The sequence below is a fragment of the Mytilus trossulus genome, chromosome 5, assembly GCF_036588685.1.
Source record: "Mytilus trossulus isolate FHL-02 chromosome 5, PNRI_Mtr1.1.1.hap1, whole genome shotgun sequence".
Taxonomy (NCBI): domain Eukaryota; kingdom Metazoa; phylum Mollusca; class Bivalvia; order Mytilida; family Mytilidae; genus Mytilus; species Mytilus trossulus.
In genome coordinates, this window is record NC_086377.1 from 48,463,135 (window position 1) to 48,535,223 (window position 72,089).

Sequence of the window (72,089 nt, forward strand, 5' to 3'; positions counted from 1 at the left end):
AGTTGAGCCTTTTTCAACTGATTTTTATTGTTCGTTCTTATGTTGTACTGTTATACCACTGTCTTAGGTTTAGGGGGGGGGGGGGGGGGGGGGGATCCCGCTAACATGTGTAACCCCGCCACATTATTTATGGATGTGCCTGTCCCAAGTCAGGAATCTGTAATTCAGTGGTTTGTTTATGTAAAACATATTTGTTTTTCATTAATTTTTTTACATAAATAGGTCCGTTATTTTTTTCTCGTTTGAATTGTTTTACATTGTCTTATCGGGGCCTTTTATACATTTGTAGCCGACAATGCGATATGGGCGTTGTTCATTGTTGAAGGCCGTACGGTGACCCATAGTTGTGAATGTTTGTGTCGTTTTTGTGGATAGTTGTTTCATTGGCAATCATACCACATCTTCTTTTTTATATATGTAATTATAATTATAAACACACAGAATGATATCCGGAAAATCGTGATGAATCCTGAAACGTTTACCTTTTTATTGATACTCAACTTTCACATGATAAAATTATGTGGAATATTGTGTAAATTGATCTTCGTATCATTTTATATACTATCACTATTTCTTAGTAGGGTGTTCGGTGGAAAAAAGACCTACCGCATAATGACTTGACTATACACGTATTATTTATAATAAACAAATCATCTAAAAATTGTATGTTTTCGAATATCATAAATATAGTTGTGAAAATGATTAATCAGTCCCTTACTTTCATGAAAATGAAAAATCTTGCTTCAATAGTGCAGACAATAAATAAGCTGGGGGCTGTGTTTATGCTGTATCTCCGGATCTCTACTGGAGAACGTTCCACAAAAATGGAAATGGAGGTCTCCAGTAGATATTCTCGGAAGAAGCAAAAATACACGTCAGAATCAAATATGGCGACCACATTAGTCAAACAAATTAAATTTATGTTGGAGTAGTTTTAGACGATCCGACATCAGAAAGTGAAAGAGATGATGATGACAATCATACCACCGCTCTTATTTTATCAAGTTTACCATTTGTGTGAGTATAACATTGGACAAAAATAACTATAACTCTTTGTTTGGTACTTGTAAAATTAAAATACTACTGACATCCTCCAAAGATGTTTTGTTCAAGGTGCCAGGACAGTACGAAATAATGTAAGCAAGATGTATTAGGCCTAACAGGAGGCATTTCATTGACTTTTAGTAAGAAAGAAGTATGCAGCACTATCTACTCCCCCAACCTAATCTTAAATCAGTGTGGGTGGTAAAGGCAGGGTGTATGAACACGACAGAACGTGAAATAAAAACAGCAATTCATGTTCAACGAGAAAATAATTTAACGCAAAATACCTTAATTGCATGACTGAACATAACACCACCAAGGATGAATGGCTAATAAAAAAAAACGAACATGTTGCACAAGAGTTAACCCTCAACCATCCCCAATGTCACGATTTGTGACATATTATCGATCATTATTTGAGAATAATATTGCAATTGGTAGGTTATGAAATGTCCATAGTAGTTTTTTTCAAAAGGGAAAAAAAAATAAAAACATCACGTTACAAATTTCATGCGTCCGAAGCGCTTTCTAGATTTTACATTCATGAAGAACGCTCAAAGCCGAATATTTGAAAGCCAATATAATGGACTACAAAATGCAGCAATTTGCAAACAGTAATTTTTAAGGTAACAAGTATACCTATATCAGCAGTTTCAATAATGAGTTTAATGAATTTAAAGCATTTTCCAAACAAACAAACTGGGGTATTGGTTTGCGAAAGTGTGCTGTCTCCAAAAATTAATGCATGAAAATCAATACTATCATTTTGACAGTTTATTATTGTTTTTTTTTTTTTAATCTGCAATGTTTTTAAATGTATCTTTCAGGGTAAGGGAAAACCATGTCAGAGTAGAAAACTATGTACAAAGTGTCATAGCTAATTATTCAGCAGAAGACTTTCGAAGAATATATCGATTGACTGACCAGTGTTTTAAAGAACTTTGTCGTGTGTTGTCAGCTTGCCCGGAAATGCAATTACGCTCACCACAATTTGGAGGACCAGAAAGAGTATCGTTTGAAAAAAACAGTGTTAATTGATTTAAGGTATCTCGATCATACAGGGAACATCAGACTTATTTCTGACATTTTCAATGTATCTGATTCTACAGTTGTTACCTGCAGAGACAGGGTGATATCTGCATTAGCTTCAATTAAAGATGAATATAGTGTTGGCCATTAGATGCAGCTTCTCGGGCAAATGTTTCCCAAATTTGAGGACAAAAAAGGATTCCCAGGAGTTATCGGGGCTATAGATGGTACTCGCATACGAATCAATGCACCAAAGGAGCATGGTCAAAGTTATGTGAACAGAAAGAATTATCATAGCATAATTTTGCAAGCACTAATATGAAATTGTCACACATTTATAGTGGTTGGCAAATCGTGTACTTAAAAATTCTGAATTGTGGGAAAATGGTGAAGTTGCCTGCCAAAGTAATCAAAGCTTAGGGGATGGTGCATATCCAATTAAAAAATGGTTAACACCATACAGGGATACTGGAAATCTAAATGCGGAACAGAGAACATTTAATAATGTCCACTCATCAACTAGAACTGTTATAGAAAGAGCTTTTGGCATCCTGAAGGGACGATTTAAGAAGTTACAATTTGTTGAAGTGAAAAAGATACAATCCGCTTGTGATGTAATAACTGCATGCTGTGTTCTAGAATAGTTAAACTGTCTGATTAATTCTTCCCAGCTACTTTTTATTTGCTGGATGAAATGAATTTTAATAGCATAAAATTAAGTACTTGGATGAGAAATCAGAAATTACATCTAACAGTCACAATGTTGACTAAAATTCCATGCAAAATTGAATGCGAAAAGACAAGTTGAAGTTCAGCTATGAAATTCCTGTATCTTCTTCACGGTAAGTTTTTTATTCTTTGTTTAATCGAAGAATTAAAACCATTTAATAAAAATGTTATGAAACGGGCTTTCCTGTATTGGTCCTGTTGTAGTTTGTGGATAGCAGTATAATTTTGGATCCGAGACTCGAAGACTGTTCTTGAATGAAGTTGCCTTTATAGTTGGTTAATAAAAGTATCAATATATGGACTTTTTCATATTGGCCCTGTAACATGCCCTTGATATAAATAATGGCCTCCGACAGTTGTAATGGCCCTCGGCGTTGCCTCAGGGCCATTACAACCATCTTTTGCCATTGTTAACACCTCGGGCATGTTACAGGGCCAATATGAAAAAGTCCATACATTAATACTATAGTAATAATCAACCTCTAAATGATGTTGATGGGCTATCCAAGAGGGACAGAATAGCAAGAAGTTTAATGTGAGAAATACCAACCAGAATTAAACTTCACTGAAAACAATTAACTTTTTTTTTGTGTGGCCTTAACCATTACACATAACATGTACATATTATTTCTATGTATTTTTGAGAAAACAGTCTGAAATAAACATGTAATGAATTAAAGCTTTGGAGTAAGGACTCGACCTAAATATGCCTCACTGACTTTAACTTGACCTATATTTTGTCCTTAATTGAATCGGTTAATGTGCCTGTTAAATACTTGTAATAACAATGTAAGCAGTCAGGAGCCTGTTGTTTGTTGAAGTTTTACATACTTGTATTTCGGTCATGTTTTTTGTACATAAATTAGGCTGTAGGTTTTGTCGTTTGAATTGTTTTACATTTGTCCTTTCTTGGCCTTTTATAGCTGACTATATGGTATGGACTTTGCTAATTGTTAAAGGCCGTATGGTGACCTATAGTTGTCAATTTCTGTGTCATTTGGTCTCTTGTGGAGTTTTCTCATTGGCAATCATTTCACATCTTCCTTCATCTATATCAAGGTCAAATAAAACCTGCCAGACTAACATGACATCATAAAATATTTGAATACCCGAAATGAAGTTGACCTATTGCATATAGTATTAGAAAAAAACTTAACTTTGACCACTCAACTAAGAAAATGAAGTCAAGGTCAGATGACACCTGCCAGCTAGACATGTACATCCTACAATCATTCCTGACACCAAATATAGTTGACTTTTTGCATACAGTATAAGAAAAACAGACAAAAACTTAACTATAACCACTGAACCATGAAAATGAGGTCAAGGTCAAATGACAACTACCAGTTGGACATGTACACATTACAGTCCTTCTATACACCCAATATATAAGACCTATTGCTTATAGTATCTGAGATATGGACTTGACCCCCACAACTAAACCTTGTTCCCTGATCAATAAAATGAGGTCGAGGTCAAGTGAAAACTGACTGACAGCCATGGGGACCTTACAAGGTACACACATACCAAATATAGTTATCATATTACTCATAATAAGAGAGAAATTAACATTATATAGTTATTGCTAAACTCAAACCTCAAGATCATCCATGTAAGGACAAAATCCTGCATCCTTACTTTAAACTATTATTAATCTCTACCAGAAAGAAGTTATCATCTATGTGAATTCAATAAATTGTAAATATTGTATTCAATCATTCCTGTAAACAGGTACACGAGGGTTGGCACTAGTATTTTTTTCGTGCATGTCTTTTTCACATTATCTTGTGTTTTAATGCAGGTATATACTGCTTCTTAGTCTTGTTTTTATTACTCGCTCATTTATTTACCAGTGTTTACGTGCTGTTATTTGGAATTGTTGTTGATATAAAAATCATGTCACCCGCACCCTTTTGTTTTGACTACCTTAATGAATTTGTAGAGGGAACATATGTTTGGACCCCCCGCCCACGCCCCTCCCCCTTTTTGTATTTGGTAAGGCGTCACCGAAAAAAAGTATAATAGCTTTTCAAAACGTCATAATTATTTAAACTAGATTTGCCCCTGCACGACATGGAATAAAAAAGTGTAAAAATAACTCTACCTATTACCATCCTTATCAATATCAATCAAGTTATAAGGCAGCAACCATTTGATTTTCTAGGGGGCTATGGATTGTTTTTCCAGACAAACTTTATTTTTTTGGCGACAAGTCGAAAACATTTTTTTTTTTCTTTCAATTTTAGCATTACATATAGTGGCAGCTGAGGGTGAAACAAACATTTTTTTTCTCAGGGTCAAAAACAAATTATTTTTTTCTACAAAAACTGGAAACAAACTTTTTTTCCAAAAAAATCCATACGTGTCTCTTCCGGATCTCTTCCATCTAAACTACCTTTTGACAACGGAGAGATATCACAGCTCCAGAAGAGACGCACCTTGCAAAAAATACAAATGGAGATGTCCAGTTACAATCCAACGGCCCCCCCAAAAAAACAGACCCCTGTTTTCTTAATAAATAACCGATTGTAAGTTTCTCTAAACTTACCGTGGTTACCTGCAAGAAAAACACTAAGTATCTTTCTTGTATTTTGGAATCGGCTAGATCAGCGTGCTGTGTACTTCTGGCTCTAGGTTACGACTGCCGGCAGATCCGAAACTAGGCTCTCTCGTCGTCCGGATCTGCCTCCCCATCAGTGGAGCACCACCAATGACCCTGAGGTACTACACTCCCCCCAACTTTATACAAAAAGAGTAACCCCCGGGTAAAAACAAAAGATCATGCTAGGGAAATATCAGTAGGGGATATACTAAAAACAGGATCAGAAACACAGTAGACCCGCCCCACCCATGCCCTATGGAGACTGAACTACAGTTGGCCACCCCTCATTCCCCTCACCCTCGGGATCCCCATGACACACACCCCAGGATTACGCATATATACATCATTCCCTTTTGGCCAACGGGCCCTCAAATGCATTACTAAGAGCCAACGGGCTATAACTATGATTAATTTAGGAGCCAACGGGCTATAACTATTTAATCAAACAAATTGTAACTGGCCAATGGGCCTTTCTGTTGCTATTTACATGTATTGGGAGTTGCCCACCTTAACTCCATACAGACGGCTACCATTGAGCTGGGCCACCCGTACAATTTCCCTCGGTGAGGCTGCCCTCACTGTCCCACCACCTTTGCCACCTCATGAGGGTGGCCATGCCGTGCATTCGGTGGGGGGAAGTAAGGGGCATCACTCTCCAAGAGAATCCTGTATGGGGGCACCGACCTCAAGGCCTCCTTCTGCTCAGTTAAAGGACCTGACACCCATCCCAAACCCGAAGTAAGCATTGCGGTATGAGTCCTGCCACTCCCGCACCTGAGCAATCCTTCCTGGAAACAGTGGAGATGAATCAGCTGTAATGGATTAACTGCCACGCTCTTCAGGACCTCTAAGACCTCGCGATGGGCTCGGGCGTGAACCCTATCCAGTCTGCCACCCCGAATGTGCAGGACCACAGGCTGGTCAAAGCGGCAGGACTGGAGTGCCCATCGCAAGGTCGATATCTGCCGGGCGTGTAGTTTTTCCTCCATAGTGAAATCCACTCCCACCTCTCCAAGAGCGGACACACTCGGGTGAGACACCAGTTGGTGGAACCGGTGCTGAGTGGCGTCCTCAAACTTCCCAACACTCTTTGGGTGGATTCCCACTGCTCCAACCCACCCTGGCTCCAGCCTCAAAGGCACACTGGGCCAAGTCTTCGGGTCACAGAAAACTGCAACCCCTCCAGCCAGCTTGACTGGATCCACAGGGACAGGGTCCAACCGCACCCTTAGGAAATCACCAAGAGATGTCCGAGAAGGCAGCCCCATCTTGGTCAGGGACCTATCCAGATGCATATGGCTGTCAAATGCCTCCGGAAGATCCCTGCACAATTGGGACTCCACTCCCCTACTCCCTGAGGGATTCCCCGGGTGCTTTGATCCCTGTGCCCCCGCAGATGAGGATGAGCCTCGTGACCCTCGACTCGGAAGTGACCTGCTGGGACCAGGACGTGGGAGAGACATGAGGGAGGGTACAGGCCGGGAGGGGAGGGAGGGATTGATTGATTGTTGGTTGCTTAACGTCCAGTGGCAAATATTTCATGCATATTCAGGACGAGAACAAGTTCACAATAAATACAATAGGTAGGTCGATACAAAAGAGGCCACCTGGGATGATGGTCGGAGAATTTTGGAATGCCACCGGAAAAAAGGGTATATTGGATAGGGACAGAAATTTTGCCTTGCAACAGGCCACCTACGGACCCCTGGGAGAGTTGTTATAAGGGTTCTTAACGTGCAAAGAGCGTGGCACTCTCTTTACACGAGGCATCGGATTTAACGTCCCCCTTCTGACCGGACGTGACTGCGAACTTGATACATCCCGCACAGCCAAACGGACGCCCCACTTCGGCAAGCGTTTTAATGCCGGTCGGGAGAAGACCAAGTGACCATATTTCTATACCCCAGTCACCCTTGGGGATGGGAGGGGAGGGAATGGACCTGGGAGAGGGCCCCGTTGAACTGAACGCCCCAACCTGCCCCATGGGCCTGGGAGTCCCCTGTGTGCAAACCGGAGCCCCCAGCCTGCTAAAAACTCCTGCCTTGGCTGGTGGACTCCCCTGCTCACTAGAGGAGCTCGCCTGGGACGGCTCACTGGAACTGAGGTTAATCGTCTCCAGAAAGGCCTGACGCTGATGTCCTTGTAGTAGAGCCATCAACTCCACCTGCGCCCTCCAATGCATGAGGACTGCAGGTGAGTTGATTGGCGACAGCGTGAAGGTTCGCGGAACCTCCCACCGCGCCAATTGGCACACTGCTGCCATGGATCCCCACTCAGCGGTCAAGTCCTCTGGAGTCAGCCCCACAGTCTCCATTTGGCTTATCACCCAATAGATGGGGTACCCAACAGCAGCTCGTGTGCCCCTTGGATGGCCTCCTCTAAGTCTGAAACATATTTTTCTCTATCCTGAATTTCCTCCCCCTGTGGCCCCCTGAACATCAACTCAGCAGGCTGATTGACTTCTCTGCCCAACATGAGATGATTAGGAGTAAACCCGGTGCTTTTACTGACTGAAGCACGGAACGCACCAGCTAATTGCGGAAGAAATAGATCCCAGGACTTTTGATTTTTTCCCACAAAGCACCGCACTGAAGCCATCAGCGTTCGATTGCAACGCTCTACTTGACCATTGGAGGATGGGCGGTATGGGGTGGTCCTACTTTTGTGTATTTAAAGCAGGTCACACATGGCTTTAAACAGATGGGATTCAAAGTTCCTCCCCTGATCAGTGAATACCTGAAAGGGACTCCCGAAACGGGAGAAGAACTCATTCACTGCTGTACGGGCTGTTAGTTCTGCGCCCTGGGCGGGGAGAGGGACACATTCCACCCATTTGGTAAACTGATCGATCATCATGAGGATATGTTCATTTCCTCGTTCTGTTTTTGGGAGGGGCCCCACAAAATCTAGATGAACCCTTTCCATTGGCGCCGCGGCGTGATGTTTTACCATAGGGTGACGGTTTGGGCGAGTAGCCTTTTTGTTTTGGCAACACAAAGCACAACTTGCTACATACTGTTCAATCTCTTTCTTCATCCCTCTCCAATAATACCTTGGCTTGATCCTTTGGTAGGTTCGGTCCCCCCCCCCCCCTTGGTGGCCCGCTGCAGGAATATCGTGAGACAACTCCATGAGTTCCTTCCTTGATACTTGGGGAATGACCACCCTGTCTGCCTCTCCTTTCACCCGCTTCTTGTACAGTATATTATCCCCACTAAGGACAAATAATTCCCGATTTAACCAGTAGTACTTGGGGGCGGGACCGCTAAGGAAGATTTCCTCCTCAGAGGGTTCCCCTTTTGTTTTCCTCCATTGAACCACCCATTTTAAGTCTGGGTCCTTACTTTGGTGTTCTGTTAAGTCTTCCTGACTGTATCCCAAGTTAATCCCTAGGTCCCCTCCTACTTCCTGCACCCAGATGTCACCCTCCCCCTCTGACCATATGGCTAATTCGTCCCCCCTCTTTGACACAGACACCCGGGATATTTGCACCACTGGTTCTCGTGTGTCTTTGGGTTGTGTACTACCATAGGGTCTCTTTGCCAAGGGTATGGTATCATCAACATTTTCTGTGAACTGTCCCCAATTTTGTTGAGCTCGGGCACAGTAGGTACATCCCCCACAGGGCAAATTTGCTAGAACCTTGTCTACTTGAATCTCGGGACAAGGTCCATATTGAGGCAATCGAGACAAAGCGTCTGCATTAGGATGTTTAGCCCCTGGCCGGTGTTTGATTTCCATATCAAACAGACTGATTTCTTCCAGCCACCGGGCTAATTGTCCCTGGGGTTCCTTGAAATTCGTTAACCAAGTGAGGCTACTATGATCTGTTCGAACCGTAAACCTCCGCCCAAGCAAGTAATTAGATATAGGAAGATGTGGTGTGAGTGCCAATGAGACAACTCTCCATCCAAATAACAATTAAAAAATTAAACCATTATAGGTTAAAGTACGGCCTTCAACACGGAGCCTTGGCTCACACCGAACAACAAGCTATAAAGGGCCCCAAAATTACTAGTGTAAAACCATTCAAACGGGAAAACCAACGGTCTAATCTATATAAACAAAACGAGAAACGAGAAACACGTATATATTACATAGACAAACGACAACTACTGTACATCAGATTCCTGACTTAGGACAGGTGCAAACATTTGCAGCGGGATTAAACGTTTTAATGGGCCCAAACCTTCTCCCTTTTTCTGAAACAATAGCATAACATCACAACATATAAAAACATACGATAAAATATCAATTAGCAGACTTAACTCAATCAAAAAACGTATGATTACACAAAGAACGAATAAATTTGATCTGCGATATCTGAATGTCTGAATAGCCTGGTGAACCTGACAATGGCTAACAGCTCCTTTCGGGTAGTACAATATTTCTGCTGTTCTGGGGTTAGGGTAAAGCTAGCATCGGACGTGGCCCGTTCCTGTCCCCTGCCCCTGGACCTGCAATAATTCTGCCCCAATAGCCTTGTCGGAAGCATCCGTGTCTAAGATAAAAGGATCAGTGGCATTGGATAATGACAGAACAGGGGCTGACACCATGGCTTCCCTGAGTCTATCGAAAGACTGTTGTTGCTCGTTTCCCCAGATATAGGGGCGTTTTCCGGTTAAGGCTTGAAGGGGTAAGGCTATATTAGTATAGTCTTTTATAAAGGCCCTGTGATAGTTTGCGAATCCCAAAAACCGTTCTACTTCCATTGAGTTCCGGGGTTTTGGCCAGTTTTTTACATCTTTTACATATCCCGGCCCAATTTCCATCCCTTCGGGACCTACCACCCTCCCTAAAAATTCTACCTTTTTCCTAAATAAATCGCACTTCCTGGGTTTTAGTTTGAGCCCGTACGTCCTAAACCTTTCAAATACCACCCTCAGGTTTGCCAAGTGGTCCCCAAAATCCCTTCCCAAGACTTATATGTCATCCAAAAAAGCCAACACTACCCGCCATGTTAACCCCCGGAGTACAAGGCTTATGACCCGGGCGTATGTGGCTGGGGCATTGCATAGCCCGAAAGCCATGCGTGCAAACTCAAACAGCCCATATTTGGTGATAAAAGCCGTTTTTGGCCGGTCCTCCTCTTTTATTTTGACTTGCCAATACGCCGAATTGGCATCCAACTTGGAGTACCACACATTTCCTGCTAGGGTGTCTAGGCACTCTTCTACTAAGGGGAGTGCAAAGATTTGGCGGGAACAGGCCCCATCGACCCTCCTATAGTCCACGCACCACCTAACGCTACCATCCCTTTTCCGTATGAGGACTGGGGCAGAAGCCCACTCCGATACGGATGGCTGAATTACCCCAGATTGTAACATTTTTTTCCAAATGGGCCTCCTCTTCTTGGGCAAAACCTAAGGATGTGCGCCGCATTCGCTGTTTAATTGGGGGGGGGGGGGGGGTGATTCCCGGTGTCAATGCCATGTTCCAAGGCCGGGAAATGGCCCAGGTCAAAGTCACTGCTAGCAAAGACATCCTGAAATTCCTGTAACAGGGAACACAAGGTCTCCTCCTCCCCTTAGACAAATCCTCACAGGACCTAGTGAACATCTCTTGTAGGTGTTGGGGCAACAATTTTTCCTTAACTCCAGCAAACCCCATCTTGCACACTTTAGGGCCCGGGGGTTCCCCCATGTCGACTTCCTGAGTTTGGGCTAGTAGATCCTCTTTTGAGATCACCAGGGGACTATCGGTGAGGTTTATCAGACACAACACCGGATCTTGACCCACATCATGTAAGGTTCTGGGTATGAGCAAACAGCCCTCAGCCTTTGCCTCAATGATGTATTCTCGACCCATGGGTTTTGCCAACACTCCCATCACTCGTTGAACTGAATTGGCTGGGACTGTATGATTCTTTCCCGCCCGTACCTCAGTTATTTGGGGCAATGAACTGGCCTGACCCCATGACATTTGGATGACCTCTCCGTGAATGGACAATTGATTCCTATGCAAGTCAAGCGATATGCCCTGCTTTCTTAAGAAGTCTATTCCCAACAGCATCTGATCTCCAATTGGTGGTACATATATGTCCCATGTGAATTCTTGGTTCCCCAACTTAATATTAAAAGGCCCAGCAACAAACCCATTCATTTGTAGGCCCTTTCCTGCAGTGTTCATCACCACCTCCTTAAGAATAGGAGGTGGCTCCTTTAAACTTTTGTACGTTTCCTCGGATATTAGGGTAACCTGAGCTGCTGTGTCTACAACAGCAGCGACCCTGTGACCCTGGCCTACCACAGGCACCCGATACATAGTCCCCCCCCCCCCCCCCGTTAACTGACTTATGGTTATCATTTATCTTTCCCCCTCTGTCACTAAGTCCCCCTCCCCATCAGTTTCAGCTATCACACACGTGTTTGTTCCCCTTCCTCCCCCGACTCTTCCGTCTTGTGACCCCGATTCAGACATGTCCGGGACAATGAGACTGATGGGTTCCCTCTTAGGCCCTTCTATTGGGTTTGCTGTTTGAGCTAGGTCTTTCTCCTTGGTGGACGTGGGGTCTGGTGGGACGGGAGGTAATGATTTAATGACCCCTAGTTCCTCGGGATGGGACGGTTCCTCTAGGCATTCCTGCACAAGTGGGGAAATTACTTCCTCTGGAATGACTAATGGATCCCCCGGTATCATTTCTATTTGACTGATAGTACCCTCCTTAGTTAAGTAAGGTGGTTTATGGCTTATCACGAGGTCCTCTATACTCCGTGGTTTAGGGGCCAGACTTGTTGTCCTGGAAGGTTACCTTTTTCCCCCAGGTCGAGGAGAATAAGACCTTTGAAACTTTGGGCATTCCCTTTTAAAGTGGCCTGCCTCCCCGCAATGGAAACAACCACCATTACCGGCACGAGGAGAGGGGCTTCTGGATGGGGGCCTAGCATTATTGCGGACAGCAAAAGATAGCTTTTGTATTTCAGACATGATATTGCCCAAAGTCCCGCTTACCTCCCCCTTGAAGGCATGAAATTGGTCCCTCAAATCCTGGACATCTTTAGGAGAATGTTCTCTGGGGATAGTTTTGGAAGGAGCATTATTGGAGACTGGTCCTGATGTGGAACATACAGTATAGTGATCCCCACCCCTGCCTCTGATCTCAGGACTTACACTTTTTACTTCTTTTCGGGCACTACGGCCATATATGGCTTGGTGGTTATGTTGGTGCCAACGAATTTTATCCACTGCCTCCTCAATACTCTTTGGTTTGGCATTGGAGGCCAACATTCCCCCCTCCTTATCTGAGGCCCCCTGACACAATCTCATGATGGCTTGCTGGTACATGTGATCTTCAGGAAAGTGACGGAAGGCTTTTGTGGCGAGTGATTGGACCCTGTCGGCCCAGTCCTCTAAGGTTTCATCCACACCCTGCCTGGCAATGTTAAATTGGACTTGTGGCAACTCATTGAACCCAAATCGTTTGGCGAACTTGCCCACCAAGTCCTCATAAGACAAGTCATGCCTTCTTTCCACGAGCAAGGCATAAAACTCACTGGGTTTCCCATCAAGGGACCAGCACAATTGATCCTTGCACTCCCCTGAAGACCACCCACTGACCTGGCATAATCGGGAAAATTTGGCATAGAAAGCCTGCCAATTAGTTTTCCCATCATACTTTAAGCTCTTTTGTAGGATGGGAGGTCTAACCCCCATAGACCCCCTCTGTCTTTGGTTATCTGACCCTCCCATGTTCCCCTGGTGGTCATATGCATCCCGACGAGAGCTTCTCTGGTCCCCATATCCCCGTCTGGGTTCCCCTGACCCTGTGGGGTACCCCATGCTACTGGCGTGCCTTACTGCCGGAGCCTCGCTCTCCGGCTGGGCATCTCTGAGCCTTGGACCCTCATTATCAATATACTGGTTTTGAAAACCCCCTCTTCCCCTTCCTGTATCCCCGGCATTGTTATATCTAGACCGAGGTGTTTCCCCTTCATACCTGTAATCTCTTGGACCCCCATAAGCACCCATGGGCCTGTCCCATCGGTCCTGGTGGGTCCCCATGTCTTCCCTGAACCCCCGGTTAAGTTCCCCACCATCTTGGAAGTTGAGATGCTGGGATGGAGATGTGGACACTGACTCCCTGGCTCTGGGTGTTTCTCCTGATTGACTGGGATACTCAGTTTGCCCCCTACCCCTTGCCTGTATGGGGCTATCAATCCTTTGCACCTTCTCCTGATGCCCTATCTCCTCTTTGCAAAATTTATTAGACCCCCTGTTGGGTGGCAGAGAGGTACTAAAATCCATAGATTCCAGAGATGCCTCAGTTATTCTCATATAAGGAACCTCCCGTAGGTCCTCCAACTCCAGAATTCCTTTATCCTCCCTCAATTCCCAAATTTTTGCGGCAATTTTAGCCCCTACCCCTGGAATTGATAACAATTCCTCAAAAGTGGCAGAGTTTATGTGGACTCTAGCCATGGTTTAACTTTAATGGGAACACAATAAATAAACAATAAACAATTTAGGTTTAGTTTAGGGATTCGGCAGGGATATCCACTGGAAAGGGGTATTTATAATATTGGACTGTTTTGTATGGTTTTAATATAACAACTTGTTTTTTTTAACTGGGGATCAAGCTTATAAGTTGACCCCAGAGGAGTGTATATAAAATGGCAAGTGTATGTGCAATGTTTTTTTTGCTTTAATTTGACACTTACAATTTCTTCTTTCTGTTTACAACCGGAAGATTTGCAAATTATGGTTGCAAATGGAAGTTGAGCTGCGTAGGTCAATTGAGTGCAATACGCGGCGGAACTGGATTGGGGTTTACAAAATTCCCTACAAGGGTTTTGCAGAACGAGTAAGGGGTTTACACTTGTTCCTACAAGGGCTCCGCAAACGGCCAAGTATGAAAAAATCCCTCAAAAATAACAAACGGTGACTTAAACTTAGCCACACAAGGTTCCCTTCCCGGTGCTTTAACTTTTCCCTCCCAATAAAACTAACCTAGCAAAGCTATGGTTAGCGAAAACTGAAAATAGGTGACCTGTCAGGGATCCCTAAAAACAAAATGGAGGTGCTGTTTTGGCCCCTTGAAATTTGTAATTTCGATGTAGAATTCGACTCCCCGAGTGAATTTGTTCGAAAACGAATGCTCGCAGCGCCAATGTAAGTTTCTCTAAACTTACCGTGGTTACTTGCAAGTAAAACACTAAGTATCTTTCTTGTATTTTGGAATCGGCTAGATCAGCGTGCTGTGTACTTCTGGCTCTAGGTTACGACTGCCGGCAGATCCGAAACGAGGCTCTCTCGTCGTCCGGATCTGCCTCCCCATCAGTGGAGCACCACCAATGACCCTGAGGTACAACGACAAATTCTCTTCGATGTATGCATTACACTTTAATTAGCCAATTACATACAGAAGGACACGCTGATTGATGAACTTCTTGTACCATATATTGGCAGTAATCATTCTGATAAACAAATATTATCCATTTCCGCTAATAAATACGCAAAAGCTTTTAAGAGCTGACAAAACTGGTGCCTGGTTCAACCCTCTCCGAAAACGATTGAGCTAGACCGCATGCTGCACTTTGTGGACCTGGTAATGTTGTTAAAAAAAGAGGAGATTCATAGAGACACATTAAGAAGAGCAAATATTGCCCCTTTTATAGATTTTTTGTCAACCCCCTGCTTACTTTTAAATTGTTTGTTTTGGATCAAAGGTAATTAAATTTAGATAAAAGGTAATCAAGTTATCTAACGGAGAAAAAATCAAAATTCCGAAGTTTTAACCGGTATGGCGTCTTTCAGCTCTATGATACATATTGTTAATCGCAGTTTTTTTTATTCACTATTTAAGATCATTCCTTTATGAAATTGTGTGTTTCATCACAAAAGACTTGCCTTCTAGGTCTTGCATTACAAGCGTTGATGGTATGAACGGGATGAATTGGAATTTTAAAAATATTTTTCAATCAAATGTTGCAAAGAGGGCGATACATTTCCAGTAGGTGATGATTTGGAATGCGAATATATAGTATGCGGAGAGTACATGGACATTATGCGACTAACATCAGCGCGTATTTAATATTACACATACCTGTTGACTATATACTATCTACATTGGAACCTAACTTTTGTCAAAAGTATGAATAGTTCATGTTAAATACGTACGTACCTTTATGCAGATGTCCAAAGTGGCATTGAATTGAACCACCCCCTGCCACAGTTACACCACCATGGAATTGAGGGGATACGTTGTAAACCGTTCCATGTTGGTGACCACATCTTCCTGGTTTTTTCCTGACTTTAAAAATCTGGCCGGTAAGCTTTTTTTCGTCGGTCATGGTTGCAATTTGCAACGATGTTTTATCCGTCGTTGTTCTTGGAGCAGTCTGAAAGTATATCCACATCAGATATTAGATTATTTTATGTTAAATGACTTGAAAGTACGATTCTGGTCAGGTTGGCCCTAAACCAGATTGTAACTAATATTGTTATGCGTTTACTTTTCTACATTGGCTAGAGATATCATAAACATGTTTAACTCCTTTATGACCTTCAACAATGAGAAACCAATCAACCAACGACAACCATCGAAGTACATGCTACTGTTTAATGAATATGGTGGGGCTAAACATGTTTGCGGGCGCTCAACCTCCCAAATCCTCTCACGCACAATACAGTGATAAACAGGACAACAAAAGTGTTATAGAAACAATCGAAAAATATTTTATTCATCAGATCGAAGCAAAGGAAACTTAACCAAAAAAACAATGAGCGAATATGGTAGGGTCTTTATCCACTTCGTACAGATTTAAGGAGTAGTCGCGGTTACTAAACCGTCAAAGATATCAACTATTTATTCAAAGATCATGTGTTAAGATAAAATATCAGTTAGTTAAAAAAACGAATGATTAATTGGTGGTTTATAAACTACAGATATATTAAATTTATTACGATACTTACTTTAACCAATGAGCCTGAAATGGCAACTAGTTGGTCTTGAACCAACAAACCAACCAATTTTGCCAACATCTCCCAAATTAATGGGGGTTGGCGCAATACGCGCCTAAATATGTTTCTCGTCCACTTCAAATGGGCTATTTCCATAATCTGGAATTAAAAATAAAAGATATATAATCGCAAGATCAACTTTACATAGTCATTATTACTTAATAATGCAAACAATAAATAGATCGATAATTTATAGAATTTTTCTTGTTATATTTGATTTATGTAAGTTTAAAAAAATTCAAGTTATATTCAATGTCACAACGATATATCACGGTTGAAAGGGATGGGCAGTTCTGTGTATATGGAATTCTTTTTTTTTTTGCAATATTTACATAATTAACTTAAGAGGATAGTAGTACCTAGATTTCAACCTTGTACACCAGATGTGCGTTACGTGCGTACACACAAGGCTCGCCAATGAAGCTCGAATAAATAAATATTACGGTCAAATGAAGTACGTAGTAAGTTTTGAAAATAAAGTCTTTGTACATTTGACATTAATGATATGATAAAGACATATATAACCTAAGTGTAATATTACTTACTGTGGCATAATCTATGTTGATGAACAGATTTTGGTGGTTGATCGTGTGTCCTTTGAAGTCAATTTAAGATATGTAGAAAATGGTGGAATGACCCTGGAAAAAGTGGTTACTTAGTCATGCTAAAACAAGGTAATCAGGTATAAACAGATCGGGGTGTTTGTTTTTGCAGAAAAGCTTGCAAGTCGTAATGCCTCATATTTTACACCTGTATTTACCAAAGGAAAGTCGCAACTTAGTGCTTGTAAAGTGGAACAAACTGTAAAAAACATGTGCGTATCCATGTTGAGAGAGTTATCGAGCAGTTGAAGAACTTTCAAATTCTCAACAGAATTTAAGTCTGTGAATCCCACGCAATCAAAACTTCGAAACGATCGCAGCTGGTCGAATAACTATGGAAGCTAATCCCTCAATTAAGTTATTACTTGGAAACTAATTCCTCAATAATTTTTTGTTTATACTTTATTCAAATTCCTCGTGTATTTGTTAATGGAAAAAGTAAAATAACAAAAAGACTAAAATTCGAAAACAATTCAAAACGGAAAGTCCCTTCTAACCAAAAAAAATGTGAAGAGTCAAAAATTAGTTTTATGGTCCAATAAAATCAAAATAAATCATTGACATTCATTATAAATAAATTTCTATCAAAAATAAGGCTCAAAGAACTTTTTATACTATTTATATCAACAATAACAAGCGTACACACATGTTGGCGTATGAATACTCAACGTCAGAGTGGGCGTGTCGCCATCAAAATTCACAACATCGAAAATAAAACTAATAATTTTAACCAATCAGAAGACAGTAAAAACACCAAATTTATTTATTTTAGAATACATTTAAATGTTTTAGTTTAACTCTATATATAGAGCTAAAACATATCTATATACTGTATGAACAAATGGGTACTAAACAACTTATTTCACGAGAGAGCCGTGGTGTAGTGGTTAGTGCATCGGACTACTAACACAAAGGTTCCTGGTTCGATTCCCGTTCGGGATGAAAATTTCAGGAACTAAATTTTCGACTCTCCCTTGACACCATTGGCGAGTATGGTCTTAAGGAAACGATGATAGTCCGTCGGAAGGGGACGATAAATGGCTGACCCGTGTTAAGAGAGAGCCATATATCATGCACGTTAAAGACACCCTTGTAGATTTCGAAAAAGAGTAGGCTAATGCCGCTACAAGGCAGCACTCGCACCTGCAAAGTGGAAAGGGATTAATATAAGTTGCAAAACTTGTTTCCCAATCCACTATAAATAAATGTGTTTAAACTAAACTAACTTATTTCCCAAATTGCATGATTCTTAGATGGGTCTGCTACTTCAAGTTTGACATAGAAAACAAAATCATCACAATTCATGTTTGTTTGGGAGATTCTTTATTTTCCTAACTATTGACAGGACATACTATGGTATACATTTCTGTCTGTCTTTGTAAACTCAGTTTGAATTGCAGAGTTGTTTTGAAACTAGTATGAGAATTAATACTAACTGAAACTAACATTTCTCCTATAAAACCACAAATAAATCCAGGTCGGTCTTCCAGCGCAATGATTACAGGTAACTTGTGATCACTTGTGACATTAGAACGTCAAAAATCCGGTTAAGTAACAATGTTGGTCTATTTTACTCTGAACCTATTCTTATGATTATGTATAATAAATATATTCTTATTGATGCTCGTCTTGTAGAAGCTTATATATAACTTGCTATTTGGCATACATTATATATATATATATATATAAGAACGTGTGTTGAAGCTTTTCGATAGTACATGTCACAAGAGAATCGGACAGTTTTAGTTATATTTTTTATCCAATTTCTTTTTTCTTTTTTTAAAGTGTATCTTTATTTAATGACCCACATAAGCATGTTCGCTGATCTTCAAGCCAAATTGTTTGTTTATCGATTTGTTTGATCTCTACTGGTTAATTTGGTTTTTCTTTGAGATTTTCTACCATGACGAACTCTTAAAATACATGGAGAAAAACGTCTCCTGTTCCTTTTCTTTCTACTCGTCGATGAAAATTGATATTGAACAAATGACGTTTCAGAGAGAACAACTATAGTTCTTGTCTTTCTTATAGTGATCTATAGTCACTTAAAATTTCTATGACGTACTACGTCTACTATGACCAATCGATCATTCCCCATTCTTTGGCTTAATACAGGCTCCGTTTCTGAACCAATTATTTAAATTTCGCCCCGACCACTCTTGTACGTATAGTGGAAGATATTAGCAGGCAAATTCGAGGGAATTGTGCAAATGATGATACAAGCATGAAAATTACCACAAAGCATCATTATTATATACTTTTAAAGAAACAACTGCTGGCCATTAAAAAAAAAATATTCCAAGATGGCCACCGCCGTTTTCTAAAATGGATGTTTTTTCAGTTTGAAAATACTGATTTTTTCGGGAAAACTTTTCTTTTACCTTCTTTTAGTGAAAAACAGCTGTCAGGTTTGGTAGCTACCTTCTTTACATGTGAATAATTCACTAGACATGAGTATTTGACACATACAGGGTTTGCGCATGCGCGAAAATGTAACAAAATTCATTAACAAATATTTTAACTATTTACTGTAAAATAAATGATTTGGGATTTTAAATGATATTATGATTTGGTTTGATAACATTTTTCAAGGTTATGACACACATGATGTTACAATTTTGCGCATGCGCAAACTATTTTTAGACATAATGAGTGATTTGTATGTACTACCAGTGCAAACTGGTATAAATCGTAGTTCATCTCATTACTCTAAAAGCCAAGTAAGTGTAAAATCTATGATGCCACTGTTTAAAAACAAGCCAATTTAGTTGCAATGATCAGGTATTTGATGGATAAGATGGAAAATGTGGTTAAAACGAGAAACAAACATCAAAAGTAACGGCAGATCAGCCACTTTTGGTAATGGAAATTCAGTGGGAATTGCCTGATTTGTACAGAGAAGATAGGTTTATCGTCATGTTAGGTGGATTTCACATTGAAATGACTTGTTATAAAATTCTGGGTGATATAATACGTGACGGTAAAACCATTATGGCAACACCTAGAACGGCATATTCTTGTATGTATGTTAAAATGCACCTAGGACTAGACACGCGCATCATATAACTCTATGTGTTTTAGCTTGAAAGGTATATATCGGCTTAAGAAAGCTAAACACAGAAATTATAATCATGTCATGACTCTGTGACGTTCCATGATTTGATAGACTGGCGTAAGAAAATATAGTCATATCTACAACAGTTCAATTCCTGGTGTTCAATTATCAAATAAGAACTTCTTGTGAATTTGGTAGACTAGTATGCTTATTTCATGAGTCAGATTTTGTACAAACAGTCCATATAAAGCATGATACTGTATTGTTTTAGGTCTTGATCGTGTAACATATTCTCAATCGCGACCGACCTTCTCCGAGATATGGCTTCCCTTTTCCTAAGTCACCCACAGGAAAAATGATAATTTTAACGTACGTAAGACCAGAAAATATTTTTCTTATAACACAATTGATCAGACAAAAACAGAATAATGCAATTGTAAAGGGCGATGTGTTGTCATAGGTTTAACCGAATACCTCATTAAGACGTATTGATGGTATCTAGACCAGAAGTCAGTAGACTATCAGATAAATTTGCAAGATCTAGTGGTTTGAGGCATTCTAGAATAGATGAACGACTTAATGAACACACCAGGTTTTTTTTTAAAAAGATCAAAGGCAAATAATTTGAAGATCGTTTGAAGCAAATACAAAACAAAGGAGAACCGGTTTCTTATAACCAGATTAAAAAGAACAACTCCTTTCATGTCGGTAAAATAAAACTGTAAACGTTTTTGTAAAAAAAACAAAGCTAGAGCTCTTAAATATCTTTTCTACACTTTTATTTTTTGTCGCAGTGGACAAATTTATTTGGAATATTTCTTAATCCATAAAGACAAACTGCTCCTCCGTTTTTGTCTTCGGATGTCATTTTAAACAGTGATATTAAATCGGTGCAAATGGATAAACTTGAAATATTTTGTAATTTGTATATCCATATTCTGACGCATTTATCGTTAATAGAGCAGCAATGGTTAATTCCAGGACACCTTGTAGGGAATCAATATTGGATGATTTTGCAATTGTGTTTTACAGCCTTAAATAAAATCTTGCATCGATAAGTATTCAAGAGTAGATATTGTGTTAGATTTACTAAATGAATCATTGAAAGGCTAGATGTGAGAAGACAAAAGTTGGGTTCTTGAGTAGTTTTCTCTATGAAGATGACAACGAAACGAAAATTTTCAAGTGACTTGCCGACAGAAATGCTTCTGTAGAGACTAATAAGGATACTTTCCAGCTATCCCTTGTAAGCATGGAGAAGCAGATATACGAATGTTTGTCCATGTTCGGCCTGATTATGAAAATTGTTGTAGGACGGTAATTTAAAGTATTTCAACATGTAAGGGACTTACTTATTTCTTTGCTGAAGTATAAAGACACATACAAGGACATAAAAGAAGCATTTGTTTGCATCATGTATAACAGAACAACATCACTATTTGCTGTTACCGAGGCACGATGTAAATTTTTACCCAGAAAGCAACGGCATTGTGATGTAGTTCCGCCCACAAGAGTTTTTTTTCGGAGCACACCCAAAGAGCATATCCAAAGTTGCATCCTCCTGTCGGGAACTTTTTAAATGAGGAGGCGAAAAATCTAATAATCACTAGGTGACTGTAAATGCTACCGTTTTGTCCTTCCTTGTACGAGTTTTGTTATTGGCTACTGTCCGATAATTTAAAGATAACGAACCTGCCTTTCTAACAAAACTAGGCATTTAATCTTAACAAAGAATATGATTTCACTTGTTAAGTTGATGAAAATTATAAAAAAATACATTTTCAAAATTTGCCGCCATTTTTAAACCGGAAATCACTCTTTTTTGTCATTTATGTGTTGTTTTTCAGTACTTTAGGCACTGTATTTACGCTTTATAAAACCTTACATTGGATTATACCTATAACACAACTTTCAAAGATTTACCACTGGATATGACGCCATTTGCAAAATGATCAGTGGCCATCTTGAAAAAATGAAAATTTTGATGGCCAGCGCCTGATTTCTTTTAATTATCGTTTAGTCCACCTGTATACCAAATTTCATGCTTGTATTTCATGCTTGTGTTATTACTTATTAAGTTGATGAAAATTATTAAAATATTTTCTACGTACTTGCATCTAATTTGGAACTATTTTTCTTCAGTTATGTGTTGTTTGTCGTACTAAGGAGCTGTTTTAAACGTTTCATCATATCTTACATTGAATTATACATAACACATCTTTCAAGGATTAAAATCCCTTGTAAAATTGCTTGAAAGTAAAAAAAATCGAAATTTTTGACTCGTTAGCCGACATTTTGAAACCGGAAGTCACCTTAAATTTCATTAATGTATTGTCTAGTCGTTATTTATGAACTGTCATTTTTCTTTTTATCAAATCTAACAATGGATTTTACATATAACACACCTTTCAAAGGATTAACAAATATTGGCTAATTTGTTATGACGCCATTTTCAAAATGTGTGGTGGCCATCTTGACAAAAATGATTATTTTTTTCCGACAGCAGCGGATTTTTTATAAGTATCATTTAGTTAACCTTTATACCAAAGTTCATGCTTGTATCACGATTTGCACAATTATGTCCATAATATCTCCCACTAGTATGCAGTAGCTCACAGAATGTTCGCGGTAATCGTTCATCTGGAAAAAAATATTTTTCCTTTTCTTTTAGATAAGAAATGTATTCTTTCTCATTTGAGCTTAGTTTCAAAAGATACTGTGCCAGAGCCTTTGGAGACTCAAAATCATGTGTTTACTATCGTTTTTGCCGGAATTACACTTTTTAAATTTGGAGCTGATCTGGCGATATACCATTTTATTGTGGTCTTGAAAATTATTAAAAACTTTTTCTGTAATATAATCTTTGCATATACTGTTCTCAAAACCAAGGTAAAATTTATAACCATTTGACAAACTCGAATGACATTCGATTGAACTTTTCCTTTCGCCAAATGTCTTGTTTTTTTCCACAATTTCCATAAATATCAACGGTAATGTATTTCTTTAATTCTTCCACATATGTTCGACGCTGATATTGAGTATTACAGTTGCTAACAACCCAAGATTCTTGCTTTGTTTTTCTTTGGAATATCTCGGTATAATTTCTTTGCATCTTATTAGAGTTTTCTCTCAATTGTATTGCCCAGCGAAGTGAAAACTCGCTTTCTTCTCTGTAAGTAGCACTCCAATCGAACTTATTGTGCTATTGTTTTGGTAAAGATCCGTCATTCGCAGGACTTTCCGTTGTCCAGATTATCCATATTTGATTTTTCGATTTTTCTGGAACATGTTTACTTAAACATCGATAATGAAAGAATACTTCTTGATAATTATCCAATGGTTTTGTTGTACTATCTGATAAAATACAGTTTGAAAATCCGCACCCACTGAAATTGAAAGTAGGTTGCAGCCATATCGGCCGTCCATGCCATGCGATTGTGATTGGTTTATGCCATGCGATTTTGATTGGTGGTTCAATAATTTTCTTCTGAAATGAAGAAGTTGTAGAGTTTCCTTCGTCAGCAAAAAACTGTCCAATAATTGGAATGGTACTCTGATAGTAAATAATGAGGAATATTGATGCAACAAATAACAAAGGAACGACCATCCTCTTCCAGTCCATATATTTCTCACAATGGGATGCGAAGGTCAAAACAATCTTATCTCTTCATGGGATGGAATCAACGTTAACATTATTCATTAAATCTTATAAAGTGATCTGGAGAGTCTTCTGAATCATTAAAAAAAATCCACGTTGCATTTTCCATATTAAAGTTCCGTTTCTACATGGTCTACTTGATTTTTTTTTTTTTTATCCAATTTCATGGTCCATTGAACATGGAAAATGATAGTGCGAGTTGGGCATCCGTGTACTTTGGACACAATCTTGTTTTCTATGGTCGGGCTGTTGTCTCTTTGACACATTCCCCTTTTCCATTCTTAATTTTATGTACTATATTTAGATCAATGTACTAGTATACAATAAGTTCGTGAAGTAATGACATCTGACCAGCATGTCATAATAAATTACATGCACATCTTACACAAGTTTTTTTTGGTTTTAATGTTGTGCCCCACATAAGTTCCCTATAATGATGATAATATGCTTTATAATTTTAATGCCAAATTTTTTGAACCCCAATTATCACAGTCTTCTGAACTCAGAAAATGATATTGTGAGTGTTCTATGGACCCATTGTTGTTTATGTTTATATTATATTATTATGTAACCTCAATATATTCGAATAATGCAAACTGTTAATTGCAACTGAATATCAACCTTGATGTGCAACACATTTAAACAATGAAGGATTTCACTTCCTGACTCCTTGTTTTCAGGAAAAATAAACCAGTCAAGATAAAAATTCTTGTCAAATTGAATAATAAATGGCTAGTGAACAATGCACATGAGTTACTTATTTGAGTTTAGACAGCACTCGGCAATTTAAAAGTAAAAAAAGGTGAAAATAAGAAATAAATAACTAATCAGTGATACTGCAGACATTGGATTAAAAAAAGTTTGAAAGTTGACAAAGAATGCTGAAAAAAAGTAACAACAGATATATTTGGAATATCTATTTTTGCTAAAATGAGGTACAAGTAGGCAGTAACTTGAAGTAATTGTAATTTTTCTTGTTATATACCTGCTACTTTTTTTGGTACAGAATTTCACTTTTTTATCGGCATTAATGTGAACTGTTCTCTTTTAGGGAAGAGGTTGGGGAGAAAAACATATCATGATCAATGCAATCAGATCACTTGATCTGAAATTTCAGAAAATAATTAGGTATGTCATCGGAGAAATGATACCAGCCATATAAAAGAAAAACTAGACTAGAAAGTTGCTCTCAGGAAAAACACATTGAGCCAACAAAAAAACGAAGGAAAATGATTGGTGGTTGCTTAACGTCCAGTGGCAAATATTTCATGCATATTCAGGACGAGAACAAGTTCACAATACATACAATAAGTAGGTTGATACGATAGAGGCCATCTGGGATGATGGTCGGGGTAATTTGGACTGTCACTAGAAAATGAGGGTATCTTGGATAGGGACAGAAATTTTGCCTTACAATAGGCCACCTACGGACCCCTCAAACGAGTTGTGTAAGGGTTCTTAACGTGCAAAGAGCGTGACACTCTCTTTACACGAGGATTTAACGTCACCCTTCTGACCGGACGTGACTGCGAACTTGATTGATTGATTGTTGGTTGCTTAACGTCCAGTGGCAAATGTTTCATGCATATTCAGGACGAGAAAAAGTTCACAATAAATACAATAGGTAGGTTGATAAAATAGAGGCCATCTGGGATGATGGTCGGAGAAATTTAGACTGCCACCGGTAAAGGAGGTTATATTAGATAGGGACAGAAAATTTTCCTTGCAACAGGCCACCTACAGACCCCTCAAAGAGTTGTTGCAGGGGTTCTTAACGTGCAAAGAGCGTGACTGCGAACTTCATACACCCCGCACCGCCAAACGAACGCCCCAGTTCGGTAAGCGTTTTACTGCCGGTCGGGAGAAGACCAAGTGACCATATTTCTATACCCCAAGTCACCCTAAGGAAAACGGCAGATGTTGTTCGAATGTTTGCAGCTTCTTGCACCCAATTGAACCAATACAGGAAAGAAATTTCAAACCAATAATGGTTGAAAAGTTTAAGAAACTTAAATATCCAGACAACTCTATATCTGATAAATTGTTTTGGTGATGATTTGCAGAAGAAAATCTTCATATCTCTCCCATGCACTGGAAATAGATTAATAATATTCAATCCTACACACACTTCTTCCCATAATGTCAGAGTTGCTCAATATAAGTACGTTGACTATTGTATCTTTTGTTTTGCAGTTAGTAGTGTACTTACCACAGCAACATAGACCCTCTCTGTGGCAGTGAGTTAGTTTATCCAAAACTTGACAGATTCCTTCTTTATTGTTTATAAAACTACAATCAGATAATATATCTGTTCATCAATTCAACCACTTGGAATTATATATATCACCAGAATCAAGCATACAATTGTTTTATTGTAATGTATTTTTCATTTTCATTGAACCACATATCTTTTATTTTCTTCTAACACTGTTCCCAATATACACTACACTGTTCTCTATTTCGGCTGTTTGAAGGGTTCGTAGGTGGTCTGTTGCAAGGCGAAATTTCTGTCTCTATCTAATGAACCCTCTTTTCCAGTGGCACTCCAAATTAATATACAAACAAAAATTATACATTCCAAAAAAAAGAGTTAAAGTAGCAATCATTTCAAGACTGAATATTGGGACTGTCTCAAATATTGTTTTATAATTTGAAGAGATAATTTTAAAACTAATTTTGCCATGGTATTTTGACTCCATTACTATAGATCATGATTTTAAAAAATCTAGCTGTTATAACCCTATTACATAGTAATTGTATTCCAATAAAAAAGTGTGTGTGTATTTTACTTGCTTAAAAAGATGTTTTAGAAATTTTACTTTTTAGAGTTAACTCCAATAAAAAGTTTGTGTGTATTTTACTTTTTAGATTTAACTGAGGCATGATAATTTGACCCCTCCCCTTTTATTACCATATAAAATTAAACTGAAGTCTACCATTCTATATAAATGTTTCAAATTTCAAATATTTGAGTTCAGCTACATGGTCTAGTCGTCATTCTTTTTTTAATGAAATTTTGTTGGTTAACACTTCAGAGCACAGCACTTATACCAAGCAGATATTTATCTTTTTAACAAATCTTGGAAAATTGACCTCCCCTTCTTGTAAGAATGATATTTCAATCTTTGATTAGCTTTATTTAATGTAAAATGTTTGATTAATCATCTAATATGAGAACAAAACGGGGGTCAATTTACCATAGCATTAATTTGACCCCAGGGTCAATTTACCATATGACACCAGTACAAAATTAAGAACGAAACAGCTCGCAAGTTTATCAGTCAGAATTCGAACTTTATACTGATTATAACGTAAGGTTGGAGTGCCGATCGAAAAAGACGAATATCAGTAGCTATATCCAGTGGATTTGAATATGACGAGAATGTCCATCCTCTTCTATTAATTATCCTTCTTAAATAAAGGCAACAGTAGTATACCGCTGTTCAAATCTAAAAATACATAGACAAAAAAAAAATCGGGGTAACAAACTCAAACCGAGGAAGACGCATTAAATATAAGAGGAGAAAACGACACGACACTGAAATGTAACACACACAGAAACGGACCGAGCATCAGACAAAATCCAACGAGAATACCAAATACATGAATTTAGGATATACAAGTATCGTGGCAGGTCTTATAGCAATGTGAATTTACACTCAAAAGTCAGAGAAAACAAACGACGCAACGTTAAAAAAGTAACACGTAGAAACGAACAATAATATTGCAATAGCCATCTTCCTGACTTGGTACAGGACATTTTAAAGGAAAAATGGTGGGTTGAGCCTGGTTAAGTGGCATTCCAAACCTCCCACTTTAATGGCAATGTTAAATATAACATTAAAACGACAACATAATACTACACGACTACAATACAAATAAATAGAACATATTAGACAAAGAAACACATGATTAATAGATAACAAAAAAACGTCAGGTTTAAAATTCAATACGTCTAAAATGCGCCTCGTCCACACAAGACTCACCAGTGACGCCCAGATATAAAAGATCGAAAGTGAAGAAAAAATACAAAGTTGTACAGCACTGAAGATCAAAAGTTAAATAGGTTGTGTCGAATACGGCTATGTTAACATGGTAAATGGTAAATATTTCAAGACTTTTTTTTGTGTATCTTGAAATATTGATCAACAATTATTTGTGACTTTTCTCATACCAAAATTTGTGACTTGCTGCCTCAGAGCTGCTCTACGACTTTCTGTTTTTTTTAAACCAGATCAGCTGTGGTAATAAACTAGTTCTTGTTACAACACTTTTTAACACTGTAAAGTTTATGGTTTTATATCAACAAGTGTTTAGACTTACTATGTCATCAATAAAATAACATTTCAAACAAATAGATGTGTTCTTCTTTATTAATTTCAATTTTGACTGTTTTGAAAACGAGTCATTATTGGATCTCTTCATAATAATCAAAGCGCGAAAGCGCTGTAAAGGCAGTTAATTACAGGTTGTGTGTATTTCTAGTCCAGTTATATCATTATCTTCCATAGAACAGAGGTGGTTTGTAGAATTTAAGATTTAGAGTTCTTTTGTACCTAGTTCACCTATATCTAGTCTACTGTTTACAGTATATTTTCTGTGCCTCCCATGAATAGCATTTTTAGCCATGGCCTTGTCAGTTTGCTTTAAATTTATGAGTTTGACTGTCTCTTTGGTGTCTTTCATCCCTCTTCTTTAGACACATAAGAACTTTTCCTTTTCAATATAAATAGACTATTTTTAATTATTGATTGTATACACATATTCTATGACTCCCATAAAAAATAGTTCACAAAGATTGACTAGTCTCTGAACTGTGTGTATAACAAGGACATCAAGTAACATAATGGTAAATGTACATAGTAACATGTCAACTTTTTTGATGACCATACATGTACCTGTCAACTGTCAGTATTTGCAGAGTATTTCCCCCATCGAGCTCGAGGCTCCCATTTGGAAATTTTGTAAGAGCAATTTTGTCGACTATTTTAAAGAAAACAATTAATTCAACAATGGCTATGAGCTTGTTAATGCACGAAGAAGCCAAATACCACATTAGAATATATTTGAAGGGAATCCATGACAAATCGTTCCACTTTTTCACTAACTCGCCCCACTTTAAAAACAAGAGTGCACACACTGAAATGTCTCGCCTTCTTTACTAATCATTGATATTATGTTGATAGTCCTAATAATAAAGCGTTATTACAACTGTCACATAATCTTAACATAGACCAAGAAAACTAAACATTGACCTTTGAACCATGAAAATGAGGTCAAGGTCAGATAAACCATGCCAGGTAGGCATGTACAGCTTACAATTCTTCCATACAACAAATAAAATTGACTTATTGCTTGTAGTTTAAGACAAGAGTGCACACACTGAAATGTCTCGCCTTCTTTACTAATCATTGATATTATGTTGATAGTCCTAGTATAAAGCTTTATTACAACTGTCACATAAACGTTACATTAACCAAGATAACTAACAAAGACCAATGAACCATGAAAATGGGGTCAAGGTCAAATGAACCATGCCAGGCTGACATGTACAGCTAACAATGCTTTCATACAACAAACGTAGTTGACCTTATACTTATAAGTTATAGTTTAATAAAAATAGACCAAAACACAAAAGCTTAACACTGAGCAATGAACTGCGAAAATGAGGTCAAGGTCAAATAAAACCTGCGTGACTAATATATAGATCATAAAATATTCCCATACACTTAATATAGTTCACCTATGGCGTATAGTATTTGATAAAAAGACCAAAACTGAAAAAAAATTACTTTGACCACTGAACCATGAAAATGAGGTCAAGGTCAGATAACATCTGTCCGCTAGACATGTTCACCTTACAATAATTCCATACAACAAATATAGTATACCTATTGCTTAAAGTAGGAGAAAAACGGACCAAAACACAAAAACTGAACTATAACCACTGAACCATGAAAATGAGGTCAAGGTCAGATGACACCTGCAAGTTGGACATGTACACCATCCAGTCCTTCCATACACCGAATATACCAGCCCTATTGCTTATAGTATCTGAGATATGGACTTGACCACCAAAACTTAACCTTGTTCACTGAGCCATGAAATTAGGTCGAGGTCAAGTGAAAACTGTCTGACGGACATGAGGACCTTGCAAGGTACGCACATACCAAATAGAGTTATCCTATTACTTATAATAAGAGAGAATTCAACATTACAAAAAATCTTAACTTTTTTTTCAAGCGGTCACTGAACCATGAAAATGAGGTCAAGGACATTGGACATGTGACTGACGGAAACTTCGTAACATGAGGCATCTATATACAAAGTATGAAGCATCCAGTTCGTCCACCTTCTAAAATATAAAGCTTTTAAGAAGTGAACTAACACCGCCGCCGCCGCCGGAACACTATCCCTATGTCGAGCTTTCTGCAACAAAAGTTGCAGGGTCGACAAAAAACAGACCAAAACACAAAAACCTTAACACTGAGCAATGAACCGTAAAAAATGAGATCAAGGTCAAATACAACCTGTGCGACTGACATGTAGATCATGAAATATTTCCATACACCAAATATAGTTGACCTATTGCATATAGTATTAGAAAAACTAAACCATGAAAATGAGCTCAAGGTCATTTGACACCTGCCAGTTGGACATGTACACCTTACAGTGCTTCCATACACCGAATATACTAGACCTATTGCTTATAGTATCTCAGATATGGACTTGACCACCAAAACTTAACCTTGTTCGCTGATCCATGAAATGAGGTAGAGGTCAAGTGAAAACTGTCTGACGGGCAAGAGGACCTTGCAAGGTACGCACATACCAAATATAGTTATCCTATTACTTATAATAAGAGAGAATTCAACATTACAAAAAAAAATTAACTTTTTTTTTTCAAGTAGTCACTGAACCATGAAAATGAGGTCAAGGACATTGGACATGTGACTGACGGAATCTTCGTATTATGAGGCAACCATATACAAAGTATGAAGCATCCAGGTCTCCCACCTTCTAAAATATAAAGCTTTTAAGAACTGAGCTACAAATGTAACATCGCTGCCGCTGGATCACTATCCCTATGTCGAGCTTTCTGCGACAAAAGTCGCAGGCTCGACAAAAAAACTGCCCCAACCGGGATTACCAAATCGCCCCAATTGTGAACTGCGTTAAATCCTGTTAATATTACTCCTGCCAACTGGTCCTACCTAATGGAAATGGGTGAAATCTAGATAAATATATTATTAACCAGGATGAATTTAGTAATGCCAACTCGCCCCACTTATGGAAAAAGATGTTGTTACATTGAATATAAGTTAAATTCCTTATATTGCATTTTGATACATTTAACTGGTTTCTTTTCAATTGTTATGCAAATAACTAAGCTTCAAAACTTACAGTTATTCTTCAACAATCAGGTTTTTTTTAGAATTATAATTTCAGTATATATCAATAATAGTAATTAAATTAATTTTCGGTTTGTTTGTATTCTGTGTAGATTAGTTTTCATTAAAGTGGTGCGAGTATTTATTTTTAATTATATATATATTAATCTAAATATTACCGTTTTTTTATAAGTAGGGCGAGTTGGCAGGAGTAATATTAAACATGATTTAACCAATTTCACATGTGGGGCGATTTGATAAATCAGTTTGTGGTGGTTTTTTGAAAAAGTGGGGCGATAAGCCAGTGGGGCAACTTGTCCTGCTTCCATTTGAAGGCCCCCTTGAAAGTTTTGTATGACTATATGGACCATCTTTCACGTAAAACCCCCATGTGCATTTTGAAAAGTTGGCAGATATGTTTCTAACTCCAGGCAAAATCTACCGGTATGAATGAAAAAGAAGTTTTCAATTAAGGTTCTGTGGCCATAACAGCTGTCTCATTAGCATTTTAACCACTTCCCATATTTGCTATTAAAACAATAGAAGAAAATTATTCAACGCAAAAACAAAACTTACTTGTAAATATGAAATTCTGTTTACGGTATGAGTTTTTCTCATTGTTTGAGATTGTACAGTAGTACCTGTAACTGCTTATACCTATTTCTTATTCACTTTTGCTTGATAAACTCACTAAATATCATATACATTGTACCACATCTCCATATTTTTATAAGCATTCCAATAACATGAACAATTGTAATTCAATTCTATATACCAAAGCAAAATGAACTGCACCACTTTCATTCACTAGTATGCATCTTTTGGCAAAATACCAGTTCTTAAATGACACAATATATATTTATTGATAAAAAAAAAAAATTAGTATACAACTCTTTAACAGGTATACAAAAAAGCACAGCTGTGTCATAACTTGTGAAATCTGTGCTGAAAACATAGACATTGATGGTATTTGAGTAATTCCATATGTGAAGCTCAACATTAGCTCGTCAGTTGGTGGTGGACAGTTATAGTTCCTTTTTGCAGGCTAGGATGGATGACATTTCAGGAAAACCAATTTCACAAATCAAAACTTTCCTCTAGATTTCTCCTACAATATTCATCCAGTTTAGTTCTTTTGTTTTAATTGGACACCGTCCTGATTTTTAATTTTGCAAACCATTCAGTCACTTGCTTGCAAATGATGCATGAAAATAGGATGAGTATGGCAGTAGACAAGTCTCTTTAAAGTGGGTTTGTGCCCTGAAAAAAAGTTAAGTTTTTTTTAAACTTGTGCAACACACATACCTAAATAACTATAACATAGAAGAGAGCATCATTCGTGTCAATGTTTTGTTCCTGTTTACATTGTCATTGATATTTTTTCAGAAAGCCTGAGACATAACTCATGAATTCCTGTCATAACATCCTAAATTAACATAATTACTGCTAGAATAATTATCAGTACTAGAACACACCCGTGTTGTCGCGGATCTGTGACTGAATTATAGAATATTACTATGCGTAAGCCTTATTTTAGTAATGGTATTGTCATCTGATAAAGTCATGTCGATTATAAGATGCAGTTTTCTCTGCTTTCAACATCTTTCTGTTTGAACCCGTCGACCTGGAACTTATTAATTATTGATATTATTAATTTTATATGGAAAACAAAAGGACCTGGAAAGGAGTATTTTTCAATCAACAGCATTGTCCTTTATGAGTTATAAATAAAGTTGAATTCTTTGATTCGCTGTTTTACGTCATTCCGGCAAACACATGAACTGTACATGCTGTACCTGTACGCCTTATTAAGTCCAGATTTTTATTATTCGTATTGTCATCTTAGAAAGTCATAATGATTAAAATACTACAATCGGGAACAATGTGACAATGATTGAATTTAGTAGAGTAAACCCTGTAATTACGACCCGTGTATATAGCAAAATCCTAAATACAGCGTTTTGTGGTGCGCCTGTAAGATGCGGAACGTACAGATAAGGTAATAGTAACAAGTGAATATACTATTGGTATCGGTATCGGATTCGACCCGGAACTTCTTAATTATTGGCAATAATAATTATGTGGAAACAAAAAGGTCTGGAGTGGTGTAATTTTTAATCAACAGCATTGTACTATATTAGTTATATATAAAGATGAATTCTTTGATTCATCGTTTTTACGTGATGACGGCTGACAAATTGGACCTCGTAATTTTAGTATTATAGATGATATACGTACACTATCATTGTACAGCCCAAGTCTTCAGTATATATAATTGTTGCATTCATTCACTCCTGTGTTCAGTCGTTCAAAAATATTTAAACATCAACAAATGAACTTTAATAAGGACAAGAAAACACTAGAAAAGATACGTACATACAACCCGTGTTTAAGTGTATTTGAAAGAGAAATATATCTGGTTAAACGATGTATAAAGGAGGAAAAATTGTAGATATTGCATTACGATGCTTTCTACCTAATAGCACGTGGATATGTTTACATATTTAGACTTGACCCAGTATGACCCGTACCTTGTAGGTCACCGCCGTTGTTTAAACACTAGACTACAGTCGTGTAAGACAATAAAAAGCTTAAGCCTGTACTATTTGTTTGAAGTAAATGTGTTTGATCTGTACATTTAAATTGTTTTACCTGATAGCAAGGACGTATATCTATCTGTTTCCTTCTCAATTCACTTTGTCAAATTCTTCGAGCTTCTTCAAAACATTCGTCTTACTGCGCCCGGAAGTGAGAAAAATATGAGAAATCCTCGCAAAATAATGCTATTTTCAATTTTGTGGAATCCATTTTGTTATATTTATTATACAAAGATAAAAAAAGTTACGATTAATTATGAATTTGCATATCATTATACGGAACGTTTATGGACTATTTTATATAGCTGTAAATCGGTCATTTTGGCGGGAAATCATGTACACATACACACGTAGATTGGCTGGTACCCGATCGTAATGGTACACATCACATCAAATAGCTAATACCCGGAACGTAGTACCGGGAACCAGGATAATACGTAGACAACATACATAACTAATACCGAAATTAAAAACGCTTTACGGTTTCTCGTTCATAAACCGAATTCCGCTTTGAATTATAGAAGATGCAATATTAATCATGTTCAGTCGACTTTTCATTGTTATATCAACGTCTGAACTAATTAAAGAATCTTTAGATGTCAGATATCACTCGAAATTGACCCGACCTCTTTCCACACGGAATACACATAATGATAGTTTGTAGTCAGGTTGACTGCTTATAATGCAAAATACACACTAATAACAAGTTCTATAAAACGAACAATACACACTGATCGTTTCTTTAGTCCCCAATGTAAATGAAAGAAACAAAAACCATATTATACCATAAAAAGAAGAGGAGAAATTCGAACATTTCCGGATCTATTTCAGGCCAAAAGACCCCCTGCATAGATTGCGTATGAAAAGATGAACCTCATGACTTAAAAGTCAGGCCTACAAGCACTGCCTTTAAAAACGACAAGTTTATTTTCCATTACGTTTGGTAACTTTTGGTGGTAACAAATTGGTGCATCGATCAGCAAATTACGTCAATGATAAAGTTAACAAAAATTGTTCAGTTGTCGAAAGCAACCTCACTTTCACATGCGTCATGATGTTGGTGTTTGTTTTTCTTAAATAAACTAATTGTTTATATAAGTCAAAGCGGCAAAGATAGTTTCTTATTTGCAACTTTTTAACGCTTAGTGAAAGTATCGGTGACATCCCATTAGTCCGACAACCATTAATCCGACAGCCCATTACTCCGACAGCCCACTATTCCGACAGCCCATTACTCCGACAGCCCACTATTCCGACAACCCAATACTCCGACAGCCCATTACTCCGACATCCCATTATTCCGACAATGCATTTTTCTTATGTGTATGGGTAATTTTTCTCTAAAAAGTACCAACTCCGTTCTCTGTAATATTTGTGGTTGTCCGTTTTGATCCCAATTATTCTTTCCATGCGGGATGTAAGTTTTAGTACATTGGAGTTGATACACATGCTTATTGCAACTGCTCATCAGTCATTACCCGGGTCCCTCTTTCGTTTTAAGTGTCTGAGTATTTCATTTTTCTCAACATTTCATTGATGCTGTGTCCCCTCTCAGTTTGTACTGTTCTAGTTCGCTGTGTTTTTTGTGTGTGTCTGGGTCTACCTTCTTTCACTAGATCGTTGGATACCCCCTTTCGCGTATCAGGGGGTGAGGTTTTAACTATTAACTACATAAAGAAATATATCGGAGTTGGATATTTGAATTAATTTTGTCGCAGAAATAATATGTAGCGTCAGTAAAATTGAGAAAAACAAGGAGACAAATACATTGACGGATCCAAAAGGGGGGTGGGGTGGACCCCCTTTTTGGGCCAATCAATGTAATTGAATGGGATCATATAGCTGGAACGGGTTGGGAATCCCCCTTTTCAAATTGCTGGATCTGCCCCCGAAATACATACCCAGATCCTTAAATAAAGGCAACAGTAGTATACCGCTGTTCAAAACTCATAAATCCATGGACAAAAAACAAAATCGGGGCAACAAACCAAAACCGAGGGAAACGCATTAAATATAAGAGGAGAACAACGACACAACACCGAAACGCAACAGCACATAAGATGACAACTAGGACGAAATATGTGCTCAGAAAAGATCAGCAATTCCAATTATGAATACGGTATCATGTTAGGGAATGTTAATCCACGAAATACGGAGACAGTACACAGCACTTTAAGCGATCGATCAGACATAGTCTGAGAGATGACACTTAATTTATTTATAGTGATTCCAATTTTATATCCCGAGCTTATTTCAAAATCTAGAAAAATATGTCTCTTTTATAATGGTTGAAGGAAGTGCAGGACTGATGATTTACAACAAAACGAAAAACAAATATGACGGACATGAACATTGCGGCGGCAATTTCTTTTTCTTTTAAAAATATTCATGAGGAAAAGGGATATCGGGTCGGTGACGGTTTATGAAATTTATGACATAGAAAAATACAGTCAACGTATTTTGACTGTTCAAAAAGAACGGGTGCAGTAGAAAAGCCAGTAACAACTAGTATTGATTGATTGATTGTTGGTTGCTTAACGTCCAGTGGCAAATATTTCATGCATATTCAGGACGAGAACAAGTTCACAATAAATACAATAGGTAGGTTGATATAATAGAGGTCATCTGGGATGATGGTCGGAGAAATTTGGACTGCCACCGGAAAAGGAGGGTATATTGGATAGGGACAGAAATTTTGCCTTGCAACAGGCCACCTACGGACCCCTCAAAGAGTTGTTGCAAGGGTTCTTAACGTGCAAAGAGCGTGGCACTCTCTTTACACGAGGCATCGGATTTAACGTCCCCCTTCTGACCGGACGTGACTGCGAACTTGATACATCCCGCACAGCCAAACGGACGCCCCACTTCGGCAAGCGTTTTACTGCCGGTCGGGAGAAGACCAAGTGACCATATTTCTATACCCCAGTCACCCTTGGGGGTGTAACAACTAGTAAGAAATCTAAAACAATGTGTGACATTATTGTCCTGCTTTTGTCTTTTTCAAATTGTCTAATTGTAAAAACTAACTACATTATGTGTTTTGTGACACTTATTTTTCATTTAAAGATTGTTTTCAAGGGGAAAAATATTTAGCTACAATGTATCATTGATTTTCAGAAAGGAAGTTCATATGTTGATTAAGAATCGGTGCTCACCCATCACATTAAGAATTGAAAATGCCGGATATTAAAAAAAATCGTATTGTACAGCTGATAGAGTTGAGGATGAGCGTAATTTATCAATCGAATGCTCGCATTATCAAAATTTGAGGGAGGAACTCTTTTCAGCATATTCAGTCTAGCACATGTCAGAACTTTGAAAAGTTAGATAAATATGATATATCTTCGATGTAAACACAAGAAAACTTTACTATTATGGGGGAAACAAATGATGATTATATTGATAGTTCTTTTGAATTATGCAGTACATGGTTTGATACTGACTGTTATTTGATATCAATGTGCTAGTTGGTTTTTTTTCTATTTTGTTTTGGCTCCGATTGTGACTGAGGCTTACGGTGTTATACAGATAATTATATCATTATAATTACTATGATATTAGTATTGTAAAATCTTAATGTTGACCCATCACTTTAAAAACTTTTTCATTTCTTAACATTGTCATGTAATTAAAGGGATCTATGATCAGTTGTAAAATGTCAAAATGTTCACCTTTCATATTAAAGGCAGCTAGTTCTTCACTACAGGAATTAATTAAATCTTCCAAAATTGGTTTTCTGATATCTTCTAAACTTTTACACGTTAATAAGAAATGTGGTAAAGTTTCTTCTGTTTCATTACACAGTTTGCATATAGACAGTTCTGTATTACTTTTAAACTTGGCTCTAACTGTTTGCAGAATGTAACTCCCAGTAGCTATTTTCAATTTTGTAGGAATTCTAATAATTTCCCTTGAATTCATAGTATTTGTATTTGCAATAGGATGACATTGTCCTGGTTTATATATCAACGATAAGTATCTTAAACTGGTATAAAGTTTTGCTTGATTCAGTATCTTCTCAATCCAGAATTTTTGAACTTTGGAAGTTATTTCCCTTTTCCATTGGTATTTACTAATTGGATTAACTAAGTATTGTGCAGGATCATTAAGTTCATATTTCAAAAATATTTTCCTCAGTAAACTAAACCAACTATTACTATTAATAGATTTAACATTTAATTGCCTTTCCGCTAGTTGCCATTCAATAGAATTTTTTCCTTGTCTAGTAATATTTCCATAAAAAGTTAAAATTTTTACATCTATTTGAGCTTCTACAGGTAACATCCCAGAAATCATATATATAGCAGGATCTGCTACTGTTTTTGGTAAAGATAACAATTGTTTCAAGAACTTCTTAAATTGGATATTTAAAGTTTCTAAACATCTTCCTCTAGGGATTACTATTTCCAATCCATAAAACATTATCGGTATAATATAAGTATTCATTATTGACATTGAAGTTTGTGGATCTAGTCCATTTTCGCCATAAAGTCCAACCCCCATTAAACTATATAGTGTCCTTCTTGCTTTCTTTAAATTCTCATCTATTGTTGCTTTACATGAATCATCGTCTGTACGACATATTCCTATATGTGTTGCTTTATTAGAAGTTGGAAGAACAGAATTGCCTAAATTCCAAAAATTTTCATTTACTTTCTCATGGTGACGTGATTTAGACTGTATAACACAACTTTTTGCTGGTTGTAGTAAGTATGCCTCACGTTTACTAAAATCAAAGGCCATATCAATTAAAATTTGCGTTTCATACGGACAGTTACTAAGAATGGCTAAATCATCTGCGCAAGTAGGAGCACAACAAGAAATAGATCCAATTTTGCCTCCATATCCTGAATCAGCTAAAATGTCTAAAAGTGTATTTATTTATATTTTGTACAAGTCTGCACTAAGAGTCCCTCCTTGTCTTACGCCTTGTTCTATTCTAAAAGTGTCCGATATTTGATTATTCCATTTAACACAAGAAACAGCATTTTTATATAGATTATCAATAATTAAAATTGATTGTTCCGGAATTTTCATTTGATATAATCTTCTGATAAGCCCAGCATGTTTAACAGCATCGAATGCAGATTTTGCATCAAGCATAGTTATTATTATTTGATCATTTAACTCGATACATTCCTTGTGATATTCTTCTATAATAAAAGAGCAGTTTAATGGTGCTGTTCTTTTAGTAAAGCCACGTTGTAATGGATTTTGATATTTTATAATGTCAGGATTAATTCTGATCTTTAAAACAGCCTCAATGAGTTTGGATAATGTTGGAGTAATTGTTATTCCACGATAATTTTTACTGTCTTTACAACTTCCTTTATTCTTAAAGAGCGGAATTACTATCCCTAATTTCTGTTCGTCTGGTATATAACAAAGTCTAAAAGTACTATCCAAGAGTTCTTTAAGGTGATAAATAAGAGATTGTCCTCCATATAATAAGTTTTCAGTTGAAACTCCAAATATATCTGGTGATTTATTTAAATTTAATAACTTCAAAGCTTCTACTATTTCATTTTCAGTAATACTTTGGTGCTGAAACATAGCTCTACAAATGTCAATTATATCAATATATTCTTGTTCGATCTTTTGTTGATATTTGTTATCAAAATGTTCATGAATAGAATTTTTTGTTAAATTTTCAAAATGATGTTTCCATCCACTTAAAATGTTGTTTTCTGTACTATACACTGTGTCTCCTACAGATAGTTCATCTATATGATTACTTAATCTTCCCCTCTGTTTTTTAATAAGTCTATAAAATGAATTTTTGTTTTTGATATTTGCTTCCATTATTTTTTCTCTTTCATCGATTCTATTCATCGCAACTGCCTTGCGACAGTGTTTACGTAAATTATAAGTTGTCTCTTTTTTCTGAATATAAAGTTCATTCCTTGGATCTTCCGACCGCCCATTAATCTTCCATTGATAAAAAGCCTTTTTTTTCATTGCAATTGCGCCAGAAATATCTTCATTCATTACTTTTAATTTTGGTTTTCTATATCTTTTTCGAGGAGTTGGACAACAACTTTTTGCTGAATTGAAGAGTAAACTGTTCATATTTTGAAAAGCAATATCCACTTCATATTTATTTTCTAAAGATGATGAAAAATTATCTAATCCATTTTCAACTAAAGTTTTATATGCGTCTTTATCTATTTTTTTCCATGGAGTTTTTCCAGAGGGTAGAATATTTGAATTTGAACATTTCAGTTTTTCTTTAGCATTGATGATATATTTCAATTTTGCTTTAACAGGAAAATGATCAGACACGTTAGTAGCTACATTGTCCATTGTTTCCATACTGATCACATTCTCTTTAAAATCTTGTTTAAAAAGTAAAAAGTCAATAGTTGAAGTTCCTTTACCACTACAATTTACAAAAGTAATACCATTTTCTTCAGTATATAAACTATTTTCATTCAAAAAGTCTACTAAATATTTGTTTCTTCTCGTATCTATTTTACTTAAAATATTTTCGTTAAAATCGCCACCAATTATAATAGAGTGAGAGTCGCTATAACTTTGAACGATTTCATGTAGTTGGTCTATACAGTTATAAAATTCTAATGAGTCAGATGGTGTTCCTTTACATGGTAAGTAAACAGATACTAGGAGTAGCTTTGAAGATCCTAAAAGTTCAACACAGCAAATTCTATCGTTTCCAATATCTAACGGATTAATAAAATTGTCAAGGTCTTTTCTCCATAAAATTCCTGTTCCCCCATAACCACGAGGTAAATTGGTTGGATTTATTGGATCTTTATCATCGACCGCTTTTCCAATTCCACAAATATTTTGATGAAGTTCATTAAGTAAATTCAGTTGAAAATTAAACAGCCAATGTTCTTGAATTAAAAATATATCTGTTGATTTAAAAAGTTCATCAAAAAACATACCACATGTTTGTATATTTTTACAATTAAAAGTTAAAATATTAAGTTCTTTCTTTTTATCATCCTCTCTACTTTCATGATTTAATTGTTCCATTATGTCGGTTGGACACTGAGGCTTGTTTTCCATAAAAAATTATTTCCATGTAAAGTTTTGGCAATGTTATTACTTTGGAAATATAAATTTTGTCCCAAATAGTCCCTAGGTTGATTACTTTGTGAATCACAATTTGTCCTTACTTGGTTGTCTGACGCTAATACATCAATAAGATTCGAATGAGTAACAGTTTGAGTATTGTCCGGAGACGTATCTTGAAACCATTGATTTTCATAATCACATCTACTTTCTGAATCACTATGACTCTCATTTACAGTTCCATATTTATTTATATAATATGAGTTGTGATGATCATAATAATATGGATATTGATGATAATAATTTTGGTAATCCCAATTATGTTGAGAATATTGATTTTCTGAGTTATCTTTCACATTTTGTTGATAAACATGATTTTGTGTATCCTTTAATTTATCATTGCTTTCAGTAATATTGTCAGATAATTTATCCAATTCATTTTCAATCTTGTCCACAATAAATTTTGTGACTTTATTCCTTACTTGTACCAGTAAATCTTCACTATTATCCCTATGACTATTTAAATTTCCAGATTCTGATTTTTCATTACGCAGGGAAGAGTTATTTTGATTTTCTTCCAATATAATAATTTTCCTATTCATTGTTTTTATGGTTTGTTCTAACTCTAAATTTCGGGCTTCAATTTGGTGAAGATAATCAAGAAGCTTGGTTTTCTCTTTAAGTTTTTCATTCACTGACAACTCTTTTAATTTCAGACTTTCTTCTTTTTTCTTTAATTTTAGTTCTAATTGACGCAATTCTTTCTGTTTCAACACACTATTTTCATTATCCTTATCTTGATTTTCTTTAGATTTATCAGTAATGTTTTTGTCTACACAGACTAAAGTTGGACGAGGTGAATTAACCTTCTTTACTGAAGTTTCAATATTCAAATGCAAATTTTCAGAATTTTGACTATGTGTTGCTTCACATCCTAGACATATTTTATTTTCTTTTCCCATACATTTTATGTGATAAGATTGATCACAGAATTCACAAATTTGTTCATCAGTATTTAACAACTCTAAACATAAGGCACAAGACCTTGGAAATTCCTCCAATAAAAGAGATTGAGCAAAAGTTACTTTGGGTATTACTTGATCTTTATCTATATGTTTTACTGAAGTATCGGATTCTATTCCATTTCCTTCTAAAAAAGATTCTTCATTAATCATGTTGACCAAAGGTAAGTTGATACTATCACATACTTGAGTATGAGTGGGAGAATTCACAGATAATACTTGCTTATCATCTATGGAGTCTATATCACAAATTGAACATATATAATGGTTTGTATCAGAATTATTCTCTAAAATGTTAATCATTTCACTTTTTAGTTTTTCGCAATTATAGTGTATCCAATGTTCACCCCTATTACACCAGACACTTCTAGATAAGCAATTTCTAGTACATTTAGGGCATACTTTAGGGTCCTTAATGTCATTACTACCAGCGGCAGCATTTGTAACAGCTTTAGATTGACTAATCTTTGTATTATCCACTACAACTGACGGATTATGACCGTTATTAATTGATGATAATAAAAAATCACATTGCTCTTTAATTTTGGTGTTGAGATGTTTATAGTCTACATCATTACTCATATGCGATGCAATTTTAGAAAATTCATCTATGAATGACATAAATTGTTTCCCATTCACTTCAATACGACATGTTGTATTAAAAATGTTCACCCTATATAATTGCTTTGACGGATTACTAACGTCAGCAAATGAAATTGACCTCTCAGATAATTTCTTTGATAAATCGAACCTTTCATGTACTGTTAGTTTTAAACTTTGGTTTGAGCTAAAATACTGGTCGAAGCATGTATTGAATTGCAAAAATGCAGCCGATGAAAACTGTATGATTAAATTCCCCCTTTTCAAAGTTGCTTGAATATCAATGTCTCTATTTGCAGCTTCCTTAATTTTATTCAAAGTTCTTTTCTCATTTAATACATAATTCTTAGTAGTTTGAATACTCTTGCTGGGTGTATATATTTTAGTTGGAACTAATTCTCTACTTGACCTTCTCGACATTTTGAATTTACTGTTGGTTGTATCTACTCAAAAACAGTGATTTGGAAAAAATGATTAAATAAAACAATTGTCTTCCTTAAAACTGTTCACTATATATTAAAAGTGTTCTATGTTTAAAAGGTAAAAGGACTGTTAATTAAAAACTTCTTTAAAATTTCTTCATAAAACCAAGATGGCGACTATGAATCGGCTATTTCTTTGTCTCGTGTATCTCATTTTCTTTCGAGAAATGGCAGTAAATGTATTTTCACTTTGCTAAAACATCATTCAGGGTTCTCATTGGCAATACAGGAAATAAAAGTTCACATTAAAACACTATCAAGTCTGTAAAAATCTGTAAAATCTGTAAAACTGGCTCTCAATAAATTACACAACCACCACCTTCAACCACCAAACGATGCGTATTACAGGTAATGAAAAATAAATTTGTCGTTTTCAGTATGTAAAAAAAACTAAAAGCAGTGTCGGAAGTGCATTGTAGCAGGAACAATTATGCCTAAATTTCGGGGATGCGGACCATATCTTATTCTAGTTTGTATTAAAACTGATGTGTACGGAAAACGACTGATGCTAAATGTGATGCGCTATAATATATCTAAGTAAATGAAAACCAAAAACTGAAATAATACATAAGTTAATCAACAAAGTACAACTTTTATCATCATATGCCATAGGTAATCAGAAATGGAGCATTCAATATCTTCAAATTACTCGTACTTAGAAAGCATGTAGCAAATTTCCAGATTCCATGACGTACCGAAATTATCATTGGTGCAATACATTCTTTCTGTATTGAAAGAAATGAGAACGAAGGTCAAATAAATAGGTATATTTTTACATGGTTGAAGGCAAACAGCCTAAACTGTGACCTATGATAGCATGTATTTTTATACTTTAGATTTGGTTGGAGAGTTGTCTCATTGGCAACCAATTGCCACATCTTCCAGTGTTTAAATAATTAAACCAAAGCAATCTTACAATTATAAATTGTATACATGTACAAAGCATATTCCTACTCATTTGTATGTTGTGACATTAATTGATTTCTTTCTGTAATATATCTACAATTTCATCTGCTTAGGAGGGGATCCAACTTAACTCACCATGCTCACAGGGAAAGCAAATGTTGTGGTCAATGTTAAATTATTATGAGAAACATATTTGATAGCTTCGAAAAACTAAATATAAATTTTGGCCCCTCCCCCTTGGCATAGGTTATTTATGGTCAGGCCTTATGTCAAAATTATACCGGAAAACATTTATTAGTTTTTCTGATAACAAATTACCATAGCCATTGACAGAATAAAAGGGGGTGGGTGATCTGGGTACACTGGGTGATTACCCTGACGTGATACGTTTCTAAGCATAACTTTACAAACTGTACACCTCCCCACATACTCCACCCCCTTCGGGAGCAACCATTTTACTTCAAAGAGGAGGTATTGCTTTTTGTCTGAATTATATCTTTTCCCAGATTTAACATGTTGGGGAAAGCCCATCAAATGGGGAACAGTCCCCCACATGAGTAACTAGCTCTCATTTGTGTTTAAGATGTTGACGCTATCAAATAAATTTTTTTTTTTCAAAATTTAAAGCTATAAGGTTTTGGGGAAATCTGGATTCAGAATATTTCTTTTTAGTCATCTGCTTGACCAAATTGGGGATCAGATTTTATTTAGGACCCCATCCTTTCCCCTTAAAGTTGAATGGTTGCTCCCCTATGCCCATATGAAGTAATGTTCCTTGATAAATGAATATTTCGTGTAGTGTCAACTTGATTGACCTGTATAAATTGTAAAATCTTCAATATTTGATTTCCATTAAAATTTATAAAAATGTTGCTTGTGGTAGACATAACTAAATACACATCACACCAGTAATATCTTCGTATTTCTGAGGATATGAAAGCTTTATATCGTTTTGTAATTTACCATTCTGTTCCCTTCAACGCCATTTTGAATTCTGTCAGCACCACTTATATTTTGGGAACACGAGGAATGAGTTCAGAACACAATTCCAATCTGTTTTATTCAACTTCCGGCGAGTCCTGAAGGTTCAGAGCATTCCAAACCTGCCAATCGAGCGCACCCTAAGTTTCTCACAGAAGGTAATCAAAGGTTTTGCCGCGGTGCAAATATTAAACTTTTCAATATAAATAAATATTTTTAACAAATGAATTAAAATAGCAAAAGCTATTTTATTTAAAAAATATGTACTGAATAAGCTTCATCTATATAATCAAATAAAGGAATATGAAATTTATAGTTTTAAACAAGAAAAATAAATACGACATAATAATCCTAACTGCCACATTATACTTGTACCAGTGTATCTCTACTAATTCCCAAATCTGCAACCGTCCCATGACAGTAATTTGATTTAATTGGTGGTCTGTTGGGAATTGTAATTAAATAGTTTTCTGATGAATCAGCCAAACTGCTAATGAAGTCTTACAACACCTGAAAGTCTACAAATAAATTTCTAACCTTTAAAAATTTCAAAACAAATTGTGTGGGCATGCTAGATATAACCGATTTGGAAATTGAAAGGTCCTAAATCATTTATTGGGATCTAGGCCACGTTTTTCAAATTTGCACTTTTTGTTTGGAAATACAAATTCTAAAATTAAGAAATATATAAATGAAAAATATATGAATTTCAATCTGATGATGTCGCAACTATGTAATAATATGTACAGTTTTCATGAAAACGATAAAAAAATACAGAAGGTGTGCAGTTTTCAAATATTAATCTTTTGCATATTACGTTCCAATGAGGAAAACCATTGTACACAAAAACCAACAAAATAATTTTAATAGCTTTATTTTAATTTTTTTGTAATGTTTAGTTTTTGATATTATCAATATATTGTCCATAGTACTGGAGCGAAAGTACAGACCGAATCATCTACCAGTAAAAAAAAATGTACATGTTTTAAACAAAGATTTAAGAAGTCGTAGTAAAGGCGTGTTTTTCCACAAAACGACTAGTTATACCTCCAAGAGGTCCGAATTTTGTTTACGGGTATTGGCTTCGAGATATGAAAAAAAATCTAGAATTTAGAACCAATACTATAAGTTGGAAGAACATTAGTTAATGAACGAAATAAGCTAATTATGTTGATAGGTTTTGAAGCTGCTTTTCGAGATATTTTTTAAATGATCTAATAATGGCGGGAAAAGGCTGACTCGGACTTTTGCCATTTATACTTTTGATAGTATTATTTGGGTCTCAAATCGAAAGAAGGGAAATCTAGAATCTGCATCAATTCTGATTGAATTCACTTCTATGTTTGGAAAATTTGACATAACGTTCATAGTTAACGGTGTTTTTTACAACAATGACACGTTATAATGTGTACCTACATATGTCTGGAATTTTTTTAATTTTATATATTGAGTTACTTTGATAAAAACAAATGTGTTTGGTTTTTTGGTTCCAATCATTGAAAGTGAAAAAGTTAATTAATAATTCGCTTTTAGCAGCCAATTTGGTTAAATTCTGTCAAAATAACTTGGAAAAATCGATGATGAATAAGTCACTTGCAAGTTAATAATTCGACCTCATTAAAATTCGTATACATGTGACCTTCGAATTTACCCCTTAGCTTGAAATGATTAACGCATAAATTAAGCGTGCTCAGATATTAAACAGGAAAGATAACAATATTTAAACATGGGTAAACCGTTTGGTTGACTGATTCGATCCACACACACTCATTATTATACATAAAACATGTATAAACGACGATCAACAAGTTTGTCAGCCTATGATATAAAATCAAACAGACCTAGAAAAATCCGATAGCACATGTTTGCATCTATGTTTATCTATTTTAAGGTTTGTATCGTTAAACCACCATCATCAGTCTTCTGCGGTCACCTCGATGCTTAATTAGATGGCGTCTATATTAAAAATACACACAAATACTGATACGTTTTATCCAGCCCATGCATCATAAATTTGTTATTTTAGACTTTTTTTTAATTTTGATAAACGTTTTGGTATTGTGAGAATTTAAGCCAAATCAGCGAACATAAGTTTGACAGCTCCTTTTAAGTTAGTAAGACATCAAAATCTGACCTTACAATGGGTTACATTTTTGGAATAATACGGTTGCAAAGTTGAATGGAAAGCAGTCAATTTCTTTACACACACTTGTGTGGTTTTTACAGTGTTTGGAATTTTATATCAATCGAATATATATGTTAAAGCTACAATTGGTTATAACTCAACGCCGTGGAAGTAATGCTCGCCTTTGAATTGAAAGTTTTTGATATTATTTTTTTTATAGCAGGACTTTTATAAAACATATAAGGCGACAGATAGTCCTTTGCGAGTCCCAAGATAAAAAAAATTACGGTTTAATGCTTCTGAAGCGCTTTTCTGGATTTACCTCCATCCGAAACGCTCAAAGCCGAATATTTTAAAAGCAAGGATGTATTAGAACCGAAACAGCTGTATGAAATAAAATCAAATGTACCTAAAAAATCCTCCCACAAAAAAAAGACAACTAATTCTTTTATTTTATTATTTTGTATATATTTGAATTCCTTGAAAATCTATCTATTATCTTGAACAGTGAAATAACGGTCTTTTCACAATCTAACTTTGCATTATTTCAATCTGCCAAAAAGAGTTATATGAATGTTCCTTGTTTTTTTTAAGACATGCTTTGAAAACCATTCAGGACAACTCCACGATAACATGACACTATCTATGCGAATGCAGTATCTCTGGAATGTAATTGCTGTGAAACTATCTAGGCCATTAAAAAACATGTATAGTACCATAGTAATATTTCTTATAGCTTGTATACTAGTTACTTTGACTTTGGATTCCTTAAGCAGACAAAAAATGTTCTTAGACTTCAACGCGTCTTCAAAAATGCATTCAAGTATATCAAATGAATCTCACTTATGGATAGACCATCAGGAAAAATACTGCCAAAACAAAAGACAAAATACAAAGGACGAGGACATTCTTTGCATGGTTTGCACTTCGGTGTTGACATGAATATCAACTATATGGTAATTTTTATAAATTTTCTGTTACAAAACTTTGAATTTTTCGAAAAACTAAGGATTTTCTTACCCCAGGAGTAGATTACCTTAGCCGTATTTGGCACAACTTTTTGGAATTTTGGGTCCTCAATGCTCTTCAATTTTGTATTTGTTTGGCTTTTTAACCATTTCGATCTGAGCGTCACTGATGAGTCTTATGCAGACGAAACGCGCGTCTGGCGTATAAAATTATAATCCTGGTACTTTTGATAACTATTTTATTTAATGGTAACCTTGGATATATTAGTCCCACCCTTTAAAGGGGCACTAGCTACGAGATATTTAAAAAAATCTTTGCTTAATCTATTTATATCTATATTTATGTTTATATACCTTATATGGGCATCGGCGGTTTTACGAGGTCAACTCGATATTTAATTAGATGGGGGTTTGGCTTAAAAATCTGCACGAAACGAAACAACATAGTATTGATCCCGTGATCGGTAAATTGTTTATTTTATACTTTTAATCATTTGTATAAGTGTTTTACATTCTTATAAATCAAAAATGAGAATTTGAGCCAAATCGGTGAACATTAATTTGACAGCTAGTGCCCCTTTAACCTACGTGTTAACCGTGTTAAACCCATTCTTCAATACAGGGTGTTAATGGAAGCTCTTTATTACTGTAATAAAAACTAAAGCGATTTAAGTATAAACGCTTGCCGTACTTTCTAGACAACTATATGTTGAAGATAATATGCTTTTTAATTATTTGTGTCGTTGATTTGCTGTCTAATTGACCCGTCTCTCCCTTTTTATTCTTCATAATAATACGCTTTGTAAGATTACTATGCCTTTTTAAAAAGTTTAATTGAGAAAAAACAAACATTTAACCAATTTGTTTACATATGAATCAGATCAAAATGTTATTCAGTGATAAATTTTGCATCAAAGAAAATTGTTCCCCAACAAGACTTAAAGACAATACGTAAACATTGTCTTGATTTTCGAGAATTGTACGTAATTTGGGGCTATTTTGGATTTTCTTCGACTTTTTAAGCATTTATAAGTATAGAACTTATTGATTTGGTATGAGAAGATGTGTTATGAGGGCCAATAAAACTACTCTCCATCCAAGTCACAACATGTAAAAGTAACACATTATAGGTCATCACGGAGTCTTGGCTAACACCGAACAACAAGCGATACACTTTACTAATGTAAAACTCTTCAAACAAGAAAACCAACGGTCTTATCTATATAAAAAACGAGAAACACTCATGAACCACATCGACAAGCGACAACAACTAAACAACAAGTACCTGAATTAGTACAGGTGCAAACAAATGCAGCAAATTTAAACGATTTAACAGGCGCCAACCTTCACCCTTACCTGAAATAACATCTAACATAGATAGACACACTATAAAATATCAATTGAAATGGCGTAACTCGACCAAAAGACGTATTAACAGAAACAACTTAACATATACTGACCGAATTAATTTGATCTATAACTCAAGGACTAAATTAATTTTAAAAAACGGGTGGGATCTTTAAATCGATAAAAAAAATATATCTGGGACTGGACAACGCCGTTTTTTCGTTATTTTCTAATAAGCGTTCCTTGCGTAAAATTGAAATCACAGTTAAATCTAGAAAATGAGTTTATTGCTGTTTATATAAGAATTATTCAAAGTAAGCTCCGGCTGGTAATTTTCCGCAGAAGAATAAAGTAATTATAGCAGAATACTATCATGGTAACGGCAAGTGTTAATAAATTTTCCATGAAATGAAATTAAGACTAATCTTAACGGAGTTTATCCATAACACTGAGATTGACAATACAGGAATAATATGCAATTGAAGGGATACAGTTGGTGCCTATAGTAATTCCTATAGTATAGTCCGCTATAATAAACCCTCACACGACAGAACGTTAAACAATTCAGACGAAAAAACATACGGCTGATTTTATAATATGACAAAATAGAAAATATCATAGGTCTGGTTTATGACAAAATACCGGATAATAAACGAAAAACAATAGTAACTGCGAAAAACAACATCTACTGAATTAAAGGCTTTTAACTTGTAACAGGCACATAAACAATAAGGCTGGGTTAACCATGATTGCGAACGATCAACCCTCCCCATTATCAATTTCTCTGTTCTATAAGTATTAACAAATCTGCAAAATACAACAATTTGTTTAGGAACTCTTAACAAAACATGTTTTTTTTCAGAACCCATTTCAGTATTTACCAAACTTTAAGAACCCTTGCTGGAAAGATGTGAACCATGACATTAAATGTCATCCATATTTTATGTTAATTTGGATGGACAAATCTGGATCATCAGATCTTTTCGGTCGATTGATAAAACATCCTGAAAGTAAGGGGAACACTGGGTCACGTGGGAAAGAAACAATGTGGTGAAGCTGGAAAAGATATGGTAAGTATTGGGTCACGTGGAAAAGAAACAATGTGGTAAAGCTGGAAAAGATATGGTAAGTATTGGGTCACGTCGAAAAGAAACAATGTGGTGGAGCTGGAAAAGATATGGTAAGTATTGGGCCACGTGGAGGAGCTGGAAAAGATATGGTAAGTATTGGGTCACGTGGAAAAGAAACAATGTGGTGGAGCTGGAAAAGATATGGTAAGTATTGGGTCACGTGGAAAAGAAACAATGTGGTGGAGCTGGAAAAGATATGGTAAGTATTGGGTCACGTGGAAAAGAAACAATGTGGAGGAGCTGGAAAAGATATGGTAAGTATTGGGTCACGTGGAAAAGAAACAATGTGGAGGAGCTGGAAAAGATGTGGTAAGTATTGGGTCACGTGGAAAAGAAACAATGTGGTGGAGCTGGAAACGATATGGTAAGAATATAAAATTCTCTTATCATCTTATGACTATGCGGTATGGGCTTTGCTCATTGATGAAGGCCGTACGGTGACCTCTAGTTGTTAATGTCTGTGTCATTTTGGTCTTTTGTGGATAGTTGTCTCATTAGCAATCATACCATATCTTCTTTTTTATATTTATTTATAAATTTGTTCAGTTGTTCACTTCAATTCCTTGAAGGAAAAACAACATGTACGTTATGACATATCTAATTTCATTATTACCGATCCGCTATTGTGTGATGTTAACCACTTGGTGTAACTAATCAACGTATTGAATAAGCGTTACACGACGAGTGCCACGAGTGGAGCAGGATAAAACGTACATGTAATGTATTTATTTTACATTAACAATCGCTTAAATGTTTGAATTCACCTATACAAACTTTAATGTTTTTAAGCTCATTTACTTCAGTGAAAATTAATTAGTATGAAGTATTTGCAGCGTAAATAATAGTTTTTGATTATATTTAAGGTGGTACCTAACACTACAGGGAGATAACTCTGTAAAATTTTGTCAAACTGCTATACAAACAGTGTAATTTTTCTGATAAAATGCTTGGTTCAAATTTTTTGAAATTGTTATATTTTTCTCAAAGGGTAAAAGTAAATACTTTGTCAAAATTTTAAGCAAATTGAACGAGCCAAATTAAATTTAGTGTAAGTGTTGGGTACCACCTTAACTTATTAAAATAGTTGATTATTTAATCCCTTTTATTTTTAGGTTTATGGTTGACAACTACAATAAAACGCCAAAACTTTAACGATTACACATCCTACTTTGCCGTATCAGCAGAACAAATAAGCAACACTACAAATGAACAAGGATATCATCACTTGATAACAGGTTAGTAATCTTGCAATTATTCATAAGCTAACGTATGGTTAATTCAGTGGTTGCCGTTTGTTTATGTGTTACATATTCGTTTTTGTTCATTTTTATTTTATAGAAATAAGGCCGTTAGTTTTCTTGATTGAATTGTTAAAACATTATCATTTCGGGTCCTTTTATAGTTGACTATGCGATATGGGATTTGCTCATTGATGAAGGCTGTACGGTGACCTATAGTTGATAATTTATGTGTCATTTTGGTCTATTGTGGACAGTTGTCTCATTGGCAATCATACTACATCTTCTTTTTTTATATTTTAATGTCATAATTTTGATAAATGTGTATTGGAAATAACAGGCGGTGACCTGATACAATGACGAAAAGATATTTTAACACATCATAATCATTCCCTATAATTTATTTCTAAATTCCATTTTGAGGAGTAAATCATGAGAGAAAAAAACTTTGATGACAACACGGTCACATGACTAAAGTATGGCTATGAGCTGATAGACAAAAACTTTCACCAATCATAGAAGACGCGTTTCATCCAAAATTAAATTATTTTGCTGAAAAGACTCGACTAGAAATGAAGAGAGAGAGAAAGATGACCCTAAGCGACAATCAACTACCGTCCTACAAATGCTTACGACAACATTGAAAGTATTTATGTCAAAGTCGATTCATCTATATCATTGAATTTGTATTTTGATCTAAAATATTTAACTTTTAACTTTTATGTTATTATGTCTTCCATCTATAGCAAAGAAAATCGAAAGACTAGAGTGTATAATTTTGCCGTGTTAAAATGGAAAAAATATCGGACAAATCGGCATAATAACGAAGTGTTGTGTCGAGTAGCGAATATTTTGTATACATTAATGCATATAAATATTTATCCTATTTTAAAGTATTTGATTTACCCTGCCAAAGTTGCTAAAAGTGAGTTTATTTTCAGGTGATGGCACTCCGATGGATATGTGGGATTTTAGAGGATGGCCACAGATGCCACAAAACATGTATAAATCTGAACCTGAAATTCTTACACCACATCTTATTATATATCTTTATCCAGAAATGAAATTTATAATTACTTTACGAAATCCAATAGGCAGGTACTTGAATTTGATTTGATAATTAACAACAAAAAATAAAATCTGTAGATAACTATGAGGATTTTGCATGTCTAACACTTCTTTCTGATAGATATCCATGTACTGAGTTCTCATGACCTTGAAATTTATACGCATAGTTCTAACATTGGTTATCGCTTTTGTGATAATTTCAGTTTTAAATGTCAGCTTGAGCACTATTGTTTATACACGCAACGGTTTTTTGCACCATAAATATTAACAATATAGACTTCCAATTCTAGAAATATAGTTTAACTAAATTAGTTCTTCGAACGCGAAGGGTTGACTATGGCGTCCCCTCGGACTTCTCTCGTTCCGGCAGTAAAACCCTTGCTAAAGAGCCGCGTTTTTCGTTTTACAGAGCCGGATGAATTAATACACATACACACGTATGATAATGTACGTGTACGTTAAATCCAACCCATCATGTAGAGTGAATCATGCCTCTGCACGTCGAAGAACATTTGTCAAACCTCGGATAGGTCCGTAGGTGCTCTGTTACCAGGGGGGAAAATCCATCCATATTACCCAACATGCCCTCATTTTTTCAGTCCAAATTGCCCGTTCTTTAATTCACGCCGTTCTTCTCCCACCTTGTTGAACCTACCTATTATATAAAATGTTGATTTGTACCCGTCCTAAAGGTGCATGAAAGATATTCCACTAGAAGTATCTCAAGAATAACAATCAATCAATCAAACTTGGTCTACGCTTTAAACATAGAACACAAGTGATCGTGCCGATATAAGTACGTCTGAATCAGTCAGTAACGACTCTATGTAGCAGATTTTATCCATCGGATCACTAGCAGTGATGGTGATAAAAGGTCGACAATACATTATGTGTATATAATTCCGTCTAAACATCAGCCCAACAATGTTAGATCTTAGCAGTACTCTTGGGTTTGTTGTGCAATTGGTTTTGGTATATAATTTCCATTTCATACATTTCTCTCGGAATATGAAATAGAACAATTACTGTCTTTTGTTTCGATTAATATGTGGTTTAATTGAATATTGAAAAACTGATATTGTTGTGTACATCATCACCCTAGAAATTTGGTATCTGATGAAACTACATCTCACCTATTCCATTTGGGTTTATATATTCATAGCTAAAACAAAATGAAGAGCGAACACAAGTTGTTTACTTTTATTTCTTATGCATAACTAAATGTTATAAATTGTAGGTTATATTCTGATTACTTTTTTCTAAAAATTGGTAGATCAACAAAGTGCTGCTTTTGATGTTGCTGTCCATTCCTCTGCAGATCCTTAATGAATGCAATCGCGTAAACAGTCTCCGGAAATGCTTGTATGATGCGAAACAACATTATAAATGGGATATAAAGGTACTTCTTGGAATATTTAATACATTTTTTTATTGTGGTATTTTAGTTGAACAAGTGTGGACACAGATTAGTGTGGATTTTATGTTTATATGTTTGACAGTGGTTCTAACAAAAAAGTTTCTACGTTTTTTTTCCCACATTGTTCAAGTGACAGCGATCCTCAATGTCATGGTAACATGGTGCCAGTATATTCTTAAAACCATTTGCAAAAGAAGTGGATTTCTTCCTCATAATCATTTGGTGTTTTGACTGTTCATTTTAACATTTCCTTTGTAAGGCATTTACTTGTTTTATGCTGTAAATGATTCTCTTCGTTTGATTGTATAAACCCAGTTTAAAGTAAACCGTTCTTTTAATATTGTATTTATTTTTTTTCAGGCTCGAATACATTTGGGATTTTATTATGTTTATTTGTTAGAATGGTGTAAAGTTTTTCCTAGAGACCAGTTCATTATTTTAAGGACAGAAGATTATTCTAAATATGTGTTCCATCATATGTCGGAAGTGTATAAATTTCTTGGTGCAGGTAACTAAGACTACATCTTCGGAATAACATTTCACTTATTATATATATATATAAACAGAGCAGGCGATTTTGTGCCACGATATCTCAGTAGCATCAGTTCGAATCCCGGCGAGAAAAGAGCAGCAAAGTATTTCAAAATCAAATATACAGTTTTAAAAGATGAATTATATGTATAAAGATAAAGATACCGTAAAGAACTAGAAAGAAAATTCATAAAAGTGTTTGACGCCAAGCTTAATGCTTAGTAGTTACATGAACAATAACGTTGCGTCATACTACTAATACTTTACGAACAATGACGTTACGTCATAATACTAATGTGTTCCCCATAACGACGTTCATAGTCTTGAAAAGTCCCAAGATGGATGAAAGCGCTAGACAATGCTGCTTTTAAAACTCTTTTTGTGTATTTAATTTTTAATAGATAAAGATATATATGTATGCAGCTTAAATTTAAATCTGCATTGTAGAGTTGGAAAGAGTTGTCTGAGAAAATAAGTTCAAGTATGCATGCTTCATATTATATTATATGTGCCTTGAGCATACTTAAAACACTATTCTTGTTACAACAGTTTAATATTGGATGTGAAAATAAGAAGATGTAGTATTGGTGCTAATGAGACAACCGATATGAAAATTGTAAAACAGTTTAAACGAGAAAACTGAAAGCCTGCTTCATGTACAAAACTATAAACAAATATGATATACAGGGACAAATTAAACGACAACAATATAATTACAGACTTCTTACTTGAGACATGCACATGAAGATTCTGTATTTTCTTTGCAACACATTTCAGTATTTGCTGTACTCGGACTTTCGTATGTCAAAATGATTAATGTTCATAATAACTTGCATCCGTCTAGATCGGATATGCTTCAGTTAAACAGTTTATCGAAATATTTTTTAAAGGAGTATGTCCACTAAGACCCCTTTTTGGCCCCAAAATATAGCAGTTTTACAAAGCTGATAAAATGTAAACTTTTAGTTATTTATTGGACAGTAGAGTGCTTCTGCTACATAAATGTGGGCTTTTTTTGACATAAAAATCCATATATATCGGGTACTAGCACCATAAAGTCATGCTAAATTACTGAAATCTTCACAATTTTAGCATTTTAGTTAAATTTTATACTGTTTTCGTGTAGAACGGAAGTGGCCGCATTCGTGTTGATCCTTAATATTGAAATGTAAGTTGTATTTTATGATAATACATATATATATAAAAGGTTGAGAATGAAAACGGATGCGGCCACTTTCATTTTTGACAAAAACCATCTGAAAAGTGACTTTATTGGGCATATTCGATATCCTTTTAGGTGATCTCAGTATGAAGCAAATGAACGATTTGGGAATTCTTTCAAAGGATCGCGTATATGAAACAAAAGCAAAACAGAAAGTTGCACCAATATCAAATGTTACCAGAGAGAAATTATTGAATTTATATACGCCATTCAACAATGAACTAGCAGTATTGCTTAATGATTCACGTTTTCGGTGGTAACACGTTTAAAGAAAAGGATGGTTCATTGTGGTCACCAAAGAGGTCGTTTATTTAATAGCGCGGAGGCATGATCTATGATATTACCAATTATTACTGAGATAATGGAAATGCTACAACGTTGAAGGTTGTTTTTGTATTTGTTTTATGGGGGTTGGAGGTTGGAGGGGAAAAAAATGGAAATTGTAATTTAATTTATACTACGATTTTTGCGCTTTCTGTAGAAAGACTAATTATTGTATGCCATTATGTTTTTCAGTTGTGAATTATTTGCTTATTATAGAGCCTTATAACTTTTTTTTAAATTTTTTTACGTTTTTTATTGTTTATTTTGTTTTTTATTGTTATATAATTTATTACATGTTTATCTTTGTTCCGCAAACTTTAAGGTTTTTCTGAGAACGCCATCGTCAATGGCAGTCAGCAGGGTTAAAGAACATCAGTTGTTCGACCTGTTAGTCAAATGCGTTTTGTTTAAATATACTTTTTCACTTTTTTGGTCTTTTGGAAAATGTTGTTTGTGCTGTTTTTAGACCCTTCTACAACGAAATTTGTTTGACATGCACACGTATAAAAATTTTCTCAAATGTAAAGAAGTTCCGACAACTAGTTTACTTGCCAGACTTGTTTTTGCACACTGTAATTCCATAAAATATGTACTTTATATCATTGCATATGTAATCATGTCATTCCATTCATTTTTTTGTATATGCATTGTAATTTGTGTTGTTATTATTACTGTTCATGTTCTGATGGAATCTTTAGAAATAAAATTTTGCAAGGCTAAAAATGGTAAACAAACATTGCAGCATTGTTACATGTAGTATCTCCTTAATAGGACACCATCACAAAAAGTATCGAATAAAATGAAAACAAACTTTGGAGGCTTAAATTAGAAAAAAAGAAAATAAATTGACATGATTTTTTTTATCAATATAGAAGTATGTTTTCCAGGTTGATCACCAATCTCTAATTTTTGTTGCTCGTTTTGTGCAAACTTGTCGTGCGCAAAATCTGTTTGTTACTAGTAATATGTAAAAACATTAAGTAACATTTTGGCGGAAATGTCAAATCCACTATAAAGTTTATAACTAATTATACTGAACAGACTATCTATCAAATTTCACGTAGAAAAATGGCCGTCCTGTGGTAAAGTTAAAGGTCCTGTATTTCAACTAAATAATTTAAAAAAAAACAAGAATGGAAAATAGAAATATACCTTAAACACTAACTGCAATCATGTTAATTTAAAAGATATTTTATTTTCTTGATTCATAACTTCTGTTTTCAATTCACAAAGGGACAAATCAACAAAATCTAGAGAATTAGTGAAGCAAGTCTCCCGAACAGTATAAACCTAATAATCGCTATTGGGAAAATCCAAATTAAACTACAGATACTGTTAAAAACATAACAATATCAGTCAAATCAATTAAAACATTATTTAGATGTTGTTCTACGTTATTTACCAAATACTATGGAAAAAAGTAAAATCACAAAAAAAATGAACTCAAATAGTCAATTATTGAAGAACGTAGATCTATCAAAAGACGCATTAGGTCACAACAGCGACAGGACATGGCATGTGAAGGAAACAATTCTATAACAAAATAGTTGAATCTGGCAAGTCTACAAACTTTTATAAACTGATAAGAAGAGGATTATCTAATACTATTTCAAAACCACAAGGCTTCATGAATGAAGGCCAACTTATTCTTGATCTTGACAAACAAAGTAAAGGTTTTGCAAGATTCTATGAAGACCTTGCTGTACCAAAACAACTAGAACAATTTGACTCTGATTATCATGAAAATACTCAATTTAACTTGGAGCTTATTCGAAAAATTGTCCTTGAAAATAAGGATACTTTTTCACCTATTACGTCTGATGAAGTGAAATCTGCTATTTACAAACTCAATAACAACAAATCAAGTGATGAATACGGAATTTGTGCTGAGCACTTTAAACTTGCAAGTTCTACTCTTTTTAACGTACTGTCTGTACTGTTTAATGCCATAATTGAACACTGTTATATACTTTTACAATTTCTATTAGGAATCATTACACCTATTCACAAAAAGGGAAAGACGCTGCTGATTTTGGTAGTTATAGAGGCATTACTGTTTAATATACAATAGGACAATTTTTCGAACATGTCATTCTAGACATAATTGAAGATCGGTAACCTTTAGACCAGTCATCATTACAATTTGGCTTCACCAAACATATATCAATATTACTTGCAGCGCTACTGATCAACGAATGCATCGTAGAAGCAAAGGAATTCAACCCTCCATTATTTATAGAGTTTGTAGACTCTCAAAGAGCATTCGACGTTGTCGATCATCCGTCTTTAAAATGTAAACTGTTTTTAAATGGAATCTGTGGTAAAATATGGAAAGTTATTGACACTTGGTATACAAATTTAGCTTCAAGAGTAAAGAGGTGTGGTCGTTTTAGTGAAAGTTTTCCTATTAAACAAGGAGTGCGTCGATGAGGCATTTTGTCCACAGGACTATACAAGACCTTCATAAATGACCTTCTAAAAACATTAGAACGCAATAGACTAGGAATGCATATTGGAGCAACCTATATTGGATGTCCGACTGTTGCTGATGATATTGCTCTAGTTGCCAACTCTGCAACAGATCTCCAATTGATGTTGAATGTAGCTAATTCATATGCAAACCGTGAAAAATATGTAATGGCTTACCACCAACCACATGCATGAAACTGTTTATGACTTATGTTCTTCCAAGACTTCTGTATGGCTTAGAAACATTTGTTCTAAAGCAATATCACCTTAATGCTCTAAAAAAATTGTACATTGATTTCCTGCGTAAAATCCAGTGTTTACCAAATAGATCAGTTAAAGGCAATAATTATCTGCTTCTTGGTGTTAGACCTGCCACGGCTGAGCTTCATATTAGACAATTGAACCTTTTGGGATGTATTATTCGAAGTGAAAAATTAACTTTAAACAAAATTCTTAGAAGACAGATTTCAACAAAATAAGAAACTTCAGACAGTTGGTTTACCTACATAGATAACCTTCTAGTACAATATGATCTTCCCAGTGCGGCTAAAATGGTTATTAACCCACCGTGTAAATTATTATGAAAAAAGAATGTGAAACTAGCAATTGATAAATTTTGGACTCAAAAATTACTACTTGATTGTCAAAACAAATCTACCCTGTCGTACTGTGATCTGTCAAGTTTGAAAATTGGAACTGTTCATAAACTCTGGTCTTCAATTGAAAGCAATTGAATTGTTGCTAAGTCTTTGGTTTTCTATGTTGTGCCTGAGAAATTAGTAATCACGTTCATGTAGACATGCAGTATCATGTTATGTGACTTCATGGTCGTCACACTTTAGTTCTCTAAATTTATTTGAGCGGTATCAAAGAAGCTCACAGTATTAGTTGTTGTTCCAGCTGCTCTACAATCTGTAGATCTTATGTTATCTTTAACAAGTTTTTATGGCCAAACATATATTTATACACATAAATATCTATCACTTGTCATTACCGATAAAAACTTTTTATAAAATATTATTTAGTTATATCGTTGTTCAAAAGTCATAAATCGATTGAGACAACACAAATCCGGGTTACAAACTGAAACCGAGGGCAACATTAATATATCAACTATAAAAAGTTATTAAAAGTACCAGGATTATAGGTTAGTACGCCAGACGCGCGATTCGTCCACACAAGACTCATCAGTGACGCTCATATAAAAAAAAATTATGAAGCCAAACATGTACGAAGTTGAAGATCATTGAGGATCCAAAATTCTAAAAAGTTGTGCCAAATATGGCTAAAGTAATATATGCCTAGGATAAGAAAATCCTTAGTTTTTCGAAAAATTCAAAAGTTTGGTAAACGAAAATTTACAAAATTGACTACGTTATTAATATTCGTATCAACACTTCACTGGGCTAGTGATACCCTCGGAGACCAAACGTCCACCAGCAGTGACATTGGCAGGAGGATTTTGAAAATAAATAACTCAGCCTTGATAAACACAAAAATAAATGGTTTGTGCTGTGGTAGCTTGAAAATAATTAACTCAGCAGGTCAATAGCTTCTTGGGCCATTAGCGGTTCCAAAACCCTTCAAACAAAATCTTGCCACGCTCCGCTCGGCGAAATATGTTTGACCAATACTTTTGAAAAGGGCGGGGTAGAACCAAACTAAATTAACTTTAATACTATGTTTGTATGCAATACTTGTATATTGCTTGGGAATATAAATGATTAATTTCGTGAAGAAAATTATAAAATACTTAATCTAATTACACCAATTGTCTTTAAAATATACTTATTACTATATATGTATTTGTGTTTCGTTTGTCCTGTCTCACTATGTATTATCTTAAAATGTTTGTAGATATTGTTCTCTTGTACACCAGTATGTGTCTGAGGTTATGAATGAAATCTTGAATCTTAAAAATAAAGGGGATAATGATATATTCTGATTAAATGGTACACAATGACTTGACTATACATGTATTATTCATAATTAACAAATATTTAAAAAATTGTATGTTTTCAAATATCATAAATATAGTTGTGAAAATACATAATCAGTCCCTTGCTTTAATGAAAATGAAAAATCTTGCCTCAATAGTGCAGAAAATGAATAATCTGTCCTCTCAGTTTACAAAAATAAATAACCGATCAAAAACAAATCCTCCTGACCCCCCCCCCCCCCCCCCCCCCCCCCCCCCCCCCCCCCCCCGTTTCCCCAGAATATCAAATGGTCGTCCCCTTAGGTAATATATGCCTGTGATAAGAAAATCCTTAGTTTTAGCAAAAATTTCAAAATTTGGTAAACATGAAATTAATAAAAATGACCACATTATTGATATCCATGTCAACACCAAAGTGTTGACTATAACAGTCAGACAACGAAACAACAAAACACTGCAGTGCAACAACAAACAACGTCAATTGAACATGCGTAGAAATTGATTTAGAACCAGTGCGTGTACCTAATTTAAAGCAGCGTTCCCACAATAATTAGTTTGGTAACATATGAATGTTACTAATGCGACCAGTTTTCCCGTTATTTAAAATAATAAGTTGTCAACTCGCTTGTAAAAAACCCAAAACGAGATTAAAAAGTAAAATCACAAAAATACTTAGAGGAAAATCAAGTCTGAAAGTCCATAATCACATGGCAAATTCAAATAACAAAACGCAACAAAAACGAATGGACAAGAACTGTCAAATTTTCGTGTTAACTGTATGAATTTCAAGATTCTGAGTAGTAAAACCGGTTTGTATAAATGTTACAGTGTTTAAAAATTTACCATGATTTCACATGCACTTGATTAATGGATTGACACTAAAAGGTCTGAAATTTAAAAAACCTAACCAAAACGTCATATTCCTTACTTTAAGAGTAAGGTTATCGTACCGTACCGTCTGATTTATTTTTAATCGCTGCTAATAAACTTACCATAGATACTAGTATCAAAATGTTATTAATACGCCAGACGCGCGTTTCGGCTAAAAAAAGATCATCAGTGACGCTCGAATAAAAAAAATGTTGAAAATGTCAAAATAGAGTAAGGTATTTTGAGGTCAAAATTGGTCCTCACCGGACCTACTCCTTTTCAATTAAATTGAATTTCCACTTCAATCTATTAAACTTCAATGTACTTCTGTATTTATAAAGTAATGAGTATATATTTCAATGTCTTTTTGTCGGTTGTTTCACAAATCTTGTTATAAAGAGCACATAAATAGATTGATGGTAAACAATGGTTAAAGCTTCACGTGCATGAAATACATGCCACTGGCAAACACCAATACTTTGATGATGAATTGATTTATCATTTTTTCCTTATTTATTTACCTTTGATTGATTATATACATGTAGTATCAGAAGTCCAATCGATTACTGGACATTTGGTAGTATATAAAGTAATAAGTACATTATGATGACCATTCCTTTTCATAATTGTGCATTCTTTTTATTTTTACATATCACAAAAATGAGGAAACATAAGAAAATTTATAATAACTATTATAAACTAAAGTCATGTTATTTTTCTTTCCTCAGATTGGTTAACAGCAATGGAGATAGGAGCAGAAATGTGAAAGTTCGATGTGAAAATTTAAGACCTATTAGCCGAATGATGTATCAATATGGCACTCGTCAGAAAATAAACCAACATTTAATCATAAACCATTGAATCCTGAGTTTCGTTCAAGTACGAAAACATTAAAGATGGATGCTTATAATGCATATTAGAACTAAAGTGTCATCTTGAATTAACACTGTACATGTAGTAAGACCCATCATATACGAGACTGAATTGGGGAAAATTGCCAAAAGAGTTCATTATGCCTTTTGATTTGACGTTCATGATCCAGAAATACGGAAACGACTCGAAACCCTTTGTGTTCTACCAGAACCAAAAATTTTCTGTATTGCACCAGCACGTTCTCGTTCTTTAAATATTTTATAAGTAGACATCAAGGAAAAAGCCTGCTCTCGAATACTTATCGTTGTAAGATTTTGTTACATCATTATCACATAAAATTTGGTCCATGTGGTGGCATGGAATTAATTCTTGTTGCCCTTTAAACCACAAATGCATCACAATTTGGAGCAGTTGATGGCAAATCGCAGAATGGTTCAAGTATACAATTTATATGCTATTTATCACGACTGGCAAAAATGACATCCTGAGACAAAGACAAAATAGCAGTTTGCCTAAAGAGAAATATTCCAAGTCTCACTGTCTACTCTGATAAGAATCGAAAAGCTTAGAAAAAAGATCGCAATCGCGTTAGCTTTATTTTTGATAAAGACGTTTTCACTTCCCTTTTAACTGCTTTACTGGAGAAATGTTCTGTTTTATCTAAATATAAAAGCAGTTTTCGACGTGTTCCATTTGCTTCGAAGTATATTCGTATTGTTTGGACCAATTTTCTGGGAGTAATTATACGTTTTTTGATTGAGTTAAGTCTGCCAATTGATATTTTATCGTATGTTTTTTGTGTTATGCTATTGTTTCAGAAAAAGGGAGAAGGTTTGGATCCATTTAAACGTTTAATCCCGCTGCAAATGTTTTGTTTGCACCTGTCCTAAGTCAGGAATCTGATGTACAGTAGTTTTCGTTTGTTTATGTAATATATACGTGTTTCTCGTTTTGTTTATATAGATTAGACGTTCGAAAGGTTTTACACTAGTAATTTTGGGGCCCTTTGTAGCTTGTTGTTGGTGTGAGCCAAGGCTCCGTGTTGAAGGCCGTACTTTAACCTATAATGGTTTACTTTTTAATTTGTTATTTTGATGGAGAGTTGTCTCATTGGCACTCACACCACATCTTCATATATCTATAACATATCTAACCTGTTCATTTATTATACCCCCGCTTTAAAAAAAGAGGGGTATACTGTTTTACCTCTGTCTGTCCGTCAGTCCTTCAGTCAGTCCGTCCCATGAAACTTTCGTCACATTTTTCTCAGGAACTATAATACAAGGATTTCTGAAATTTGGTTTCATGGTTTATCTAAGTCAGCTATACCGTGTGATGCGTTTTCAGATTGATCACTTGACAACTTCCTGCTTACCGAACACTTGTATGATTTTACACATGATAGCCAAGTTGAAAATTTTCGTCACATTTTTCTCAGGAACTACAATACAAGGATTTCTGAAATTTGGTTTCAGGGTTTATCTAAGTCAGCTATACCGTGTGATGCGTTTTCAGATTGATCACTTGACTACTTCCTGTTTACCGAAGACTTGTATGATTTTACACATGATAGCCAAGTTGAACATTTTCGTCACATTTTTCTCAGGAACTACAATACAAGGATTCCTGAAATTTGGTTTCAGGGTTTATCTAAGTCAGCTATACGGTGTGATGCGTTTAAAAGTGTCAAAGTGTCAGAGAAAATGCAAACAAATGCAAAATTCATAACTCTATCGTGCCTACCTATTGTATTTATTGTAAACTTGTTCTCGTCCTGAATATGCATGACATATTTGCCACTGGACGTTCAGCAACCAACAATCAATCAGTATTATACAAGTCCATAGTTGTATTTGTCTGTTACTCAGCGAGAATATTGATATCAACTTAGCTCCGAGAAAACAAATTCGAACTTTTAGTATTTTTCAGTCTTTTGTAATGTGCCAGTGTTTTTTTTAGTTAAAACATGCTTTTTCCGTAAGAGTGACCGAGGTGGATCTTTGTTAAATGGTACATTGTTCACGAATCATGACAACATGTTAAACATGAATCTCGTATGTTGGTCTTACTCTCGATGGCCAATTTCACTGTATTCCTGGTATTTCATTCTGCCTTCTTCTGTCCAATTTTCCGAGCTGTTGATGGGTTACCTAGGTGTGTAATAAGCCAAGACCTCAGACAGTAAACATAATCCACAAGGAGTCACCAGTTTTCAACTACTTACTACTATGTATCTAATTGAAGACATATTGGGTACTTCCTTGCCATTGAATCTTTGGAGAAATGAAATTAAATAATTGAGGAATGCTATGGTCCTGGACAAGGTCTAATCAATGATAAGGAAAACAGACGTGTAAATAGCATTTGTTTTCTCTTAGTTAGGCCCTCTATTTTATTTACAAGATGTTGTCGTGTTTAAAAGGTAGAAGTGAAATTGTTGCGTGTGTTTGTTGACATAAAAACAATAGATTTGAAATAATAAAATAGATTTGAAATAATAAAATGTGTCTGTCTTTCGTTAAGTTCTGTGCTACATTTTAAAAAGTAGTAAGTTTATTTGGATTATATTTCCTGAAAACATCATTTTCAATCAGAGTTGAAATTAAAGCTTATATCATAGATAATCAGTTGATTTCTTTAATGTTATGATATACATGTATATAAATATAAAGTGTAAAATCATACAAGTGTTCGGTTAACAGAAAGTTGTCAAGTGATCAATCTGAAAACGCATCACACGGTATAGCTGACTTAGATAAACCATGAAACCAAATTTCAGAAATCCATGTATTGTAGTTCCTGAGAAAAATGTGACGAAAGTTTCATGGCACGGACTGACGGACGGACAGACAGAGGTAAAACAGTATACCCCCCCCTTTTTTGAAGCGGGGGTATAAATATACTATTTCAATATCAGAACCATATAATTTGAAATTATATAAATAAACTCAGATACCAGGACTAAACTTAGTATATATGCCATACGTGCGTTTCGTCTATAAAAGACTCATCAGTGACGCTCGAATCAAAAAAAATAATAATAAGGCCAAATAAAATACGAAGTTGGAGAGCAATGCGGACCAAAATTATATAACTGGTTTCTTTTGCTTTTTCTTTTTGAAAATATCATAATCTTTATCTTATCTGTGTTCATAGACAGTTTCCATTGCGTACAATATAATTCAAACATATCTTATGTAATATGCATATCACTTGCTGTTTCTGCCAGTATGATAGTGTCATCTGCATAGAATAAGATAAAAATTTGTAAATATAGTCCAATATTGCCCAAGATTAGATTTATTCGTACTTATAAGCGCCTTCTCTGCTTTGGTTTCACCTGGTTTAGCGTCTTTTGCTTCATGCTTCAGGATATTTTCCTTATGGGATTTAGATTTTTTGTCGGCACGTACACTTTTGAATTTAAATGTCTTATAAAGGTGTACATTTTAACTTTCATTTTCGTTACGTGTTACTCGATCATGTATGACTGGAATTCATGTATGAAGGCAAGTATTCAATATGGTGTGCCTCAAGGCTCTGTTCTAGGACCAAAGTTATACTGGATGTACTCGAAAACTGTTGATGAAATATGCAGGCGACATAAAATCTTTGCCGACGACACTCAGGCATATCAAGTAATTAAACCGAACGGTGATTGGGACGATCTATCCCACCGATTGAAAGCGTGTTTGTCAGAGATAAGCGATTGGATGACATCACATGCTGAAACTAAATCAAGACAAAACAGAGGTTATCGTCTTTGCTCCGAAACATCGAGTCAAACAGTTTTCCAAGTATGAGCTACCCTTCGATTGCAATATTTAAGTGATGCGAAGTGTGTTAGGAATCTGCCTCCTCCCTTATTATCTCCTCTGCTTCATCTAAGGCTTCTGCTTTTTTTTTCAAACATCTGTCTGTTTCCATCAACGATAGAACAAACTTTTTGAGGTACTGTTTCATTTTTTTAGGATCACAGCTCCATTTAAATACATTTTTTCAAAGGTTTTAAACTGTTTGGCCTTCTTTTCTGTAGGGTAGAAACAGTTGGAGATTAGAATGAAATTGTAATTCGGGTTTTTTTTTTCTAAAGAAAACTTTTGGTATTTGATAATTGCTAAATCTGTCCTTGAACGTTTTTAAATGAACCCTAAATTATTTAGAAGCTAGTGAACAGGAGAATAATTCGGATTTCTAAATATTTGGGAGGGAGAAAGAACACGGTATTCAGAGCAAAATGATGCATAACATACATTTAAAAACAAAACATCTTCTGGCCTGGATTTATATCTGTCGTATAAAGACGGCATCCAAATGTCGTCATCATGTTGTGCAGCTTCTAACTTTATGATGTTTAATGGGAGACTCATTTAAGGATTTTCTTATTCCAGGCATAGATTTTCTAAGCCGTATTTGGAACAACTTTTTGGAATTTTGGATCCTCAATGTCCTTCAACTTTGTAATTGTTTGGCTTTATAAATATTTTGATATGAGCGTCACTGATGAGTCTCATGTAGACGAAACGCGCGTCTGGCGTACTAAATTATAATCATGGATCCATTGATAACTACTTGATCTGATTCTCGCCAACAGGGACAAATTGCACCTTCCTGGAACTATCTTTCAGATGTAAGCCACAGACTCCATATACTGCCTTTTGTGCACTTATTTCCCGTTGACGAAAATATGCTCATTCTAATTTCGTCATTGCTTGCTGTGCATCACTATTACCATCTGATGCCTCCTTGCTTGTAATTTCTGAAGCAACTTCCATCTCTGCCTTGGAAATGTAGAAAATAATGTACATCACGCACGCATCTGTGATGAACTGTAAATCCATATTGGCATTCCAGCAACGTAAAAGATCTGGATTATACTGGTTTGTCCACACATGTATCAAATAAGACGAAAACAATATGTTTTAGTAAAACTCCATCAATGATCAAGACAGATCGATTATCAAACCAAAAAAATAGGTATGCGGATCCGGGTTTCATTCATATTCTGTGATTTTTTCCCCGTTGATTCGGGATCGTTGATCAGGTTATAGCAACGGTACACCGGAAATGGTATTATTGATTTCGAAGACTGATTTCTCAAGAATGAAAACTAAATGACCGCTCGAGTTGGATAAGCATCTTAAGATAGGTCATCGCTCGGAAGATGACCAACGGAAAAGAGGCGCCTCATATAAAAAAATTGTTGAGCAAATAACTTGGTTTTTACAAGAAACATAAATCAGAGGCGGCACAGCGCAAATATCAGGGGGAAAAAAAGGAATATAGGATTTTGAAGTTCTATAAAATTTTGATTTCGCTAAAATAAATCTCAAATTTACAATTGGTCAACAAAAGTTTGTTTGGGGGTAAAAAAAGGGTGTGCAAACAACAATTCAGTAATTCATCAATTATTTGGTTTTCATCCCTTTATTACCTTTTATACTTCGCACTGGCTCACAGTGAAGAAAATATAAGCCATGATATAATCTCCCAGATTCATGAAAGCTAGCACTGAAAAACATTGCAATATTGGCCTCGATTCTTTAATTTAGAGCTGGTTTTTTGTTTTTTTTTATAGCTCATAGTGGTCTATACTCCACTTACTTTTTTATCATTCTAATATACAAACAAAGACCATGAGTACCATAATTTCTCAGCAAATAACGTGTTTAAACAGTAAATAATATCCACCTCTAAAGGATTTTTCAGCATCACTTAACCATTTTTAAATAAACTGAGTTATGCATGTTAATAACTTATACAAAAAATTGATATAATAATCCTGACAATTTCGTGCTGTTCATTAATCGTACTTTTAATTTTCAAAGGATACCTGCCAGTTTCACCGTACACTATATAACTAAGAGTTCTGCTTCTTAATGAAAGAATTCTTTTCAAAAAAATTAAACGAACTCTTTCTAAAGCATCTATGTTTTCAAATTTGGAAATATCTGGATCCGCCACTGCGGAGGGGCCCTGATCCCAATATCCCGGGTTTAAAAACATGAAATCCCGAGGTTCTGAATTTATTATACAAATTAAATATCTCGACATCCCGAAATTCGAAAAAAGAAATCCCGGATCCTGAAATGGTCAATCCTGAAATTTCGATCTTAAAAACATCCGTTCCAGAAGTCATGAAAGTGTATTTTCTTTTAACAGTCAATTCATCCACACCGGTCATTGATATATTATTCAGACCCTCTCTATTAAATAAACCCTGTATCTGCCGTGGCCGGATGGTAAACTTGAAAATGAATCAGACAGAAAATACACTTTATTCGTAGTATATGCATTTGTTTCAAAGTAAAAAGAAAAACGCAAACCGGAGGTCTAATCTGACTTAAATTTCGTCCAATGATGGATATAAGACAGAAAATACACTGTATTCGTAGTATTAATATATGTTCAAAGTATACAGGAAAACGCAAACCGGAAGTCTGATCCGACTTAAAATTTCGCCCAATGACGGAAACATATCCGGACGTCTTTTTTTCTCCTTTTTAACCCAAAATAACTCAATCTGAATAATCATATGAATGGATGACAAATGCGATTATGCTCTGTACCCATAGGACACAGAGACATGATGATTAATTTATTGTGGAAAGAAGAGAAGCGACACCCAGAATGAGGTCTTCTCGTTTAATAGTATAGAAAACGCGCGTCTGGCGTATATACAAAATTTAGTCCTTGTATCTATGGTGAGTTTATTTGGATAATCCGGAATCTTGAATTCCATACATATAATTTCCCGAGTTTCATACGTAACACATTCTTTTATTATAAATTTAAAAATAAGAAAATATTTTCCGAGTTTCATACGTGATCATACGTAACACATTCTTATATTATAAATTTAAAAATAAGAAAATATTCTGTTAATATTTGAATGTGTAGTTCAATGTGAAAGGAAATAAACTAACAAGTTTTAATGCAGCATGGTATATAGAGCTGATCAAATAGGTAATGCTGGGGAAAGATAAGTATCATGGATTAAACTTACATAGTTTCATATATAAGGCGTCTGCGTTACATCAAGACAACAAACCTTTCTTTGACGGACGGACAGACAGAGGTAAAACAGTATACCCCCCTTTTTTTAAAGCGGGGGTATAAATATACTATTTCAATATCAGAACCATATAATTTGAAATTATATAAATAAACTCAGATACCAGGACTAAACTTAGTATATATGCCATACTAGTCTCGTTACACCAGAGTTATCGTTCTTACTGCGAACTATAACGTCTGGTTGCGATTGTTGAAGTTGATGTAAATATTCAATTATTCATGAGCCTCTTGTTGGATTCCCAACAAATTTTTCTTATTACGGGATTGGATGATATTATTATAAATACACCCATCTTTATTTATATCAACATGGCGGAAGACCTCTTTAACCATGCCTTAAACGCTGCATTAAGAAAAAGAAATATAACGTATACTCTTAAAACATTACAAAAAGAATGCATACAATCAGTTTTAGAACATAAAGATGTTTTTGGTATGTTGCCAACTGGCTACGGCAAAAGCCTTATTTACACTGTCCTACCGGATTTATTTTTTATACACCAGCAGCTTTCAATTGTCAGCAATATCACACCTGTACTTGAGCGTGATACTTCTATTATAATTGTAATTTCACCTCTCGTTAGTTTAATGAAGGACCAAGAAATCGCTTTCAACACTATGGGTATCGACTGTGCCTATCTTGGTGACATGGACGATAAAGGTAAATACATGTATGCCCTCCTTCCCCAAACTCGCCCCCCCCCTAAAAAAAACCACACCAACCAATAAATAAATCTTTGTTTACAGTAAGCTATACAAATTAAATTATTCACTTATGGTATCTTACTTGGGTCAATCACAAAAGCAGTACAAAGTGTTAAAGTACATGAATACAAGTCTTTTGTTATAAACAACATTAAAAATACAATGTGCATGCAAGCAGTATAAGATAAACATTATAGATTTCATAATCTATCTCTGTTTGACTTGAGGTTACAGCAATATTAGAAGAAATTATATTTAGATAAACAAAAATATGTTGCTGCTTTTATGTATGTTCATTAACGATTCTATTCTAAAAGAATTGCAGGACTGAAAGTAAAAGATTGTTTCATATCATTCATATTTTGCAAATTAACTTCCAATTTGAAATTTAAAATGGGTCTTAGATTTTTTTTATAAATTTCACTCAGAGTTTTGAATACAAGCTATAAACCATGCAATGACCATGTTAAATAATTCAGATGAGTAAAGCAATGGACACATTTAAATGTGTGTACACAACAATTTTGAAATACATTTTACACCATTAAGCAACATGCACTAGATTACAGGCTTCTGTTTTGTGGGACAGGTACATATATATTAAAATAAAATTATAAGTACGTCTGAACAAGTGACAACTCTAAAAAAAAACTCTAAGTAAAAATTATATATATATAATATAAGACTATATAATTACTCTAAATAACAGCCCAACCATGTTAGATCTGTACACTTGCTTTTGTTTATGTATACATATATAAAGTCTGTGATGGATTCTATAAAAAACTATAACACATATTATAATGTATATGTACAATATAAATAAGAAGATGCGGTATGAGTGCCAATGAGACAACTCTCAATCCAGGTAACAATGTATAAAAAAGTAAACAGTTATAGGTCAAAGTACGGCCTTCAACACGGAGCAAAAGCTCACACCGAACAGTAAGCTATAAAGGGCCCCATAATAACCAGTGTAACACAATTCAAACAGAAAAACCAACGGTCTAATCTATTTACAAAACGAGAAACGAGAAACATATATGAAATATACTAACAAAAGACAACCACTGAACAACAGGTTCCTGACTTAGGACAGGTGCATATAATATATGCAGTGGGTTTAAACGTTTTACCTGGCGCCAACCTTCACCCTAGACCTGATACAGCAGTACAACATTACAACAATAAAAGACGCACTATAAAATATTAATTGAAATGGCTTAACTCTATCAAAAATATTCATATGAATAAAAAAAAAATACAAACACGAGAACAACACATCTCGTGACAAAGCACAAATACAACAATAAAAACCATGTGTTCATACAATAACGACGTTGGAGTAATAATAAAAAGGGGGCGGGGGGGGGGGGGGGGGGGGGGGGGTCATGAAGTAATTGTCTTTACAAAATGGCTGTCGAAAAATCACAACATAGTTTAAGAAATATGTATTATGACAATGCATGTATATAAAAAAAATACTTTAAATACGTTATATATAAATACAAAAACTTTCAAAATAACAAAAGAAAATGATTAGTTTGTTTTCCAACATGTAATTTTGATGGTCTCAAAGAATCGTTTACCTCTATTTTATGTCTTGTTCAATGTTGTGTGTGGACCTAAAAACACAAAATGAAATTTAATTAAAAATGCTTTAACTGACTTCAGATTGACTGTGTTAAAGAGTTAAAAATATTTAATAAACAATTGAATTGGTTATACTACACAATACAAGACAGACAATCAAACTGAAATGTGGAAAAACAAACAACATTTTCTTGTTTTGTCATTTTGAAAGGTTTTGTATTACAAAGATTATTCATATATATGCAAGTATTTCTACATGTATTCTAATCAGCACAACGATTTAAGATTATGTGCAAATTTGGGCAATCAATTATATATAAATTCATTTGTTTTTTTGTAACCTTTTCAGTGAAACTTAAAAACATAGAGAATGGTCTGGTACCAATATTATTAATGAGTCCAGAGAGTCTATTTAGTGGTAAATGGAGAAATTTGTTGACAAATAAAGTATATCAGTGTCATTTATCAGCAATTGTAATAGATGAAGCTCACTGTGTT